This window comes from Filicampus tigris, chromosome 20, assembly GCF_054856515.1.
Source record: "Filicampus tigris isolate MCC_2025a chromosome 20, RoL_Ftig_1.0, whole genome shotgun sequence".
In the NCBI taxonomy this organism is placed as follows: domain Eukaryota; kingdom Metazoa; phylum Chordata; class Actinopteri; order Syngnathiformes; family Syngnathidae; genus Filicampus; species Filicampus tigris.
In genome coordinates, this window is record NC_141236.1 from 1,537,423 (window position 1) to 1,609,511 (window position 72,089).

General features: G+C 41.4%; 1 protein-coding gene across 1 annotated transcript; it reads left to right on the top strand.

The window, feature by feature from the left end:
- Positions 1-9,031: 9,031 nt before the first annotated feature.
- Positions 9,032-37,355, top strand: meis2b (Meis homeobox 2b). Its single transcript, XM_086019593.1, has 13 exons — positions 9,032-9,442; positions 9,621-9,853; positions 10,190-10,331; positions 10,479-10,529; positions 10,727-10,777; positions 12,119-12,265; positions 15,419-15,533; positions 23,617-23,756; positions 28,129-28,205; positions 30,232-30,290; positions 30,790-30,879; positions 31,113-31,209; positions 36,079-37,355. Exons 1-12 carry the CDS (start codon positions 9,431-9,433, stop codon positions 31,169-31,171), a joined length of 1,176 nt encoding a protein of 391 aa, XP_085875719.1. The 5' UTR covers positions 9,032-9,430; the 3' UTR covers positions 31,172-31,209; positions 36,079-37,355.
- The last annotated feature ends 34,734 nt before the right edge of the window (positions 37,356-72,089 follow it).

Sequence of the window (72,089 nt, forward strand, 5' to 3'; positions counted from 1 at the left end):
CACTACTTTCCATTAGTGGGTTCAACATGCATTCCAAAGTGATTAGTCATGCATTTAATTATTCGTGCGAACATGCGGTCAGCAAAAAGTAGGGCTTCCCCGTTCACCCTCTGACAGTTAAAAAAAAAACACTTCCGCCAAGTGAACAGATGATTTTACCAGCTGTGTTGACGTACCACCCCAATACCACGTGACAAACATCTCATATACCAATTAATCAGAAAACACCTTCAATACAATTATATCCACCTATTTACAATATGTGACACAATGCTGGCACCTACATTTCGACCCCAATTATTACAGATACTGCAGAGTATTATGTAATAATTACAAACATACAAGTATGAAAGTTCTATAAACACGTAAAGAAACTGTACAATCTTTTTTTTTTTTTTAAAAAACATCCATCAAGTTCACTTGAAGTCCAATCAAACAAATCCAGTTTAGTCAAAACTGATTTGAAGTTTGTTCTAGCTCCTGGAAAAGACAGACCTTAGTTACAGGCCTGCAGAGTGTGTTACTCCGGGTCTTAACATAAACCTGCCAGACAAGACCCTTTCTGTCAGGAATAGTCTCCGTACTCTCCCAATAGTCCAAGAATTCCGAGGGGCAGAATGATCCATTATAAGAACCATGTCCCCTGGGACTAAATTACATTTGACTTTCGTCCACTTCTGTCTCTCCTGTAATTGCGGCAAATACTCCTTGATCCATCGTTTCCAAAATAAGTCTGATATGTATTGGATCAGTTTGCATCTCCGGTGGGAATAACTGTCCTCTTTGCAAAACAGACCGGGCTTGGAAGAATGGGCTTGGATTTGAGAAGGAGAAGGTGATTGGGAGTCAAAGCTTCCAAATCATTGGGGTCTGTGGATTCTTTAGTGAGTGGTTTGCTATTTAGAATTGACTCTACTACACAGAGTACTCTGTGGAGACCCTATTCATCTTAAAGTTAGAGTCCTCAGTATTGAATTGAGAATTTTTCTGATGGAGCAAATTAACCTCTCCCATACTCCACCATGATGTGATCCAGTAGGAAGGTTAAACGTCCATTTTTTTTCTTTCAAGGAGAGGACATCATTTATTTTCTCCAGGTTCCATTGCTCATTGGCTCGTTTTAGTTCACGCTCTGCACCAATAAAGTTAGTGCAATTGTCGGAACTTAGCTCTTTGATCTGTCCCCTTCTCGCAATGAGGCATCGTAAGGCATTAATAAATGAATCCGTGTCCAGAGATGAAGCCGCTTCAATGTGAACTGCTCTTACCACCAGACATGTGAAAATTACGCCATATCTTTTAACGAGACTCCTCCTACGCTTGATGTCGAAAGGCCCAAAATAGTCCACTCCAACATAACTGAAGGGAGGGTCATCCGCTGAAACTCTGTTAACAGGTAAGTCTGCCATTTGCTGTTGGCCTGCAGCTCCATGAAGCCGACGACAAACAACCTTTGACAACACCTTTCTTATAGCAACACTGGCACCAGGGATCCAATAACGCTGCCATAGTCAAGACATGGTTTCTACCCCCATGACCAACCTCCTGGTGGACATGCCTTATGATTATGTCTAAGATGCTAAGGTCTTCAGCTATTATAGCTGGATGTTTAGACTCTTCTGGCATGGCAGCATTACTAAAACGTCCTCCAACTCTCAACACCCCTTCCACAAGCATGGGACTGAGCTTGTATATGTGACTGTTTCTTTTCACACACCACCATTTTGGAGGCAGGAAAGTTCTTTTGGAAAACTTTTCTTTTGACATAACTTTATTATTTGTAATTCGGCATTCCTGATCTCTTCCACTGAGAGAAAACAATGTAAAGACTACATTGTGTCTTCTCGTATAGAGTATCATTTTGAATCAAAGTGGATGAAGACTTGGGAAGTTGTGTAGCAACTCTCCTCTTTCTGATTTCCTGAAGTAAAATCTTCATCCTCAGAATCCATGCCATTACCCTTTTGAGACATGACCATGATGAGCTTTTACTTATCAAATGGAACAGAGTATTATGTTCCCCTTCTGTGGAAATTATGGCAGCTGACACATTGACCTCTGAGTCAACAGATGGAAGCTCACCCAGGTTTTCTGGGTTGACAGTCCAGGTTTCCTCTGGTTATATTAGAAATGAGGGACCAGATAGCCATATTTCATTTTTCAAAAAAAGCTCTGCCGTCAAACCTCTGGAGGCAATGTCAGGTGGATTTGATGTGGTAGACACATACCTCCATTGAGATGGATTAGACACCTTCACAATTTCAGACTATTTGCAACAAAAACCTTGAATCTTGCAGTTTCGTTCTTGATGTATTTCAGAACAATGGCGCTGTCAGACCAAAAAATGGAGTCTCGTAATTGCAGTTTCAGTTCTCTCCACCACAATTTGTCCATACGAGCTGGCATCACTGCTGCTGTCAGTTCCATTCTTGGGATTGTCATGGGTTTAAGCGGTGCTACCCTGGACTTTCCCATAACAAAGGCACTGCACGTTTTGCCTTGTTGAGTCTGTATCAGCAAGTATGTGACAGTACCATAGCCCTGATCACTCGCAACTGAGCAACAATTTCTTCTTCAAAATCGAGTTGCTTTAGGCATCATCTGATGCAGAAGCATTCCAACAATTGCAGCTCTTTTACGCATTCCACCCATTCTTTAACTGCAGATAACGGTAAGGTGTCATCCCAGCCTACCCGTTTCCGGCACGGCTCTTGAAGGATTCTTTTGGCTGTGAAGATAACTGGAGTCAGTACTCCTAGGTAGAGTGACCAGATCCAAACTCACCAGATGTGGGACAGGGAGTATGCTTGTGGGGGACAATGTGGGACGCAGCTGACGTTCACGACGGACACCAAAAATGCATATGACACAGATTGTCAACTGTTCAGTAACATAATATAATAAACTGTAACAAAATAATCATACATCTACAAATAAAAACACAGAACACAGAATTGCAATTGGATTTATCTGCAGTTACAAAAATACAACACAAACTGCTAATAAAATGGTGAATCTCTGAGACAATATCAATAGGACAGGGACGGATCCAGAACGTGGCTAATGGGTGGGCCTGGAAAAATCAGGGTGGGCCTGGAGATTTCTCTCACCATTCTTAATAGTCAATACAATAAAAAAATACAACAAAACACAAATTCAAAAATAATTTCATAAGAATTTACAAGAAATGTAAAAGTATATTTTCTTCATGAATCACTGGGTCTGTCAATCTGTCTGTCAATAAAGGCTGAAATTAGTCAGTCTCATCATATCTTGAGGTAGATGCACTTTAACAATAGTCACACCCACACAATAGAACCTTGTCAAATCTCAAGTCAACATGTAGAGCATTAAGTGCAGTAACAATTTACTACAGTAACAAAGATAATCCAAACAAAGACAGGCTACTGCAACTACTGCAATTCAAATTATTTTCAAATTAAACAGCCACAGCATAAAACGAAAATAAAAAAGTATATCAAAATTAGTTAGGAGATAACAATACTGTAACTACAATCAATTCAGTTGTAAACAAACGTGTCCACCATAGCAGCACTATGCACTTCCAGAACCAAGGAAAGCACTGATGAAACACTTTAGGTTATATCCATCACAACTCAAGTCTTTCAGTTTTCTCCATAACAGCAACAACAGCCACAAAGTTCACAGAATGCTTTATCTGACTCATCTTTCACTGGCTTCACCTACGGACAATGAGTTCCCAGACCTTGTTGTAACTGCATTTAATTTTCTTTGCAGTCTTCTAACTTTCCTTAGAGTCCTCCATTTTCAATGATTCATCACAAATTACTGGAACGCGCCACTAAAATGCTTGTTTTTGGGAGGTGTATCTTTAAAAACAACTATTGCATGCATGTGCGCCCGGCTGTTTGATTGACAGCATACCCCTGCCTCTCACAGTTTTGCACGAAGACAGTCACACCCATCCAACACCCTAAACCGGGTCAAGACCCCAACAAGCATGCTTGTGAGGTCAGGTCCTTGCAGGAGATTTGCATTGAGTGACAAGTCTTTAAATGATGCACCACAATCAAAAACAACACGGATCTTTTTTTTTTGAGGGAGCTGCAGTTGGGGAGGCGGATCTTGTTTTGAGGATGAGGATGTCTTTATTAGCTTTTTGCATGCATACATATATTTTGGGGGGATTACATGAGAGTACATTTAAGTATTTTCATGCACGAGTGTGTATCGTCAAAGGTTACATTTAAATGACAGTTAGCATCGATATAAGAAGCATGCAATTGTCCATCAGGTTGGTCCCGTTGGCAACAGAGTTCAGAGATCCTGCCCTGGTTGTTGTTTTCTGTCATCAGTCTGGACTCTTCTTGATGTCCGGTCTTTGTTGTTGTTGCTGTCTTGTTCTCGATACCGTGCTGAAGACTGCTTGGTCGACGTGGGATACGGCCGGCAGTTCGGGTACGAATTGCCTTTGAATGGCGGTTGCGCCAATACTCCTCGGTTGATGGGTAAGTGCGGTATGGTGTGGTAGATGCACCAAGGTGCGTTGTTTGGAGTGTGATTGGGATATATGATGTTGGAGGTCAAAGGCATGTTGATGGCCAGTCGTACCGGAGTTTCTACGTCTAGTTCCATAGTGATGAGTACTTTTGCGGTGGTTTTGATGAGGTTGTTGCTGGAGTCGAACAGCGGTATCATTTTTATGAACTAGTTCGGTATGGGCGACATCCACTGTTGTTCCATGATGCCCGGTCTGATTAGAGCGTCTTTGTTCCAGTGCCTGCCCGTGGCTGAAGGGTTGGTGTCTGTCTCTGACACCCATCTGTTCAGGTGACTGTGCGGTGTCACGTTGGCTTTGTTCATCATGTGTATTTCTTGCGAGTACAATGTGGCTGTGTTGGCTCTGCCCGGCGTGTGCGTTGGGTCAAACTGTTATATCATGTGCGTGTTCAGCCATATTTCTTCTTTGGCCGTCCATTCGTATGTGACTGCGTTTTTACCCGGACACAGTTCTAGTATTTGGGCGGCGTTTATGAGCGGATCCCACCCAAAGAATATGTTGTGTTGCGTCTGTGTGGTTGTGCGGTATATACCGTGTTTGTAGGTGAGTAACATAAACCTGGCACCGTTTGTGAGTCCCTCGCGGTACCAAAATTACTGGTATGATACCTCTGCGGGTTCTTCCCACTCTGTCTCGTAGTTGTTGTCTGTGTAGCACAGCGCGTGGATGGTGTTGTTGAATGTGGTGATGGTCGTGTTACCCTGAATGGCGGTTTGTTCGGTCAGCGGTATCATGTTGGAGATGGTGCATCTTGCGCCCGTCACGCGAAAGGTTAGGTTGTTGTATATGAGTTGGAACCAGTCTTTAGGCGTTAAGAAATTGATCCAGGTTTGATTCGGTATACGGTGGTAGCCCGTCAGGTATTGTAAAGGGTTTCTGTCTTGGCCTTGTGACGGATAGTCACATTTGGCGTTTTCTATGTATGCGTAGTAGCTGTTGGAGAATTTCATGATATGATGTTTTTTTCTGCGGATTGTTTGATGTGCAGTATGTAATCTACCCAGTCCTGTTCGTCTATCAGCGCGCCTAGCTCGTTGTCGTCGGCAGCAGCAGTCTGCCCGCCCACCCCACCGGTTGTTTCAGTTTGAGTTGAATGCCCCCCGTCAGGCTCACAAAAGAGTTCGGTAAGAGTGTATGTGAGTTCCTCACCAGTCTCATGATCAGTTGGTCATCCTCGCTGTCCCCCAGCAGGTCTCTCATTGACACGTCTGAGCTGGGCGAAAGCAGCGTCTGCGAGGACAAAGAAGCCATCTGTTCCGGCCCTTGCAGCGCTGCCGCCGGATCCGTGTTTTGAAAGCCACCCTCCGTCAGCTGCGGCGCCACTGACAACTGGAGGTCCTGTTGTGTCGGCCCGCCCCTGATCCTGCTGAGTGTCGCCGCCGCCTTGTCCGTCGTTGTCGTTGTCGTTCCGCCCAGGAGGTTGCTGACTGGCGATATCAGGTTGTTGAAAAGGTGCCTCCTGTATCAGTGTGTTGCCCAGCGAGATTGCCGGATCCCCTTGGCCCAGCAGCTGGTTGGTCGTCTCTCAATGTTGAGGTCAAATGTTTTCATGAAAGAATAATACTGCAGAGGATTGCCATCGAATACTTGGATCTCTCTTTTTGGCAGTGAGGCCAGTGTTTGTTGGTTTACCAATACTGATGTAAGGTAATTTTGTCTTTCCAATATGGACATAATGTTGTGTTCACTGATGTTGCTTGAAACACGGGTTTGTGTGCCTTTGATTTGAGACACAGAGGGTGCTTTGACAGTTGTTGTGGTTTGTGTGTTTGGAAGTACTGAGAGCACCTAAGGGGCATAATTGGTACGGCTTCTGTCAGGTGACCTTGGTCTTGCTCCTCCCAAATATGGGTTTGATTTTGTATTTGCTTGCTGTATTGCTTCATCCTTTTCAACTTTATTTGGTAAAAAGGGCTGGGTTTGAATGTTGCCACTTCTTTTAAAATAAGATTCAAGGGTATTTTTCTGGGAAGCAACTGCGCACACTTGAGCCAAAAAAATTCACTTTTGCTAAGGACGCTACAATGTCCGCCTTGAGCTGAAGTTGTTCTTTTCGTTTCCTTAATTGTTCTTCTAGAGTATGTATTTCTTCGAGCACCTTTTGCCTTGCAATTAAAGCTGCCATTTCAGCCTCAGCTTAAAGACGAGCAGATGTTGTAGATGAAGCTTTTGATCTTGAGCACTTGCTGCTTCGGTTTGATATGCTGTCACTTGGTGCTACTGCATCCTGGAAGTCAAACTTATGATGTTCATGCACTTGTTCTGTTTTGTATTGATTTTTATGAACGTGGTTTTCCAACAAAGGATCTTCTTGATTGTTGATTTCCAAACCTGGAATTTTGTGAATTTTCTACTCCATATCAGTCCACAGCTCCTTTTCCACAGGTTTTTCCTGGTCTCTTCCTTGCAAAGCCTGATCCAGCTGAAGCCTTCCTGTGACATTAGTCTCTGATGTAGCATTCTGTGAAAGTTGGTGGGTCACTTTAAACCAGGCCTCAACATCCTGAGTGAATCTATCTTTGTGTTTAGAAATCTTTGAAAACCACTCATTTTGCCTTTGTTGCTCATCCAGTGGAATTAAAGGCAATACTGAGTTATGCAAAGCAACGGCATTTTAAAACGTTTGGAGCATTTCTTCCATTTGTGATTTTACAGTTTCCACATCCTTCATGAGAGCTTTCATTGACAATACCATCCGTTTCATTCCATCCACTTTCCTTTTGCGTTCCTCTTGAATTGACTAAATTTTATTCATTAGAGCTTTCTCAGTGAGGATTGGCTTTCTTTTCTCCCCCTCACTAGCGGCATTTGAACCAGCCTTTTCTGTGCCACTCATTTTGAATGCACAACCAGCTGATGATCACCAAGAATTCAATGCTAAACCAAGCACAGTGCGAGCGTAGCACTAGTGCTGCGCATCCAGTCACACTTCGCGGTCCCAATAAACGGCGAATCCACTTTTACACCGCGACAAGTTCACTTTATTTGTACCGAGCAATAACCATCCAAGTCGTTTCCAATATTCCACAATAACAGGTTAAATATTCAATACAATCTAAAGTGAAGTTGTAGTAGTTAAGTGTTGAGTGTCGATCAAACGGAATGTGGTGTCCCCGATGCGCAACTTCCACACGTGTGCTTTTGCTGCTCCAATTTCAAGTTATGTGTCCGTTTTTTGCTGACAAATTTGTAAGCGACTATCAAAAAAGCCATCATTAGTCACCAGGAGGCCGAGTACGGGGAGTCTTTTCCTTGGCAGACGCGCCGTTTGTTCATGCGTCCACAACGATCCTCGTTCCAGAAGGTTGCTTGACTTATTTTTGATATGTCCACTACGTTCCATTAGTGGGTTCAACATGCGTTCCAAAGTGATCAGTCATGCATTTAATTATTCGTGCGAACGTGCGGTCAGCAAAAAGTAGGGCTTCCCCGTTCACGCTATGACAGCTAAAAAAAACACTTCCGCCAAGTGAACAGATGATTTTACCAGCTTTGCTGACGTACCACCCCCACACCAGGTGACAAGCACCTCATATACCAATTAATCAGAAAACGCCTTCAATACAATTATATCCACCTATTTACAAAACGTGACACAATACTGGCACCTACATTGATAAATTACAATAAATCTGAAATAACTAATTCAAATTACCAAATTCAAATGACTGGCATGGTGCCCCAAACATTTAACAAACGCAAAAAGTTTCCCTAATGAGGCCTACAAAAAAGTCTAGTGACTCAAATATAGGCCTGTATAAAGTCATGACATGGGCCATATTCATATACATTTAAAAAAAATGTTTTTTTTATTAATAAATTCATAATTGAACTGAATATGGCCTTTGACATCTGTAGAAGATTATTATTAACCAAAATGATTACAAATTTTAACAATAAAATACTCAAATAAACCGTGTACACATGACAATGTATTTGAATATCTAAAAAAAAATCAGAATTCAAAAACTGAATCATTACAGAAAAAGTGAATCATATTTCCAGTCCCGAACCTGGCGGCAGCACTGACAAGTGGTGATGACACTGACCGGAAACTATGTGTGATTTTAAAATAAAAGAAGGCTTTAGAGGTTTAGAAGAGGGAGTAGTGAAACGCTCTGGGAGGGAGGGGTAGGGGGGGATATACACAATTAAGCATTTTCATTGACTCTTCCCTTACAACAACAATCCTGTAAAAGATGAATAATCTCAGGGCAAAAAAAAACTATCAACTTTCCAAAAGAAATCCAGACTTGTCCTGTTGCCATGAAGGAAAATGCAACGTGCTTACTCATATTTTAATATTTGCACCATGCAGAACACACACCCTGCCATCATGACCACTGACAATGAGAAACAATCCTAAACTATAATTGGTTGGCGATTATTGTGAAAGCAATAACCGGAAATTGCAATCGCTTCTTACGCCGGCTGGGTGTTAAATGTGGGCTGGCTGAATGCAGCCTTCCCCAAGTTCCGTCATGAGCACCCACTGCAGTTCTGGCTTCATAAGTGGCTCCTCTGCCAATCGGCGAGCAGAGAGCGAGCGTGTCGGCGCGCACGGACACGACAATCCACTCCCAACAAGCGGATGACTGACTAGGCTATAGCACAGAGTCAGCGCTCGTTCTGTCCAAGACTTGCAACTGATGCTCACATGCACATCAAATACACGCACTGATCCTCAATCCACTCGCAGAAGAACCACGGAAATTAAGTTGGCCATTTACGCGTTAGTCGCAGGACAGATGATGATTCCTTCTTCACTCTGATCATTTCATTTGATTGGCATTCCTCTGGCTTGCCAACGGGACTATAATTACATTTAGGAATATACTTTTGTGACTCTTGGATTTTAAAGTCATCCCTTGGAAATTGCGCGCAACGATGGCGCAAAGGGTAAGTAACACACGCCATAACTTTTCATACTTTATGTTAATATTTTCGTCATCATTTGACAACTGTCGTTTTAAATTATGTGTGTCAATATCATGAGCGGGGGTGACTGATGAACAATATATTTTTTTCTTATTCATTAATAAGAATTTCATATTCATCTAATCTTTTATCACATAAGTACGATGAGTTGGCTCATTACGGAGGTGGGATGGATGGAGTTGGAGTTCCGACATCCATGTACGGAGACCCCCACGTCCCGCGGCCCCTACCCCAGGTCCACCACCTGAACCACGGGCCGCCCCCGCATCCCACGCAGCACTACGGGGCCCACGCACCGCACAGCATCATGCCAGGCAGCATGGGCAGTGCAGTCAATGACGCGCTGAAAAGAGACAAGGACCAGATTTATGGGTATGCCTATTTAAAGAATAATAAAAAAATTAAAAAAAGATTCCAGCGATAATAAGAAATGAGCGCATGTGAGACACCTTACAATAAATTTGGTAATTTCAAGTAATTTATATGAAAATAAATAAATAAACCATCGAAACATTAATATATCTAGACATGTTCATTAAAAAAAATAATTCCATTCCATTGATTGGGATTAAAATAATTGTTTAAAAGGACTCTGATTTTATTTTGTTTTATCAGCTTCTTGCAGGTTTTGTTTTGTTTTGTTTTGTTTTTTTGCAAGGCTGCCATGGATGCTTCTCTTGACGGGAGTTTTGCGTTACTGTCTTGCAGTCACCCTTTATTCCCGCTTCTTGCCCTCGTGTTCGAGAAGTGCGAGCTGGCGACGTGTACGCCCCGAGAACCCGGAGTGGCTGGCGGGGACGTGTGCTCCTCGGACTCCTTCAATGAAGACATAGCGGTGTTTGCCAAACAGGTAAGAGCGCGCAAATTGACTCAAAAGACCTGAACTAAAAAGACATCGTCTTTTGCGGGATTATTATTGCTCTATTCCATTGCAATAATTTGAAGAAATATTTGCGCAAACATCCTCGACTGACACTTTCTCCTTTTCCACTTTCAGATCCGCGCAGAGAAACCTTTATTTTCTTCCAACCCAGAGCTGGATAACTTGGTGAGTACAGTAGCATTTCCTTCTCCTTTCTTTGAAGGCTCGGGTTGCTGCATGTGGCTCGCCTGAAGCAATCACATCCCTTCAGGGCGCAGTTATTAAAATCCTTGTTTGACTCATAAAGCGCATAGCGTTTTAGAAAGCGCCCGAAGGCTCTGTGCACCCTGTTGATTGATGCTTCCCTGCATTTTTGCTTTTAGATGATTCAAGCCATACAAGTGCTGCGTTTTCATCTGCTGGAATTGGAAAAGGTCAGTAGTATTTTGGTTACAGAATTTGAGTTATTATTTTAGAATAACATAGAGATTCAAATACAGTGGTACCTCTACTTACGAAATTCATTGGTTCTGGAAGAAATTTCTTAAGTAGAAAATTTTGTAAATAGAGACGCGTTTTCCATGTAAATGCCCTAATCTGTTCCAAGCCCCCCAATATTCAGACATAAATGTTTTATAAAGCATAAAAATGCATCAAAACATGTTACAATTAGATTATTGCACAATAAATGAGAGTTGTGCATAATGTAAAAAAAAAACAAAGAATAGAGTAAAGAAAAAAAATTATGGTCGTTTACCTTTTAATTGCTGTGCTCATCGCTTTTTGCCCTCTTTGGTTCATGTTCTCTCTCAGAAGTGGTTTTTGCCAGTCGCTTTGTAAAGAACTGATTTAATAATGTGGCGACTGTCGATACATTACGGTCATATTCTTTGGCGAGATCAACCAAACGCATCCCCTTTTCATAGTTTTCTATTATCTCTTGCTTTGTTTGTGTGGACGAAAAAAAAAAACGATTTTCTCCTTTTTTTCATTTTCCTCATTTCTAATTCACGTAAAACTATCGGAACACCCCATGGTGCCAGGGGCGAATGACGAGTACGCTGCATAGACATATCTATCTATCTACCTGTCTATCTGCACACATATGGTAGAGGTCCGTCTTAGCCAATGGGATGCCAGGAGGATGCTAGGCTAGCCAATGGCAGAACAGCTATGAGTATGTTGCGTTCAGGAAACTCCGAAGCTGCGAGTGGCGGCCTATACTGTATTTTTACCTTTCGTATCTTGAAATTTCTTTCGTAAGAAGAGGCAATATTTTCCTGTTGAGGCGTTTCGTAACTTGAAAATTTTGTATGAAGAGACGTTCGTAAGTAGAGGTACCACTGTATCTGTATATTGATCCTTTCATGACTCAAAGGTTGGTTATGGTTGATCCATGCAAAAATTCTCCCTGCATCTTATTTTTTAAGCATGGCAAGACTTTCATTCTATTTGTCAGATTTTCCAGTTTTACTGAACATGACCTTAACAAAACACCTTTTGGGAAGAAACAAAGATCGCAAGCAATGTCTTTCTGTTCAACATTAGTGACCTCTGACCCTTCAAATGATTTTCTGGATGAATGGACACTATCCCTCAGACAAGTTCAACATTTTTTAACTCAAGGCTGCAAAGGGATGACCAAATTATTTTTTGGTTCCGTTTTCTGTGTCATTGTCTCAACACATGTATCATTTTTGCTATATGACCTGTCAGGTGAAAACGTAAAAAAAAAAAAAGTAGAGTATTTAAACCAATATTTGGTTTTATTGCAGGTGCACGAGCTTTGCGATAATTTCTGCCATCGGTACATCAGCTGCCTCAAAGGCAAAATGCCCATCGACTTGGTCATTGAGGAGCGGGACGTCTGCAAGTCGGATTTTGACGATCTGTCGGGATCTTCCACCAACCTTGCTGATCATGTGAGTTTATTGCATCGTAAAGATGGAGAGCGGCCCCTCACTGTTGACTTTTAGTTATTATTCATGATGGTGTCATGATTCAAGTACAACCAGTGGTCCGCCTTTGAGTGGGCGGAAGGGTTTGAAAGAATTTATGACACAATATATTTTTTTCCCCGTGGTTTCGTTCAATCCATTTAATGTGATGTTGACGTCATTTGTTGGAGCTGCGCAAGTATGTTTTTGTTTGGTTATGGCCTCCCTTGTCTGCCATTTCAAGAGTACATTATTACTGTTGCTCTATTTCAACCATTCTATTTAACCAACAACATGTTTTTTTGTTGTTTTTATTTACACATATTTTTTTAAATAGTTTTTTTTAAAGCTAACACAAAACTCTTGGTTGTTTAATTTTATCTACATTTCTTTAAATAACAATAGCAGGAGTTTCCTGCAATGATTTTTACAGGAACTATGCATTGATGGTAATTGTAATCCAAAGAGTGAACATTGATTGTGCGTGTCATTGGGGACTTTGCAAACAGCTGACAAAAAACTTTTTTTCCACCAAGAGGAGTCTGACATCATAGTCGCGCTGTTTATCCGTTGTGAAATAACAAAGGAAATTGTACAGTTGGAATCTATGCTTGTCCCTGAAGATACATACTTTAATTCTCGGGAGCACAGGTGTCAAACTCAAGGCCCGCAACTCAAGCAAATCAACCATGTGAACTTACATGATAAAATCTGTACCAAAATGTTAAATTGTCATCGTCGCTGTCCTGTGAAAAACACTTATGTCCATTTTTTTCAATTACATAATTTTTTACATGAATGGAGTTTCCGCGTTACAGACATCGCATTAACATGATTTTTTTTTTTTTTCCAAAATTGGACATAAGCGTTTTTCACTGGACAGCGACGATATGTAATAAATAAAGTAGAGATATTGCAATCATTTTCTTCTTCTTACAGTAACTTGAGCAAACTATTTTTCTTGACTTCTGATTTCAAAGATCGTTAACTACAATGTAGCCGGCGACAAAAATGAGTTTGACACCCCTGCTTTAGAGTAATTGTTTCTACCTCTGGTCGATACTAAAATAAGACTTTAGCTAAAGTTATTTTCCAGGCTGTAAAAATAGTAATCATACAAAAGCAGCTGGCACTTTTTGCTGGTGACAATCCATTGAACCCCAAATGGTAGAAATGTATGTTCTGTCACTAGTCCTTACAGCAAACTTTCTTTTCATTCTTCACCACACCACTGTACAGTAAGAGAACAGAGCGATCTCACGTGGTTCGGTTTTCTTGCAATTTTTAACCATGATAAAAAAAAGAAAAAGAAAAAAGAAATATAAAGGATCACGTTTAAAAATCCATTAACTGGCTGTGAAGCTGTGAAGCACTAGAAAGACATTACAAGTACTAATTGTATCCTAACTAGTTTGGTGTGTGTTTACCCGCAAACACTGATAACACTCAAAGTGAGATCTACTGTATGTTAAGTTTTACTCAACCTCTGCATTGAGGCAAGATGAATCATTGTTACAGAAGCACCTGGTTTGTAGCTAATCTCCAAAAATCTCCCCTTTATTGTTGTTGTTAGTATTATTCTTAAAGAGGAAGTCAATCCCACTTGTGTAAACATGGCATTCTAATGAATATTCTGACCAACTAACTGACGGGTTTAAATGAACAACTGACTGATGGATTAACGGACTAACGATTACAATTCTGTTTGTCACAAAAAATGACGGACTGACAAATGACGGACGGCTGCTGATGGACGATGAATGATGGACCCGCAACATTTAGTAAAATGCCCACCGCTGTTCAATAGTCCAAACACGGCATTCTGATTAATTTAGCGTTTGTGGAAAATCAGTTAAAGGGGAAGTCAACCCAAAATTGTCTTCAGAATAATATGTTCTATGGGCCTCCACCAGTCTAAACATGGCATTCTGATTAATATTGCGTTTGTGGAATACAAGCTAAGCAGTCAAATTAATCCGGTTTTACCAACCTCAAGGGGCAGCCATTTTGTCACTTCTGTCGACTGAAAATGACATCACAGCTGCTCAGGGATCAGGTAACAACCAATCACGGCTCAGCTTCTGATAACAGGTGAGCCGTGATTGGTTGTTACCTGAACCCTAAGATGTCACTTTGATTATGTCATTTTCAGTCGACAGATGTGACAAAATAGCCGCCCTCTGAAATAGCTAGATTTAGTTGCTAAACTCATATTCCACAAACGCAATATTAATCAGAATGCCCTTTTTAGAGTACTTAAGATGCATTTTCTTGTAAAGAACATTTTTGGGTTGTAGAACATAGTTTTATGTGTTAATTCGTTGTGACTGGACCTGTCCCCACAAAGCAGTACTGTCCGGTTTAGTTTTCTATATTTTTTCACAGTTCCACTCCAAACCAAATACACTGCTTCACGGTAACCCGCATGTCATTTGGTACATGCTAAAGAATGATCTGCTCAATAGATACAGCGTCCTGTGTTCCTTTTAACAGCTTTTTAATAGATGAGATGTGAAGAAATAAGACCTTAATTAGCTTGATGAATGTAGAAACACATGGTGTTACTTTGAGTCGCTGCGTTTACAGAGGAGTTGTAATTATTTTCCGGCCGAGAAAGAAAAGAGACGCCTCCTTCACACTGCGCTTTTGTCCTTGTGCTTCTTGTTGTCATCTGCCGAGCTCTTCATCTGATCACCATCAGGCAAACAGCTGACGCAAAGAGGCTGAAGAGGGAGATCGACTGTTTGGCTTGGGCTTATAGCCGTCTGAGTGGCCTGAACAAGTCTCCCAATAAATACAGGGTTCCTCCCTAAAACTGCTCACAGAAATGATCAGGGCATCGCGAGGTTTACATGCTGCAGAATTGCCAGATATCCTCTAGAAATACACTTTGGCTACGGTGTTTCATTTCAAGTCCACCACAGGCAGAATGGTAATTTTTATCCCTCATGTGCCGTTTAACTTGCTGCCCTGCAATGCTAATTGTATTTTGCAGCTGTCTTTGTAAAAATGCATAATGGAGCTCTTACCGGACCTACTGGACCTTCCTCATCTATTTTCCCTCTCCCTCCTCTCTTCTTTATTTGTATTTTCTTATCTCCTGTCCCCTGGTGTGCGGACCTTACCCTGACCTCTCAGAACCCAGCATCCTGGAGAGACTTGGACGACGCCCACTCCACACCCTCGGTAGGAACCCCAGGACCGTCCAGTGGGGGACACGTCTCTCAAAGTGGAGACAACACCAGTGAACTCGGTAAGAGAGCCCACAGGTTTCCTCCATATCAAAGCTTTGCATTTTCTGTGACCCCTCTTAAGCTTGGGTCCTGCTGTAAGGTGACTCGGTGGGATTATATCATGACAGTTATTGTACTCACTTTATCGAACCATCATCTTAATCGCATATATTTAGGATCTGTCCTGACAAAGGTGTTTCCTGGGAATTTTCAGTCTTGAATTTTACATTTGGTCTGATGGGTCAGAGAAGTCGGGCTGGAAAGTGGCAAATGGCTGCAAATTGTATCATCAAAAGAGACTGGATGAAGTTTTTTTTTTTTTTAAGAGGGGGTTTTGTGTGTTTTATAAGATTTGCTTGTCGATGACGTACTACTAAGCGTGACCTTTAACATTTAATATTGCTATCAAAATAGAACAGACAGCCTTTTTTGATCTATCTCGCTGGGCCTGGGCAGCTATTCACAAATTAGAAATCTGGGACAGTTTTTAATGGGGATGTAATGATTAATCGAAAATTGATTTAAAATCAATTTAAGATGCTAAAAATATGCATCAATCTAAAAAAAGAAAACTGATTAATTGAATAATTGAGTGTTGCATTTATGAACTCCCAAGCCCTAAACAGCAACACCTAACAAAAGACATAACATACATAGATCATTAGAATATACAAATTTGCAGTGCTAAAAAATGATGTTCCTCCTAATCTTTTAATATTTTTCCATTACAGATTTTGAATGTGTAGATCAAATTTATGCACTTGTGCCAAACATCGTTGTGTATTGCGTTTTTGGATGGCTGAAGAACCAAACTAGCGCACAGAGACAAGCATGTTAGTGATTTTCTTAAAAAATCAATTTAAATCGAAAATAGGGAACTGAAAATCAAAAATTGGATTGAATAGGGGCTTGAGTGAATCGTTACATCCCCATTATTTAAACTAAACATTGCTTAATTAATGAAGACTCCTGACAATGGTGTCCTGGGTACGACTCATTTAGAAGTGATAAATAGATCTCTTAACTGAGCATTTTCTCTCTGTGTTGCCCTAATATCTCAGCAGTTTGTGTGATTTCCGGTGTGTTAATTGGAGGCTATAAGAGTTTTATGACTTGTTTTTGTTTTTGTCAAACTAGAATGGATTTTAAAGCAACTTTCCACCCTCTGCCCATCAGGCATCAATGGGCAGAGCATTGACAAGAACAATAGAAGGATGCTTTGCAAGACAAGAGAAACTGAGAGGATTAAGTAGACAATCAGAACCAGATCACAATCTTTACTTTGATATTGCACCAGGCAGTTTTAAAAATCACATTATTAACCTGCATCAACTTTTGAGGAGGATGTTTGTTTGGGATAGTTTGAGCTTTTTTTTGCTTATCTAAAAGTCAAGCCAGCCTGTATGTGAGTATTTTTTTTCCCTTTAGCCTTTTTTTTAGACAACAGCGGGGGAAACCTCAAGGTCCATGGCCTTTTGACCTGGAAAAGAATACATTGAGGATGGGGGTGCAGAATACCCCCCGTGGGGATGTAAGGGCAGAGCATTTTATGTATATGAAACAAAGGCAGAGAGGAGAACGGAATGATCAGAGCTGCGGTTGCTGCAGCAGGGCTGGCTGTATGCTACCTGCGGAGGCTCCCTGGGCCTCTGCTTTATTTTCTGGCTATGATACAGATGAATCAAACCCAACACACAGTGCAGTTAAAAAGACATTCAGAGACCGCCGAAGTCCCATCCATTAAACACACGCCTCCATTACATGTAGATTTCACTCAGATTTCACTCAGCCTGGCGGTCAAAGCAGCACCATTTCACAGAACTTAAGGATTTTAGTCACTCATGCTCCCAGAATTAATCTTAATCATTGCTAATGATTATTGAGCAAACCAGCATAGACACGTGGAGTGATAAGGCCTCACAAAAAGGATGCAAAACAGAAATTAAAATCACCATATTTGTGACATTCACTTCATCTCGAGTCATTGAAAGTCAAGTCATTCAATTTGTGACTTCCTTTTTCTTTATTTGCCCAATATTTAACTGAATTGAACCAGGCACCTTGACCTTGCTAAATATGTCACATTTGGCCTAAAGAAAAGTATTTAGTCGCATGTTGCGGGTTTATTATGGTCCTAGTCAATTATTCCCTTTTCTATTTTATACTGTCAAGCAATATGGTTCTTTATTTGCCACACGTGTATATTATCCACCCATGCATTTTCTGTCCTCCTGAGGGTCACGGCCCAGCCTATCCCATCTGATTTTGCGCAAGAGTGGGGTACACACTGGACTTGTCATCTGTCAATCATAGGGCCATGTGTATTTTATTATTATATTCCTTCTATATGAATGAGTATGATAATATGTCCTGTGAAAAACCCTTATTTCCATTTTTTTCCTTTTTCTTATTTTTTTCCATGAATGGTGTTTCCATATTACAGACATTAATGTGAAAAGATGTTAAAAAAGTCAAAAATTGGACATGCGTGTTTTTCACAGGACAGTGACGATGTACAGTACTATAATGTATAACATTAATTCAGTTTTGTGGTCTTTCCACGGGAGTTAATATATACACTTTTCTGGTGGAGAAATACATTTTCTAGAGTTGACCCAAACTTGTAACGCCCCTGGTTCCAATCAATAAACTCCCTAAAATATTGCAAATGCCCAAATTATTCATGCTATCTTTTTCTATAATTATTGAATTGTCTTAACCTTACTGTAGCGAGAGTAGTCAACCAACCCCCCCTCAACCCACCCACCCCCCCATTCTGACAACATCAACTAATGTCATTTGAGAGCACTGTGGTACTGGCAATTGACTTGAAACCACAGGAAAATGATCCCATCGACTCGTGGCCGGCGGTTGGGCTTCGGGCTTGCCTGCTTCTCTCTGGCCTCCCAGCGTTTGGTTGTTTCCTTGTAAGCTGTGTGATATGCAAAGGGCTCCCTTTGATACCTCAACCCCCAGGGTTACTGCTGTTGACCACAGCTAAGGGGGCCGAGCTATCCGAGGAATGTTTGGAAGAGGTCTGGGGGTGGACAGCAGAAGCTTCCAATGTCCATCACAAAGAGGGAGATAAAACAAAAGGCGGGAGAAAGGCAGGTCAAAAAGATTCTGTGCACTTATATTGAAAAATGGATTATAAGGAACAGCATATGTGGAATTCTTCTGTCAGACTCACAGCCTAAAGTGAACAGGATGGAATGTTTCATGGTGTGGTTGCTGACATGCTAGTGAAATCACAGCTTAACTGTCAATACGGAATAATGTCCTTGTTGTATCTGTCATGGTGTGGGTGTTCTAAAAAGGAGGGGAGAGTCCAGGGGACTGAAGGAGGCGGGACTTAGGGAAAGGAAAAAGGTGTTTGGTGGTCACGTTTCTATGGTTTATTTCAACACACACACATTTCTCTGTTGCATTTGCATACATTGAAACACATTATGCATTAAATAGGGATGGAATGATTCACTCAAGCCCCAATTTAATTCCATTTTTGATTCACTTCCCGATTTCAATGAGATTTTTTAAAACAAAATGACCAAAATGAATGATGCTTTTTATTACCAAAAGATGTTTTTATTTCAATTAGGGTTGTCAAAGTTAAAGCATTAACTATTGAGATTAATTTAAATCTTATAACGCATTAAAAGAATTACCTCCGTTAACTCAGTTTCATTTACTTGCTGTGGCAGCTTCCCTCTGCTCACTTTGCAGCCAAACAGAGGAGAGTCACTGTCACAATGATGGACTTTTACGTAGTTTTAATTTAAAAAGTTGCTCGATTGCTCATTGGAGAAATTCTAAATAATTTGCGCACTTCGCAAAACCAAATTCAAATATCATACTAGTTGTATGTCTTTGGGGCATCGTTCAACAGTTGTGTTTTACAGGAAAGGAATAGTATTCAGAATCAAAAAAATCTATTAAAATGGCTTTGAATCAAAATATACCTTTAATTTTTTTCCATATTCCAAGATTTTACTCAAGTAAATATCGGTTGCAAGCTTTGTAAAAAAATGTAGTTGGAAAACTACAATAAATCGTGATTAATTATGGAAAAGTTGCGATTAATTAGTTACACAATGTTAATCGGTTGACAGCACTAATTTTGATATCTGCATTTTGTCCTTGTTACATACAGTAATTTTTTTTATAACTTTACAAAAAAAATTTTGAAAATGAACTAATACATTTGAATGTTTCACTCCATTTTTGTCCTGTTATCAGTGTTTTGTTATTGCCAGAACTAAACATAAAAATAAATAAATGTGCAATAGATTTGACTGTTATTATTACGAATCCGGGCGGCACGGTGGTCGACTGGTTAGCACGTCCACCTCACAGTTCAGAGGTCCTGGGTTCGATCCCGGCTCCGGCCTCCCTGTGTGGAGTTTGCATGTTCTCCCCGTGCCTGCGTGGGTTTTCTCTGGGTACTCGGGTTTCCTTCCACGTTCCAAAAACATGCATAGCAGGTTAATTGATCACTCTAAATTGCCCCTAGGTGTGATTGTGAGTGCAGATGTTTGTCCCTGTGTGCCCTGCGATTGGCCGGCAACCAATTCAGGGTGTCCCCGGCCTACTGCCCGAAGACAGCTGGGATAGGCTCCAGCATGCCCCGCGACCCTTGTGAGGATAAGCAGTATTGATAATGGATGGATGGATATTACGAATCCTTTTGTGATCAAAATTTCGATATCGATTCTTTCATTTTGTACATCGATACATATTTGAAGAACTTTAAATCGATTTTAAATCGAATTTCAATGAATCGTTACACCCCGAGCATTAACTCTTGAAACCGAATCCTGTCATAGCCACAGCATGGCCTAATTGTAGCAGTGTGTTTGTGGAGTGTGTTGCAACATGAAACTGAGCAAAGAGCAGAGCAACTTCATAATAAAAATATCCTATCCTGACCTTTTAGTGCCATTCTGATTACAGTATTCAAAACCGCTTGCCTTAGCTTTAAATGTAATCATCATGTTCAGATCGCAGCGCAGAGGTATTCCCCAAGACTTGGAAACAATCCAGACTGCTCCATTTGGAGCTGTGCATCATGCCTAATAAGGGAAAGAGCTGTGTGGTGTCACCGATGATGGATCAGGGACCTGCTGAGCTCATTAGATAGGCGTGCTGGCTTTGCATCACTGATGCAAATGGGGTACAGCAATCAGTTCTGCTAAGTGCTCCCCACTTTGTCTTTTTCACGCACCGTCCACTGACTGCTCATCACACCATAACAGTGTTTAAAAGAGCAAGCTATAACAGAGGTGTCAAAAAAAAAAAAAACTGCAGAGCTAGAATGCCTGGAATGTTTGACATTGAAAAGAAAACTTTTTATTTTTGCATGAGAATGTCATTATTAATGTTAATGTTAAATGTTAATGTTAAATCCATGACATGCTAATAAATTGTTAAGAAACTCCATCTAGCCTGTTTTGCAAACTCATCTTTTCGTCCAGCAGCCCCACTTCAGAAACAAAATTACCGCCATTTTTAAATACATCAACGGGTAAAACATTTTGATGCAAAATGAGAGATGCATTATTTGAATTGCAGTATTTTTTTCTCTCCTTTGTCTACACATTGCAGTTATAATTGGCTCCATTTGGACAATTTTTAGCACATCCACCTCACAGTTCAGAGGTCGTGGCCTCCCTGTGTGGAGTTTGCATGTTCTCCCCGTGCCTGCGTGGGTTTTCTCCGGGTCCTCCGATTTCCTCCCACATTCCAAAAACATGCTTGGTAGGTTAATTGGACACTCTAAATTGCCCCTAGGTGTGATTGTGAGTGCAGATGTTTGTTTGTCTCTCTGTGCCCTGCGATTGGCTGGCAACCAATTCAGGGTGTCCCCCGCCTACTGCCCGAAGACAGCTGGGATAGGCTCCAGCACGCCCGCGACCCTTGTGAGGATAAGCGGTATAGATAATGGATCGATGGATATATATTTCGGTCATATATCATATATATATCATATATATATATATATATATATATATATATATATATATATATATATATATATATATATATATATATATATATATATATGTGTGTGTGTGTGTGTGTGGGGGTGTGTGTGTGTGTGTGTGTGGGTGTGTGCGGGGGTGAGTGTGCGTGTGTGTGTCTTTTTATACTGCTGAAAAAAGCTGTACAGGCCGAAGAGAGGGTGCAACAAAGCAGGGCTCTTCTTCATATCTTAGGGTGCCGCTTTTTGTATATGTTTTTCTCCTTGGCCCCGGGGCAATACTCCAGCCATCCCTGCAGTCATGCCCAGCCCTCCACCTCCACCCTCCAGTGTCACGCGTGCAGACACTGGCAGGCAGTGTGGAGCGCATCCTGATGGGTGGGTGCGGAGATCGAGAAGTGGGAGGCGGGGTTGCGCGGTGGGGGACGGGGTGGCGGAGGGTTGGGGGGGTATGAGAGCAGGGGCATGGCAGAATTGCACGGGTGTACGACTTTGAGACTGGACCGTCACACACTGCTTAGATTGGCTGAGTTGCCGGGGAGCAGTCAGAAGCGATTAGTGTAGCAGAAGATCTGCCCTGCGGCTTTCCCCTCTCTGCAGCACAAGAAAGAGGGATGGGGCGAGCAGAGAAGAGGAGCTAGACTCGGGTGAAGTGGGGAGGGGTGTGACATGCCATACGTAGAGATAATTAGTCTGAGCTTAGCTCGCTTTCTTTTTTCCTTCTTGACTTCTTTTTGGTCACAGTTTGCCTTATTTACTTAAAAGACGAAAGTACACTACGGGGAGTCTAAGATAGAATGTATAATGGATGCAAAGTGTCATCTCGAAAATAATACAGTGTGTATTTTATTTCAAAACAAGCCGAGCAGAGGACAATCAGTCTTTTGAAAAATTCCAAATTAATTCAGTGTGGGTTATATTTAAAGAGCCAACGTCCAGAGAGAGCAACTTAACAACAAAGTGTTATGTAAAAAAACCAAAAAAAACCCGATAGCCCTAACCCTGTATTGAATGAAGGACAGAGGCCATCTCATCTCTAACTGTGCTGTGACTCAGAGCTGGATGCCATCCGTCAAAACTCCCACCGCCCCGCCCCCACATCCATGGAACACATCCTTTTTAATGTCAATATTCATTAGCTTAAATATTTATTCATGAATACGCCTCATATAGATGCGCTTGATTGATGCATCCCTAAAAACAAAAAGACATGCTCGGGCAAATCTTAAGAAAAGTAGGGTTTGTGTCCCGCCTCGGGGGAGGAGTCTCTCAGATGCATTATTCACATGCCCTCCAGGCAGGCTTTCAAGGCTACTCTGCCCCGAGGGCGAGAAAAAATAACCACCACTGTTAAAAGTAAATCATCTCGGCTGATGCACAATTAATGGCAGAGAGGGAGCGCAGTCCCGCTTTTGCGCTCCTAGATGGGGAGCGTTAGCAAGTCGGGGCGGAAATCTCTGCTTAAAGGAATCCTCCTGCCTTGATCCGTGCCTGCTTTCTTCTGAAATCAAACAAGGATGCCGCTAATGGCGGGATCCGGGGATGCGGGGCATCCTGACGCAGACGTGGGATGTGATGCTCGGGGTGAGGATTGGGGGATGGGATTTGGGTGATGAATTTGCTCTCCCCTTGCCCCGCCAACTCATCCGCCCTCATTTTGCCTCAAAGGTGGACATGAGGTGCGGCTTGATGTTATTGCGTTCGTACTTCATACTCAGATCAGACTTGTTTTTTGTTATTGTGTTTTGGCCTTTTTCTTCTAAGGAAATCATTAGTCTCAATTCAAATAGAGGTCACATATAAATCACATTCACATCTAGCACAGTGCCTGAAAGAGCGTTCATTATTTCACGTTGGGCACACAACTCCTGCAGTCATTACTTCATGTCAAGCCAGTGACTCCGATTGTATTAATAGCTCTTGGTCTTATTGAGCTCCCGCACTACAATCCCCTCTTCATTATCCGATGTCCGCGGGAGTCAAACAGAGGTGAGAGGAAGTATCTTGTGCTGCCGTTCCACACGAGAACACACCCCCACTCTTGTTTGCTATTTTCGGGCAGGCCTGTATTAAGTCGAGGTATAAGGGCCAAATGAAATATTTTGTTCAATTCTCTTACTTTTTAGGAGACGGCCTCGACAACAGCCTCGCATCACCGGGCACAGGAGATGAAGATGAACAGGACAAGAAGAGGCAGAAGAAAAGAGGCATCTTTCCTAAAGTGGCGACAAATATAATGAGAGCGTGGCTATTCCAGCACCTTACAGTAAGACATTTTCCCCTGTCTTTCCTACTTTTTAGTTGAGTACAAGCAATTGCAGATTTAAAGGGAAAGTCAACCCAAACATATTTTTTTCAAGGATATGTTCCCAGCAGGCCCACTAGTTGAAACGTGGCATTGTGGAATATAAGTTAAGCAGCAAAATGCACTCGTTTTGAGCCATCTCCGGGGGTGGCCATTTTGTCTTCTGTCGACTGAAAATGACCTGTTGGCTGACGGCTGACCTGTTTTCTGAATCTGAGCAGTGATTGGTCGTTGTGAGCAGTTCCGATGTCATTTTCAGACGACAGAAGACAAAATGGCCGCCCCCAGAGATGGCTAAAAACGAGTGGATTAACACTTACTCCACAAACGCAATGTTTATCAGAATGCCGTGTTTTAACTAGTGGGCCTGCATAGAACATATTCTTGAAAAAATATGTTTGGGTTGGCTTCCCCTTTAAGCATATCCATAAGAAACGTTTCATGCTTCTCAGCCTCTGAAGGAGCATGCATAATGTGTCCCAAACGAATCTTGAAACGAAAGCTACATTTGCACCAAAACACATTTCACTATGGTTTGCCATTGTGCAGTGCAGGAAACTGGTTTGTATTTCCGCCACACGAACACGCTGCCACAGCAAAGGCTAACTTCAAAATAAAGCTTACCCAATAATACATTGAGTCAGTAATGCCAATGCAATAGCCTTAGGAGACATATACTTTGAAGTTGGCCGGCTAACTTGACTTCCATTTTGGCCTTTCGGCTTGCCTTATCACAGTTTTTAATTGACATTACATAGTTGTACCAACATCAACACAACGCCATCCCAAACTCATATTCAGTGGCTAATTTAGGACGCTAACAAACCGCTAATTAATTACGCTGTCATTGGCACACGACACAAGTCTCTGGCGTTAGTGGCTAGCAGCTGTTATCATTAGCAACCAGTGCCCGGCTGGTAGTTCAACAGCTGTTCCTTCACTTACTTTTTTTTTTTTTTTTTTTTTTGCTAATCGAAAAAATTAACCCGATCCGTGACTCAAAATCCATGTTCCGACTCGAAAAAATTAACCCGATCCGTGACTCAAAATCCATGTTCCGATCCGAACCGTGACTTATGTGATCCATAGCATCACTAATTGTGGGAAGTGGCAAGTTTTTGTTGTTCATCTTTGAGCCTCTGTAGAATGAAGAAGAGACCAACATGTCTCAGTCCATTTTGTAACACTATTACATGGTTTATACAGATATCAACATAAAAAAGAGACTGAAAGAGAACTCGGAGTACTTCACCTTTTGTCCAAGGCCTAAAAGATACAGCCAATGCTTTCTCCTCACAGTTTTTTTTCTATACTTCACACTCTCAGATGTGTCATAAGCTCTAAGTTGTTTAGTTGATAATAGGCCCACACGGATCCTGTACTCATAGTAATCCCTTCCTTTCCAAAGCCCACCTTTAGATTTTCCTGATGAAAAAAAGCAAGGTAATTGAATTATCCCTTTTCTGTTCCCAATCCTCTTTCAGGCCTAATTTGTGCAGCAAAAGTGTTTGCTGTAGCAGGATGTGCCAATGAAAAGTGTGCAAGGAGACTTTGGCTTCTGAAAGGCCCATTGCAACACCCAAGCGATCAAGCATTCATCAGTTGTTGAGGTTGTGAATGCCGCTGGATTATGTTTTGTCACACGTTGCCGTGTGAGGTCGACGGCTGGTTACGGGGTAGGGGGCTCCTCCGTCGCAGCCTCATGCTTTTGTCGCTCATTCTGAAGAGACTTGAAAGATCCCCTTCTGAGGAAGCCATAGAGAAAGCAGCTGTAAAGGTTTCGATTCATTATATTATTCATTATCGTCTCATTAGCCTGGTCAAACTCTTGGTTTCCATGCAACCTTACATTTGACCACATTCAAAGATGAATGCCAAACTTTGAATTTAGTCATCCCACCCTGGAATCCACTGTTAGTCTCACACTAAGAGAAGGAAAATGAGTCCTTTCCAAGATTTCTTTAACTATTCAGGTGAGGTTTGTGCAGTGTCGATATCTTGATTATGTCCCATTATTTTGACGAGTTTGCACTATTAGACCAGATGCGGTTTTGGGAAGGTAATACAGTACTGAGTTATGTATTTCAAAAGTACTGTATTGGTCTGTGTAAAGATTTGTTGGATAAAACCGTTAATGTATATTCACTATATATTTAGTAGGGATGTACCAATTACTTGAAAATCGATTTGAAAATCGATTTAAACTGCTTAAAATATGCATCAGTGTAAAAAATTAAAGATCGATATGGACATTTTTATCACAAAAGGATTTAGGACTATAACAGTCAAATCTATTGTACATTTATTTATATTACATGTTTAGTAGTTAAACAGTCAAAATTATTTGTTCATTTTCAAGTTTTTTAAGTTATAAAAAGTTACTGTTTGTAACATGGATAAAATTCAGATTTTAGAATAAAACCAATTTCGGTAATGAAATGAGTCATTAATTTTGTTTGAAAAAAAAATATTTAAAATAAAATGTAATTGAAATTGGGAACTAAAAATTGAATCAAATCAGGGCTTGATTGAATCTTTACATCCCTAATCTTTAGTGATACAAAAAATGAAAAAAATCAAAAAATAATTTTGCACATTTGCTACATTTGTACACTGTATTCTTGCGTGTGTAAGTGTGTACACTAGGGGTTGAATGACTGGAAATATTTCCACTCGGTTGTAGCATTCATATGGCAGTATACATAATTGTCGTAAAGTTAGTCAAGTGTCACTTGTGGTATTGTTAAGCGACACGTTCATTTGGATGTTGTGGATGTTGTGAATAAAGTTCTCGTTTTACACAGTTGTTGCCGAAGCATTATTAGTAGGGCTGTCAAAATTAAAGCATTAACTATGGAGATGAATTTAAATTTCATAACGCACTAAAAAAAATTAACTCAGTTAACTCAGTTTTATTTACTTCCTGTAGCAGCTGACCTCTGGTCACTGTGCAGACAAACTTAGAGGAGAGTCGCAAAGACGGACTTTTACATAGTTTTACTTTAAAAAGTTGCTTGACAGCTTGTTGGAGGAATCCAAAATAATTTGCACACTTTGCTCAGCCAAATTTTACATACCATATTAGTTTGGTGTGTCGTTCAACTGTTGTATTTTACAGGAAAAGAAACATATTCAAGGATCAAAGAAAGCTATTAGGTCTTTGAATCGAAATATACTTTTTTTTTTCCCACAGTAGTTACAAGAATTTACTCAAGTAAATATCGGTTCCAAGCTTTGTAAGAAATTGTAGTTGAAAAATGCGATGAATTATGGAAAATTTGGCGATTTATTAGTTAAAAAAATGTAATCGCATGACAGCACTAATTATTAGACATACAGTATCGCTCTGGCGACAAAGAAGGGATAAATGAATATTTGAAGAAGACTGGAATAGCTAAAGGTAGCAAGGCTAAACGGAATTTTCATCCACCAAAAACCTATATTGGTACTCTCAGACACTTACTGACATATTAGTGCCGCCTTTTTGAGTTAGACAACTCGTTACTCCACAGATCTCACAACAGCTGAAAACGAGCAAGTTGAAAGTCCTCTATAAATTGGCTGATTGGAATACAAATGTCAAAAACACTTAATCAGCGATTAGTCGATTTCAAACGTTAAACGCGGAGTAGAAAAGTTGAGTTGTTGAGTAATCAGTTTGGTTTAACCCCTCGTGTGCGCGACTTTGTGCACCGAACCTGAAAAGAAGTTGAAAATGAAGTGCTTGGAAGCATATCCTTCACTGGTGACCACAGGAGGCAGCTGATGGTCTGACAGCAGCAGAATGGCGACTGGCCCACGACCCTGTTCCCAGTACATGGGTCACCTCTGTTTGCCATCTGCCGCCCTCCTCCTTCCATCACACACACACACGCACACACACACGCGCATGCACACACCCACACGCACACACACGCACGCACACACACCCACACACACACCCGCACACGCCCACACACACACACACACACACAAAAAGAAGTCTGCAAAAGGACTAGGCTAGTGGATAGGGGGATGGAGAGAGGTGGGGAGGGGTTGCAGGGTGACGGGGGGCCTGGCCTAACCAAGGCCCCAGACAAAAGACAGCATTGTGCCTCTTTATATCCCACCCGATCGTTTGTCAAGCAATGTCAAATAATGTCAAATAATGTCACACAAAGCCACGCGCTTTTAGCCTCAAGAGTTAACAGGGCCAAACATTGGTCAGGCACTCTTTTTTTTTTTTTTTAAATACACTTGCACTGTCACATCTATGAATGAAGGCACGTGACACTGTATGATTTTCTCCTGATTGGGAATATGAACGTTCAATCACTGTTGTTTTGCCCCACAGCACCCGTATCCTTCAGAGGAACAGAAGAAACAACTAGCACAAGACACGGGCCTCACCATTCTCCAAGTCAACAACTGGTAAGTGCGGCGAAAAACTCTTTTGCGCAATTGTCACATTGTATCTGAGGTTTTACTTGAACTAAAAGGAATATATTATCACATCTAAATATGATCAAACCTTCGGCGCACGTAAACCCAAACAAATAATTAGTCCAATCAAATTCAGTCCATGACTTGTTTTTCCATTTCCGATGGGTTGTTGTTGTGCTATTTTGTTCATGTAAAAGGGCTTTGGCTGGGAAGTTGTGTTTGTCTAATTAAATAAAAGGTTTTGTGTGACGTTGTTGAATGTACCCTTTGCTGTGTTGCAATCATTGGGAAGTTAGTGCCAATCTGCAAAGTGATGTGAATTGGTTTCAAAATAAGAGGATAACAAGAAGTGTTACATTAGCCCCCTAAAGGTTGCTGACTTAAAGGGGAAGTGAACCTCCAAAATTCTTTGTAATATGTTCTATGTGGCTATGCGTTTAAACATGGCATTCTGATTAATAATGCGTTTGTGGAATATAAGTTAAGAAGCAAAATCCACACGTTTTTAGCCATGTCAGGGGATGTCATTTTCAGTTGAGAGGAAGTGACAAGATGGCCGCCCGCTGCGATGGACAAAAACGGGTGGATTTTTGTACTTAAATTATATTCCACAAACACAATATCAATCAAAATGCCTTGTTTAGACTAGTGGGGCTGAATAAAACATATTATTGTAAAGAACATTTTTGGGTAGACTTCTTCTTTAAGATGCAAAATCCAATCATTTTTAGCCATCTCAGGGGGCAGCCATTTTGTCTATTTCTGTTGACTGAAAATGACATCACAGTTCACCTGTTTTTCTGAAGCCATGATTGGTCTTTAGCTGAACCTTGAGCAACTATGATGTCATTTTCAGTCGACAGCAAGTGACAAAATGGCCGCCCCCTGAGATGTACAAAAACGGGTGTTTAATTTATATTCCAAAAATGCATTAATCAGAATGCCGCGTTTCAACTAGTGGAGCTGCATAGAACATATTCTTGTACAGATATTTTGGGGGTTGACCCCCGCTTTAAGAGCGTTTGATGAATGTGCCATCTTCTGTTACTTATCCCATGCCATGTACACTTGCCTATTGGTCCCTTTTTGTCCTTTAGTCCATTTTAACTATTTATGTTCTCATACTTACTACTCATAATAAACACCGATTGTGATCTTGTAAGCACATTCAGTTGTCACTTTGACTTTTGACCAAATACAATATGAATATCGATATTGGTGGGAATGGTAAAGCTCTTTTAGATTAGTACACCAATAAAGGTAAAATAATACCACTTAATTAAAACACTGTAAACTAAAGTAGGCCAGTCTGAGTAATGAAATTCCAGGGCTAAAAATTAGTCCCTGAATTCAACATATTCGTACGATTTCAAACCAATGCAGATGCTATTCGTCAACATCGTACAGTATCTATAATATATTTCCTCCAAAATGTAGCATACATTTTAAATGCAATACATCAGATTGAATTAAATAGCAACGCACATTCAGATCCTCAAGCTCTGGAAGCTCTGATGCTGATGTCAATGCATTCAGACTGTGCTGCCTTGGGAATGTGTTCATGAAAAAGCATTGGCAGGCCAGTTAGTCACATTATAGCCTGTGGCTACAAGGCTAAACCTGAATCAATAGATTTTTTTTTCTTTTTATAGATATGTTACAAGGTTCTAATAGAACAGATTGTATCTGTGGAAGTGAAGTGTATTATTAGTGAAATCCCTGGAGACACAGCATGGCTTTCTAGTGTGTCTTAAACTGCCGTGTTGATCCTGAATGTTGAATGAATGAATGCCAATCAAGGTAAACTTGTGAATGAAAGCATGCAAAGCAATATCACCTTGAGTAATTTAAAAAATAGCGATTTTCAAATGAAAAGCTGTGGGGTTTTTTTTAACAAAAGTAAATGAGTTTGTTTAAACAATTAGTTTTTTTTTATCCTCTCATGAATGGGGAAATTGTGCTTATATATACACAAAACCCTTCATTAGTTACATGACATATGTTTGATTTCCAGGTTCATCAATGCACGGAGGAGAATAGTTCAGCCTATGATTGACCAGTCCAACAGAGCAGGTAAAAACAGCTCATACAAACTGACCATGAAGTAAATGATGGAATTTAGTGAACTCTTAAATGATAATCAGAGGTGTAGCAAAAAATTAGTTTAGTAGGATTAAAAGGCGAGGCAAGTCGATTTGTGGAGCACAATGTAATTCAAAGTGCTTTATACCACTACCTAAACTTACAAGAAGACAAACAAAATTATTCCATTAAAAAAAACAAAAAACATTCATAAAATAATTTAAAAGCAAGGAGTGAAGATAAAATATGTACATCCTAATCGAATGGTTTTCAGCCTGGATATGAACATTGTCAGGGTTGCATTCTGTTTCACATCTTCTGAAAAACTGTTCCAGATTTTAGCAGCATAAAATTGAAACACCCTGTTTAAAAATGGGCACCAGCAGGAGATAACGCCCTGAGCCAGAGAAGTTTGCTACGGCTCTACAAATAGATGTAATGCATGTTTTGTCCCATTGACACGTTTTTTTTTTCTCTGTTCTTCTCTCAGTGAGTCAGGGTACAGCTTACAGTCCAGACGGCCAACCAATGGGAGGCTTTGTCCTTGATGGACAGCAGCACATGGGTCTCCGACCTGGAGGTAAGCATTCTTCTGCTGTAAAAAATTTTTACCTCTTGAAATGTAATTTGTTTCAATTCACTGTAGGGATAAATAAATTTAGCTAGTCTACTTCCTCAGCGCCACCTCCTAAAATAACTTCATAATTCAGAAAATGCATTGGAGACAATGCATCCTTGTGATCATTTGTGGAGTTAATATGGAGCTCAATTGAAAGTGATAAAAGTTAGACACTTTACACGCTTTTGTTGCAGGTCCAATGGGGGGTATGGGGATGAACATGGGCATGGATGGGCAGTGGCACTACATGTAAGGCCAAAACTCCAAGGCCAGCCTCAACAACAGGGTGAAGTAAGTCGATCACTGCAAATTTCATTTTATTCATCTACTCAAAATATCCTGACAAGTGGTTAGAGGCAATTCACTAAAAGGTGAAGAAGTACTTGTTCATGATACAACATCGGTATACAGGTGTGTCCGTAAGTGCAAACCACTTTAGGAAAACAACTCAAACATTTATGGGCGTGGTGCAAAAAAAGTGATAGGTAATTCGTAAATGAATGTAACATGTCATTGCATATTGTCGCTGTCCTGTGAAAAACACTTTCCATTTTTTTTCCATTTTTCAAAATTTTTACCTTAATGGGGTTTCCGCGTTACAGACATCCCGTTTAAGTGAACATTTTAAAAATTACAAAATTGGACATACGTGTTATTCACTGGGAAACCATTTTTGAAAAAATCTGATTTTATGATGATTAAAACTAAAATTCCTGATTCCAGTCTAACAAGTCTAGTTTTTGTCACAGCTTACCCTCCAGAGAAGGAAAATTGCACTGATTAGCTATAGTAAGACTGTAATAAGACGAGCTGATTACAATTGGACTCATCTGCAGCTACGTGGCAATGTGTTTGTGCAGTCACAATTGAGACAGTGTGGTGAGAGGTGTGTGCAGCTCCCAATTGGCCAGTACCATCAATATCTGCAAACAGAAATCGAATACAGTAGGAATTAAGAGGATTAGTGCTGGCTTTTCTCTTAACCTTGTAACCATGGGCATACCGTTGTAAATTCTATTTTGTTTCATGCTCTCTCTCTCTCTCTTTTTTTTTTAGTTTTCAGAGTTTGTAACTATTCCATCTTAGTGTTTTATTTACATATATACACATGTATTTAATATTTTAGGACACACATTTTAAGATATTTTCTTTAATACTTAATATTTCTTAATATTTTAAGAAAATGAGGATCCTGTAGCTCAAAAACTTGAAGTGACCAAAAAATGAGATAACAGCTGTCAAACTTAACTCAACAAAAATTGTGTTCAGCAGTGTTATTTGTCTAATACAGGCATGAGCAACTTAAAGAGTGAAGGAGGCCACAATTTTTCATCAGCAGTTCTTGGGGGCCACATCGGACCACACACTTTCTAACCAGAAGTATGACAAACATTTTAAACATGGACAAGATTTTTTATTGGGCCAATGTACATTACATCACAATATCTTACTGTAATTATTGCTCAATGCATTTATAAAATATCCAACCTTCAACAAAAAGGGTTCCACCAATCCCCCCAAAAAACAAAATAAAGGATATTTTTTTCTAGTGCAAAGGGCTCTCGTGCTTGAAAATTACCATTCAAGGATGGCACAAAAGTGATGAACAGCAAACCAGAAATTAAGTGCAAGAACTCATCTTGTGCAAGTTTTCACAGAGATCACCTCACTCAAAATTGTAATATCATTCAGGTACTATGTTTGCATATTATTCCAAATATCCAAATTATTAGGCCTATTCATGTTGTAGTATAGGGAAGTATAAGACCCAGTGCAAGCACAGCTAAGATACGTTTGCTATATGAATGGTGACATTAGAAGAAATATGTTTATAATCCTCGCGATTTTTTGGGGGGTGCTAATTATTCGAGGGGCCAAAAGTATGGCCAATCCCTGGCCAACATCTGCCACAAAGATTTTTTGTGTTAGTAAGTTGCATTTCTATTTAGAACATTTATGTATTTAGTAAAGTACTCAAAATGCACCTCAAACTGGATCTCCATCTTTACTTTGTTCCATTTATTGAACATTATTCTAGATTTACATAACAGAGATGAGAGAGAGAGAAAGTTAAGTTGCTGAGTTTAGTTAAGATCTTAAGTCTTCTTTATGTACGTCAGGGGGAGCGATGGAAAACATGCTGACAAATAACCCCTGATGTACGTATTATGAATGTTATACTGCCCCCTATTGATCTAGGCCCACACACCAGAAGGAGCAACACAATGTCTATTAAAGCATGAAATCAAATCATGCTGCAGAATTCTTAATTCTTTACACACTTTCTCTCTCTCTCTCTCTCTCTCTCTATTACAAAGAACACTTTTACGAAGGCGGCATTGTTTGCTTGTGTGTTTTCATAAAGTACCTTCACATTTTTCAGCTCCTTTTAAACACCAGGTTAAAAAAATGGATCCTTTTGATTCTTATAAATAAAAGCGGTGGTTGCATCACATTCCTCCACTACCTTCTTTCCCTTCCCACATTTTCTTCTTCCGCTCCCTCCATCTTTTCTCATCCCGCAATCTGATTAAGAATCAGGCTAATCCCACCCCTACCCCCTCTTCCTCCTCCTTCGCCCCCTATCAGCTTCATACTGCTGCTGACAGTTCTCAAATCAAGACATATTGCCTGCCGAAGGCATCCAAGCACAGAGAATTTTATTTAACACCCACACTCCACTGCTCAATGAGCCACGCTGTAATGACACTTACCTTGATTAATAGAGCTCTTTATATGTAAATAGGAGCTGCATTTGCTTCATTTTTTATCCAGTGGGCCAATTTTCGCTAACACAGCTGCCTCGTCCCTTGTCTGATAATCCCCCGAATGTTGCTAATGAAGTTCAAATGGTATCATGATGCTTTATGTGAGAAAATGTAAAGGAAGATTGACATGGCTTTTCAACTACAATAAAAACGGTACTGTATATGTATTTGGTGGTGATTTAATCTAATTACGTCGCATTTAATGATGAGTGGGTAGTTACTGTGTAGTTCAATGAAGCCTGGTGCATTTTCCTCCCCCAATTTCATCTGCAGTGAGAGCATATGCTGACTGCAGCAGTAAATTTCCTCAGGACTGCAGAAATATTACGCGTTTCTATGCACAATAAAGCCAGAGCCATAACATTTAACCAGCATGGAATACATGAGCGAGTCTGCATTACGTCTTCTGCATATGACTGACTCTCCTATAAACATATCATACCTCATGTTTGCAATGCTTGCTATATTTGGAAAGTTCTCTCCAAAATTAAGATGATAACAAATAATGAAATATTGAATTATTCACTCATTCACTGTCAATGACATATTTATTTGTCTTTTCACATTCCAGCCATTCAATCCCAGGAACTTATTTTATTTTTTCAAAATTTTCAAACTTTAGGGTAAAAGAATGTCTGAAAATGTCTGGCAGTGAATGAGTTAATTGCCAAAATGAAGGCCGGGTAGAATGTGCTATGTAAGCTTGATTTTTACTTAAGTTTATTAAACAGAATCAACTAGTTTTATTGGTTGACCGAAAAAGGGCACAACATTTGTTCAATACCAAATGTAGAATCTTAAAAGTGTAAAAAGGTGTCAGCATTAATATACCACATGCTTATGCTGTCTTAATAGAGATCAAAATGACTCTTGTGGGGAAAAATCTACACAAGATGTGCTAACTTGTAACTCAGGTTTTTGTATAATCATGTATATTGTCTTAGAATATTTCCTAAATATATGACTGGACAATTATATGTGTTTTTACTCAACCCAAAAAAATAAATAAGAACAAGTGCATGAGCAAACATGCAGTCAACGACATTGACAAACATACAATATATATACACATACTGTGTACATATCATGTATATAAAGTAAATATCATATCATACTTTTTACTCCCTAAGGGCTTTATTTGGTCACAGTAAATCAGAGTAAAATTTGAGAATAAAATATTCTACATAATATGTAATATTTTATAACAATAATATAGTACTCTCAAATTTTATTCTGTTTACTGGGACCAACTTTAGTCTTTTAGAGGAAAATGACACTCTACCAAATTTACTTTTTGTGTGTGTGTGCGTATATATATATATATATATATATATATATATATATATATATATATATATATATATATATATATATATATATATATAATTGAATGTATTGAAATAAATATATTATCCTGATGTATTTATCTTGTGTTTTTTTCATGAAATTTAGACGTTACACGTATTTAATAATGAGTGCTCTCGGAAGCGTTAAAATGATCTGGTCCATTTACAATTGTTTCCTGAGACAGCATATTCACGTCAGTTCCATTTATTTAAAGGCCATAAAAAATTCCTATACATTTCTATTGTTATTTTATTTTTAAAGATGACTATTTTCCTTTGAAGCAGATACAGTATCAATTTACGATGAATAATTTGAATCGATCAAAAGGGCTACAGCAGACATCTAAAAATCTTTTTTTTTTCTTGAAAAAATAGACGCGGGCATTGTCACGATTTCCAGTGGGTACTGGAAGGGGGTGGATCCCACAAACGCAGACAAGGAGAAGAAATGTCTTACACAAAATTTATTTACAGAAAAAATAAATTTCACATCCGCAAAAGTCACAACAAAAGACGCTGGCGAATCTTGCCAGGAAAAACGATTAACAAAAAGCGCTTGCAAAACAAGAGCAAGGAGACTATAACGCAAATTCACTTGCCAACAGCGGGACAAGAAAAACTCCAAGCTCAAATAAACAAAAACCCGTCAGCATGAGCAAACTAATATACTATACACGGAAAACTCACGACTGCAACAAATGACGAAACAGGAACTAGAGTAACTCGGAACAATACAGTCTCTTGGGATACGAAGTCAAGCAAAGCAATAACCCGACAGCAGGCAGTTGAGGAAGCAGTCCTTTTAAAGGCCTTGATCAGTCATTGACTACAGGTGCGGCACCAGAAGGCACGCCCACCAGTCCCGCCGCTGCCTGCAACAGACCAGAATAATGACAGGCATTAGGTTATTTGCCATTGTATATGGCACATAATGCGAACAATATTTTCTCCACATATTTGATTGTGTGTGTATCTTTCTTTTCTACATCCACCTCCAAAATACGATTGCATTGCGTGTCCTTATCAAGCTATCTTTGTGTTTCCAGGCCTCCATGGTTGGCTCAGGGATCTTCATTCAGCTTGTGGAGCTTGAAGCCGCCGGTGCATATCCACGTGAACACCCCTCGCGCCTCACCTCAACTTTGACGCTCTCGCTCTTGCACGCACACGTGTGTAGAGGATCACGTGTGAAAAAAATGTACCAGTTGTAGGCTCCTTTTTTTTTAATGCAGTTTAAAAAGAGACTTTAGAGAGCGGGGGATGTGGGTGGATGCCAAGAAGAAGAAGAAAAAAAAAACTAAAGACATTTAAAGAGAAGCGGTTACGCATTTCCCCTCCCAGTTTCATGTTAAATTATTTATTTATTTTTATACCACGGCGGACCACAGGGATGACACCTTTTTTTCTTTCTTTATGAATCCAATCTGTGAAGCTTTACTCCCATATCTGCATCTCCTGTCTAAACGATGAACCAATGTACAGACACAACGCACGCGCGCACACACGCAAACACTGTGGACTGTATTTGGAAAAAAATATGTAGAATAATTTCAATTGTCGTGCTGTACAATTTTGTGCTTCTTTGTTGCGTTTTGTTCTAGTGACGTCACCACACCTCGCTTATTCATTTCTGTGTGTACAACGGAAGGGGATTTATAAAGAGTTCTGTCTTTTTTGGATAATGTTTTCATGATTTTTCTATCACCAAAACACTGAAGTGAAGAAGCCTGCACTAGTACCGAATCGAGAGAAAATAAAGAAAGGACAAAGCACAGTGTGTTGATGTGAAGAAGGCCTTTGGGAAGAGAGAAAGAGAGCGAGAGAGAGAAAGATGGAGAGGTCGTGTGTGGGCGTTAGAAGGAAAAAAAGCAACAAAATGAGTTGTTGGAGCAGGTCACGTATCCAGCTTCGGTTCGATAGGAGACGGAATTGCACTTGTCTGCTGTTATTGGATTGATAGTGACAGCCATGATGGATGGGCCGGCTACCAAATTCAGGAAAATACGAAAGAAGCTGCAGCTGGTTTTCACGACACGTCTTTGTTTGCACGATGCACGTGCACGTCCGTGCGTGCGTGTTTGTTTGAGTTAAATGTGTGTGATTGGATGGCATGGACGAAGAAAAAAAAAGGCCGACATTTGTGGTAGTTCTTTTATACTTTCTTTTTAACATCGGAATAAATTATTTCATTTTCAAAGAGTTAACGTTTTTCTTTTCTTTTTTCTTTTCTTTTTTTACTCTTGTGTTTGTGCGTGTTTTGGTTGCTCGTTGTACGGCTCCGGATTACAGGAGGAAATATAAATAAATAAATGCATAAAGTGCACAGAGGAGCTCATTTATCACTGTCAGACGCCAACGATCCTCCGAGACTCGTATCGACGAGAAGAGCACAAGCCAGAACCGTCCATTGAGGAACTGTAACGATACAGTATGTTCCCTTATGAGTATTGATGCATAATTAGTTTAATCAACAAAAATCGAAAGAAATCACCACGGACTACATAAATAAATTGTTTTTACCAGATGATTTCCACAACAAAAAACAAAAACAACTGACTGAATTCAGTGTTATTATTATTATTATTATTATTATTATTATTATTATTATTTTCGAATAATATTAGTAGACTGTCGGTCTTTATTTTCCACCGTTCACTTCAAGCAAAAATAAATTAAGGCTGCGGGACATTATTATCGCGGCGAGAATTTAGATTTCTCATTATATTTATTTATATGGTTGTTTCGAAAATACATTTCACTGCATTTCACCTCATACAAGGCCCAAACTGCATCACTGACCAGGCCACACGCCCGCCCTCGAAAAAAACCACATGTATGTGGCAGAAACGCTCCAATTCGACGTGGTGCGCAAATATAAATCGTGTTTCCTTTATTTAATTATTTGATTTACACGTTAAATTGAAGTACTGAATCGCTCCGACCGTTGAATAAAAAGGTAACATAATGTCGGTTATTTAGGAATATTAATCCCTGCGTAATCTTTTTAATGATAACGGGTCGCGAGAGAGGCATTATTTAAAAGACAAATCCAGCGTGCAAAAATTTCCCGGTATATTCTCCATCTCTCACTGTGAGCGCCAACAGGCCTAATTGGTTCGCTTCTGCAGACTGTGCGCAAGATAAATGCGTTGTGAAAGCTGCCGGAAATGCGCGCCTGTCTGAATGAAATATAGGTCAGAGCTGCAGCAAGCTGAATGCAGAACTCGACTTTTCACTGAAATGGAACCGTGGTGCTCCTGCCTCAGTTATTAGACTGCGTGAATATTTATTGCTTCCTTATAACTGTGCATGTGTAAAATATTATAGTAAGAAAAATAATCTCGATAAAAGGCAGATTTTAAAAAATAAATAATTTAAAAATTACCTCACTTGACCCTTTCCGTTCCAATGAAGGCTATTTGCAATTAAATAACGTAGCCATATGGAAACAATAATAATTCTAAACCAAAAACATTTAAGGCGACAGCAGCCCTTATAAGATACAAACATATTGCAATATTATGTCCCTCATCATCACTTACTTAATTAATATCATAGTATTTAATTAAGGTATATTGAGCGATGATGGGATGAACTGGTGATTCTTATCATCTAAGGTTACAATTACAATCGGTGAAGATGCGCTGCAATTCATTGTGCATATTTCAAATAAGAGCTACAGGATATAATGTGCAAAATGGGTGTGTAATATTGTGTGCTCAACATCGAAAATTTACCAAGTCAATGAATTCTTGTTTAAGACAATTTGTTTCTTCTGATTGTTGTTTTCAACCTCCATCCTTCAGTCATGGTGGTCAGCACAAAACCCTCGCTGGGATGTCGGACTGTTATCTCAACATAACAAAGGCTGACTGCAAAACCACAATCACAGGGGATGGAAACAACTATGCATTCTCACATTTCAATCGTATGCTTTTGATAATTAGAAACAAATCCATCATTGTCAAACTGTGTGCACTGAAAATTAACTCGTTGAAAGGCCAACTCGAAGAGGCAGCAGCCTTGCTAGTTGAGTTGCAGTCATCTGAATACGAGCTCACGTGTAACATCTTTGAAGAGGAAAAATATTCCTACTTTGTATTTTTAATTTCACAGTGGATTTTTTTTGTCTCGATTCATATAAATGTAAAAAAAAACACATTATTTAGCGATTACCTGTATTTAGTTAATTTTAAGTGCTTTCATTAAAAAAAGGGAAATAAGCGTGTTTGTAAAATAAGCATGAGGTTGTTTCAAAGGGAATTTTTGATCAAGAAAATTACATTTGTATTAGGCTACCAAGTGAAATATATCCTATACATTTATTTAGCCTGACAATAATTAATATGAACACTTTCTATACAGTAAACAACAGAAATACACTAATGCAAAATTTATAAAAGACATGCTTTTGCCGGGGAATCCACTTCAGCAGCATGTTTATCTGTATTTGATTCTCTGCGGATATAAGATATACGATTGCTGCCATTTTCCCCTTCTCAATATTCACAATGAAGTGTGCTGGCACCGGCAGCATTTAAGTCTATAGAACATTGAAATCCAATTTCCCTCTCTGTACAGATTGTACAGGTGTATTTTAAGAGCAATAGGGCTGCAAAACAATATGGGCTAAAAGCAAGGTAAAGAAAACAAAAACACAGCAGTGGCTTTAGAAAAATCAATAACAACATGACAACATATGCAATGTCAAGCGCATGCCAGAGCATCAAGTGGTTCTGTAAAGCTGTTAGATATCATGACTACCAAACAGCCTGAAGATAGTCAATCATGATTAAATACATTTAAAAAAATAAATGCTCGGACACATACAAAAGATACAGGCAAGGTACATAAGTTTGGGAACTTGTATCCCAGGGCCATAGTTAATTTGTGTGGATAGTGGGTATTTATTTATTACAGTATGTTGGCTTTAGGTATTTGATAGCATCCATAGCCCAGCCAAATAAGTCAATCTCAACATTAATGGCAGTAATCAAGTCATGTGGAAAGTGTCAAGTTACACATGCTCCTTGATCACTTCACCATGCATTTGGTGGCAGGCAAAAGGAGCAGGGCTAATGGTAGGAGACGTGGCGTGACCCAACCCCTGGATTGACTTTGTCAAACATAATTTGATGTATGTATGTCCGCGCCTTCTAAGTGACTCATTCGATTCTTTCAGCCCTCATCAGCATAGTAGATGTTTACCTCCTACGTGGATGGCCAAGCTTTCGCATGCTGACTGTTTAAATTTGGAATAAGGGAAATCATATGTGGGAAGAGGCATATATGTCAGAAGCAAGAAGCTCAGGAGGTAAAAGGACAAAGGTGAAAAAGTGGTCAGGAGGGTGATATGTTGGCTTTTTGTTATGTTTCAATTGGAAGTCCTTTAAAACTACTTCCAACTTTATTTTATTTGATGGAACTCAATGTCTTTCTTTAGCAAGGTCTTCACTGGCCATGATTAAACCCTGAACTTTGAGAGTTGGCTTGCTATAACCAGGACATGCCCAAGATTGTTGATTAGTGTTAAAATAATGACCTTCCCTGTTTCAGTGTCATGTGGCCATCTCAATGTACTGTGGAGATATGCAGTCTCCCATTTTTTTAAGACCTTACTTGGAATCAAAATCAGCGGACACATCTTGTGCAGCTCGCCTCACACATACTGCTTTTTTTTTGCGATTTTCAACCATTGTTCATTGGGTTTTGTCCAATATGAATATTGATTTTGTCAAGACATTCTGATTTTGATGTTTTCAATGATATGTCACTGGTTCAGGATTCATGGCACTAATGACACCACAAAATTGAGCACTGGTAGGAAGGCACCTGTGCTTGAACCTAGTTCTTTTCTAGTTTGAGACTGATTCAAGTCGCCAAAAGACCTCCCGTGTCAAAACGCCTTGACAAGAGGCACAGTGCATGAAGTCATTTCAATGCGCTTCTTCAGTTCGCTGCTTAAACTGAACCAATTCATCCTTTCCAGATTTCATAACAGCAATATAGTGTGAAAATTGTACACTGTTGTGAACATGATTTAGCTGTTTTTGTCACTCCTGCGACCTCTTTTGAAGGCTTAATTGGAGCCTTGGCGACTTCACATGAGCCCTGATGCGCACCTTCTAGGTTTTGAGCCATTTTGCATATGCCTTAGAACAAAACAAGCAATATTGCTCTACATTGTTTTAATTCTAATATTTGGTAGTGCATGTTCATTTGTTGTATTACTTGAACACATACTGCGACGGGGTTAAATTATGTAATTGGGGAGGATCCTTAACCCATGGTGTCTTACACTACAGTACATACAGTACCTGATAGAAATGTAATATTTCATCAACAAAAATAAAATAGCACCCTCCTTTTGCCGCCAAAAAGGTTTGATACTCTCGATCCTTCGCTTTTCTTCTTGACTGGGCTGCGAGCCCAAAGCGAGTGCATCATCTTCCAGTCACATGGAGTAGTAGAGTAGCCTTACCCTCCTTAAAGCGGAAGTCAACCCAAACATATTTTTTTCAAGAATATGTTCCCAGCAGGCCCACTAGTTGAAACACGGCATTTGGATTAATTTTGGAATATAAATTAAGCAGCAAAATGTACTCGTTTTTAGCCATCTCTGGACGCGGCCATTTTGTCTTCTGTCGACTGAAAATGACCTCACAACTGCTCACAACGACCAATCAGACTCAGAAAACAGGTCAGCACATTACAATTGTACATGACCTCTGGCAACCAGAAATCAAGCAGCCAAGGACAATGGGCGCAGCATGTAGAGTGCTTAGGATGTCCTCTTTTCCCTGTCCACTTTTTGAGACCAACAAAACATGTGCAGCTGAGATTTCACTACATCAGTTGATATACAGAGTATTCTGCAAAATGTCTACCTTCTGAAAATAACCCTCTTGTTTATATTGTTAATTTTGTGTGTAGGCTCTGTTGCTACACTAATGGAGCAACAGAGAACAGCAACCTTGTGCCTCACTCTCTAGGCATGACCAATCAGCAGAGATACCATCTTGCAAAAGAACGTTAGAAATCTCCCTCCTCTTGAGCCTTAAGAGTAGCAACAGCTGCGGACAACAATAGATTGTATGAAAAATGAATGATGGTTGATTAATGTCACAGCAGCAACGCTATAAAACCACTCACAAATACTAATTTGTACTCCTAGAGGAGCATGGATGTAAACAAAATTGTACATTACACTACGTTACAGTGTACACCAGGGGTGCCCAAGTCTGGTCCTCGAGATCCCCTATCCAGCCTGTTTTGGATTGTACTGAAGGTAACACACCTGATTCAAATCATCAGAATCGTTATAAGGCTTTTGCAAACCTTGGTGAAGAGCTGATCGTTTGAATTAGGTGTGTTGGAGTAGGGACATATCTAAAACAGGCTGGATAAGGGCTTGTGAGGACCGGACTTGGGCACCCCTGGTGTACAAAAAAACAGTGTACACTCTAAAAAGAGTTGGGTTACAATTTACATAATTTGGGGTCAAAAATGGACTGATCCACAACTTGGGTCAATTTGACCCAACTTTCTTGGTTGTTTTTGCAGAAAACAACACAAAATGGGTAGTTTTGTAGAAAACAACCCCCGATTTGTGTATCGGTCCATATTTTACCTAAAATTGTGTTATCTTTAATCCAACTGTTTTTAGAGTGTACATTCTTTGAAAGCTAGTTATGCTAGATATTTTGAATGGTACTTTTCCACTTGACAGTTCTGTTTTATTATGTTTTTATTTATCTTTTAACCATTGAAGTTTTGTACACAGTAGATGAAAGAAGTATCTTATAAATAAAAATGTGCCATTAATTTCATGCAGTTTTAAGGAAAAATTCTATATCAGGACATAAAATGACCTATATTGGGATTTAAAATGTCTGTGTATCACACAGCAATACTTTGCACTTTGTCACTCGGGCATCTTTCTTGCATGCCTCTATGTGTGTGATCTGGAGCTCTGTGCGGTGTGCAAGAAAAATATATCCAGCGGAGTGCAAATTCAATTTCCCCTTGACAGATTATAATGAGTACAATAAATAAAATAATTGACGTAAAAATAAAACTCAAACCACAAAAGTGGTTAAAGCTACACCACTTCAACAAGCAATTTGGATTTTGAGAGCTGGTTTGAGAATGCATTTTGCTGATGCAAATGTAGAATATTTTATCGGTTTAATGTTATTTGGATTATTTGGAAAAAAGGCATCTTCACAAAGTAGTCTATGGCAAAGCACAGGACTATTGTCAAAATGTTATTTAACAGCTGACTTTTTAAATTCCAGTCAGTAGGTATAATAACAAAGTGTTATTGTCTGAGATAGTGAAAAAAGTTCAGTTGAATATAAAACTATTTAGATTCTTTTCAATTTGAATATGTTGTTTTGTCATTGTCATTTAGTAAATCAGTGGTGTCTCAGAGGGTGAGTATCTCACTAGCCCAGACCTAAAGTGTCCTATTCCCTTGGTTTTACTCAGGAAATCAGTGTTTTCTGTCAGGCTGCCCCTTCTCCCCCTGAAGCTGCATCTGGCTCTGGACATAAATGGTTTCCTTCAGATTAGGGGGAACGTGAGTAGGATTCGGACAGGCACTCTGGACACAGAACTTGCCGCACTGGCCTCTGGTTCAGAATTAAAGTGACACATGTCGTCCCAGGTTTTTCACCTGACATTTTTGTCGGCACTATTGTCCAGCCTGTGTGACAGCACTTACACTATAGTTAGCACATCACCGCGACCCCAAGACCACTGGTCCTTCAATCTGAGGTCTCCTCTTTATTCCACATTGTAGAGAAATACCTCACTTTGTGTATATTTCCAGTGGCAGTTCATAAAGTCTAAGCGATATTCAAATATTTTCATTCGTAGGCTATTATACTTTGTTCATTTGACATTAGTAACTCGGATAAGAATTTTTTTGTACAGGGGCGTGCTGCCATTTGGAATTTCAGGAATATTCTGAATGGCCGGTGCATTTACATTACATTTTTTCCCCATTTCACCCATAAAAATGGCCAGTTTTATAAATTTTATGAAACTAGCAAATCCAATTGCGGGTGCTTTGGCTTGCTCTGCCATTGCAAAACCCTGTATCATGAGATAAATGCACCAAATAATATATACATATATAGTATTATATTTAAATTATTCTGTCTTTATTATCATATTATGTACATGCTGTATGGTTGTAGAAATGCTGCTGACAGCTATCTGTGTGGAATGCTGAAAGCCATTTAGATATTTTCACACTCATTCTGGTGTTTTGTAGTTTATTGCTTCATTTGTTGATACTTTTTACTGAGGGTTAAAATGCTTAACAATCAGTATAAACATTACTGATATTATGCAGGCATATTCCAGATTTTGTGTTTAAAATGTATCCGTTATCCTTGCCTGAGTATAGCCTTTTTCCTCTTGTGTACCACTTGCTGTGGTTCTGTTTTATTGAGCAAAGAGGTCAAATTCTGTAGATCAAAATATTCAAAGGAGGCATTGAAAAGCAAATTGATATTGGACTTATTTTCTTTCATTTTCCCCCCTACAACACAGGCTATAACTAGTACTATTTGGTATCTGCTGCAACAACAAACTTTATTACTAATCATGACAATAATACTTCCTCTGCTAATAGCAGCAACAATAACATCTGCACAATTATTATTTACAGGTCCAATGAAAAAAAAATCCCAGACAATTTGCCAACCTTGACATAATTTAGCCCTCAGTGAGAACTCATTGGGAAACCCTGGTTTAAAACCACGCCTGGTTTGAGAGCGGATGCCTGATAACTCCCACTTCACTGAACGGTATAATAAATATAACCTAGTATAATTCCTTCGAACTGTTTCGTGATTAAATTCCTGAGTTTCACATTATATACTGTCTTCTTACCAGCGCTTCCCATCTACGGGCACATTTCAAGCTACACTTACTCCACGAGCCTCTCATTCCTGCTTCCAAGCCTCCCCTGTTCGCCTGTCCATTTTTATTAAACACTTCTTTTACTCTTTAACATCCGTCTCTTCTTTGCTTTTTGGTTCTCCTCTAGAGTTTCCATCATAATCCACTGGCCAAAGTCATAGGCCCAGCTCACTCAATTGACTCGCCCCAGCACAAACCCAGATGCTACATGAGTAACACCCTTGTTCCTGTCCTGCTCTCTCTCTTCCTCTCCGTGAAACCTTTGTTCCTACACCCGAGTCTTACTCTGGAGGATTAGGGTCAGATCGTTGCTTCTTGCTAAATTGTGATTTGGTGTTTTATCTACAGCCCAAAACTATTTTCAACTAACTCAGCCAAATTCGTCTGACCCCCAGTGAATGTCAGAGGTGGCCCAAAAATAAATTGTGCCTGTATTGTGGACACGCTGGACACTTCTCTGCCACCTGCCCAGTGCAACAAAAGGCTCATCAGAAAAGGAGCATGGTGAGTCAAACTTGTGCTTCTGCTCTCTCTCTCTCTGCCTCTCCCTCTCCCTGCTAGTTTGACTTGCAACTCTGTGACAGTGCCCCTTTAGGTTCTCATTGATTCCAGTGCAGATGTCATGTTTGTAGACTAAAACTATGTTACTCAAGCAAACACCCCGTTGAGTCCCTTGAGGTACCTAAAGTTGTCTGTGCTGTAGATGGCAGATTTATTTTCCTAGTTATTCACCACAATACCCTCCCCTCGCTCACCATCTCAGGTAATTATCATGAAACCATTCAGTTGCTCATCATCCCTTCACTCTTATCTCCTGCTACCTTAGGTCTCGCCTGGCTGAAGCTCCATATTCCAAATATTGTCCTGTCTTTGAGCAAGATTTTGGATTGGAGCACCAACTGTCACTCAGTGTGATTCACCTCTGCTCTACTGCAACTGATTCTGCGACCAGGTACGCTGTCACCTCCTGAATTCCCAGACCTCTCAACAGTGCTTCCAGATTATCCCAACCTAGCTACTTTGTTCAGTAAAAAGCAGGCACTGACCTTGCCCCACCACTGCCCTTACGACTGTGCCATTTACCCCCTCCTTGGGGCTCCCTTTCCCACCAGTTAACTATAAAACCTGTCTCTCCCTGTAAGAGAGTCAATGGAAATATACATTTCTGACTCTTTGGAATCTGGTCTAATCTACCCCTCCACCTTGGCCTTTGGGGCAGGATTTTAGCTTGTTTGTTTGTTTTGTTTGTACACTTCGCCCCTGTGTTGATTTTCAGGGCCTCAAAAAGATTACTGATAAAAAGAAGTAGCCTTTGCTTCTCATTAATCCCTCATACAAACCCATCTGTCAAACCGAGATTTGCACCAAGTTGGACCTATCACCTCATCCGGGAAGGTGATGAATGGAAAACAGCTTTCAACACTCCCCGAGACCATTTTGAATGACTAATTATGCCCTTTGGGCTCACCAACACCCCTGCAATTTTCCAGCACCTCATGAACGAACCCTTCTGAGACAACCGCAATTGCTTGATTTTCATTTACTTAGATGAAATCCTTATTGTCTCCCATTCTCTGGAAGAGCACCGCCAGTACATGGGGATTGTTTTATAGAGGCTCCTAGAGAACAAGCTGTATGAAAAACTGAAAAATTGTGTGTTCCATGTTCCCTCTGTTGGTTTCTTGGCCGTATCATCGCCTAACACCAGCTCAAGCCTGACCAGGCCTAAGATACAGGTGGTCACATATTGCCCAACTCCTATTAACTGCAAGGAGCTCAAACAATTCCTGGGCTTTGCCTATTTTTACTGCTGCTTCATCTGCGGCACCAGTGCATCCCCTACACTCATCTTGCCTCCACCAAGTCCCTTTTCTGTTGGACATCGGAACTGGACAGAGTTTTTGCCAAACTAAAGTCTCTCTTCATGAGTGCGCCCATTCTCAAGCACCCTGACCCCACACCAGCCCAGGACCTCCACATCCACCATGTTCACCTCCAAGATCATCTGAGACCAGCCACTTGGGCAGCTGCTGAAACAATCGGTTTACATAAACAAAGAATTTCTGCACAAACTGTCAGAAACCGTCTCAGGGAAGCTCATCTGCATGCTTGTCCTCCTCATCGGAGTCTCAACCTGATTCCAGTTTGTCATCGTAACTGACTTGAGTGGGCAAATCTCATTCGATGGCATCCGGCACGTTGGAGAGATGTTTGCTTCACGGATAAATCCCGTTTACAATGTTCAGGGCCGATGCAAGACGCCATGTGTGGCGTGTGGTTTTTTGAGGAACAGGAAACAGGAAAAGATCCCGTGGGACTTCCAGACCCAGACTGACTGATGATAACCAACCAGCCTAAAACAGCAATGGCGGTGTAGTATTAGGTCACATGTGTAAGTAGGAATCTTTAATAGGGACCTGTTGTACATGGTGCAAATAAAGAGGTGCACACTAATACTCCAGCGTATGTGTCGTTCCTCCTGCCGCCTCCTGCAAACGTAGTTCGGCCTGATTTCTGAACTAACAAGACATGATGTCATTAGAAAGTTTTTCCTGTTAAAGGCTGACATTAACCGGAGGTGTGTCCGGGGAGTGCACTGTGCACGGGCGAGACAGTGAGTTTGGGCTGCAGAGTGGTGCGCCCGCGTAGTGGCAGCATGTCTCAATTTCAGGTCTCTACACCTGAAAGATTTACCTTCAGGGCATAAGGCTGGACGAGTTGGATAAAGCATTTTGAGAGGTTTCGCATTGCGTCCGGATTGGATACCCAAGCGGATAACAATCAGGTGAATACGCTTATCTACACTATGGGGGAGGAAGCGAAGGACATACTCGTTTCCCTCCACCTGAGCCCAGTGGAAGTGAGTGACTACAACAGTCAAAACAAAGTTGGACGCCCACTTTGTGGCACGCAGAAATGTCATCTTCAAGAGGGCAAAGTTTAATATGCGGCAACAAGAAGAGAGAGAGTTCGCTGATGGCTTTCACACGGCACTACATTGTCTCACGGAGTATTGTGGATACGGAGCTCTTCATTGACTAAATGGTGAGAGACAGATTTGTTGTTGGCTTGAGAGATAAACGTTTATCAGAACAACTGCAGATGGACCCAGAATTGACACTGGAGAAAGCCATTAACAGAGCTCATCAAAGTGAGCTCGTTAAGAAGCAACAGGAAATGTTGAAGTCTAACTTTAGAATTAACATCGCCAGCACTTAGCTTGACCGCGGCCTAAACAAACGCAGCGGCAACATGGAGGGACGGTAAAAATTGCACCAAATAACAAGCAGAACGAAAAAAGTGAATGAAGTGAGCGCTGTCACGGAGACTGATGATTATGCAGATGAAGTTGCATTTTTGGGCTCCTTGTCAGCCGATACAATAACCAGTCCATGGATGACAGACATAAGTATGGACAATTATAGTGCAGTGTTTAAGATAGACACGGGCGCGGATGTTACAGCTGTTCCAGAAACACTTTACAGCCGTGGCAAAGTTGGACAGCTGGTGAGACCTCTTAGAGTTCTGAAGGGACCAGGGGGCACACGTCTAAAGGTCAAGGACATGTTCACAGCCACGCTCAGTAAGAACAAAATAGTGTCAATGAGGACATTTATGTTGTGAAAGGTCTGAGCACACCACTGCTGGGTGGGATGGCTGCAACCAGTTGAAGTTGCAGCTGGTCGCAAGAGTGGAGAACATCAGCATGGACTCCAAGGAGTCTGTGAAAAGGGAGTTTCTAAAGCTTTTCAGTGAATTAAGTAAAATGGAGGGTGAGTACAAAATTGTACTGAAGCTTGGAGCACAGCCATTCTCTCTCTCGACGCCCAGACGTATCTCCCTCCCACTCCTGCCAAGAGTTAAGGAGGAGCTGAAGCGTATGGAGGCACAAGGAGTCATCTCTAAAGTGGAGGTGCCGACAGAGTGGTTTGCGCCTATGGTGGTGGTACCCAAGCGGACTTGCAAGAGGGTGAGAATATGCACAGACCTCACTGAACTAAATACATCTGTCATGAGAGAAAAACACCCACTTTCCTCAGTTGAACACACTTTAGGTCAGTTGGCAGGCACCAAGGTGTTTTCAAAGTTGGATGCCAACGCTGGATTTTGGCAGATTCCGCTGTCCAAGGAGTCTTCTTTGTTGACTACGTTCACCACTCCATTTGGGCGCTTTTGCTACAACCGTCTGTGCTTTGGAATCTTGTCTCCACCAGAACACTTCCAGAAGCGCATGTCACACATTTTGGATGGTGTTTTGTGTCAAATGGACGATGTGCTTATCTGGGGAGCCACACAGTGTCTGCATGATGAGAGGCTGAGGAGGACTCTGTTACGTCTGCAGGAGGCAGGCGTCACACTTAATGAAAAGTGTGAGTTCTCAAAGAGCAGGATAAAGTTCCTGGGACGGATTATTGACTCATCAGGGGTCGGTGCAGACCCTGACAAAGTGAGCGCTGTAAAAGCTATGAAGAAGCCGGGCAACATCAGTGAGGTGAGACGTTTCCTAGGGATGGAAAACCACCTTGGTAAATTTCTGCCTCACCTGGCGGAGAAGACACGTCCTCTCAGACACCTGCTGAGGGAGTCCAACATGTGGGTCTGGGGACCACAACAGCAGCAGGCATTTGATAGCATAAAAGTGGACTTGATGACGGCCCCAGGGCTGGCATTATATGACCCAAATGCTGAAACATTTGTCTCTGCTGATGCATCCTCATTCGGGTTGGGCGGTGTACTACTCCAGAAGCAAGCAGACGCTAGTTGGAAACCAGTGGTGTATGCTTCAAGAGCCCTCAGCAGCACCGAATAGCGGTACGCCCAGATTGAGAAAGAGGCGCTTGCCTCAACATGGGCCTGTGAGAGGTTTGCAGAGTTCCTCATAGGAATTGAAATGGACCACAAGCTCCTAGTTCCCCTGCTGGGAGCCAAGAGTCTAGATGTGCTCCCGCCATTCAGCGTCTTCGAATGAGACTGATTAGGTTTTCCTATACTATCTCTAATGTGGCTGGCAAGAACATTGCAACTGCAGATGTGCTGTCCCGGACCCCTGTCAGCACCATGTCGAACAAGTTGCAAGAGGAGGAGGTCAACTTGTATGTTGCTTCTGTCATTGCGAGCCTTCCTGCTACTGAGACGAGGCTGTAGCATATGGCCATATGCCGTACTGCTACACGTTACAGCATTGTCCACATTACAGCATTGTCGTAAAGTACCAGCAGTAAAGCGAATGGGTATACCTGCTACGGCAGTTGGAATAAAGACAGTCGGCAGAACAAGTCGTGTCCTCATATTTTCAGACACAACATTTTGGTGACGAGGATGGCGTTTAGCTTTGCTCCGCTCCCCTCCTTCCTTGCACTTTCCGGTGAGCCGCCAGTCCCGTAGTCCCGCTGGTATGACTCTTTTACAACATATCTGGTGGCGATTGGACTGAACGAGGCGAGCGACGCATGGCTAAGGGCTATGCTAGTGCACAACTTGGGCAGCGAGGGATAACGCATTTTTCGTACTCTCGTACCAGCGCAGACATATGAAGACTGTGTCGCCTTATTGGCCGGACATTTCGCTGCTCCACAGAGTGTGATAGTCTGACGGATTACCTTTCGCCAGCGACGGCAACACACGGGCGAGCCGGTACATCACTAAGTTGCCGACTTGGGGTGCTTGGCGAGCCAATGCAAATTTGAGCCGCTTGGAGGACGAGATGATCCGGGATCAGTTAGCAGAGCACACAACTGATTCCAAGCTACGAGAGAAGCTGTTACTTTCGTCGGATGACCTGCCGCTCTCGAAGGCTGTAGAAATGGCGTTCCAACTCGAGAATGCAGCACAGTTGGCAGCGCGGCTCGCAAAGCCTAACCCGCCCAACGCCTCGCGCTCTCTCGCTCTGGCACAGTCTGTTGCTCCAACTTTGCAACTCTGAGTGCACCCCTGTGCACTCCAACTGGGCCGAGGTGAATGTGGCCGGGACTGTCAAGGGGCTGTCACACTTAGACCTTGCGCCAACTGTGGCTCTACCTCACACCCCACCTGTGCACCCGCTTGCAAGGCCACCGGACAGAGATGCCAGCACTGTGGGAAGATGAACCACTTCTCTAGGGAGTGCCGCTCTGCGCCCTCGTCCAACTCTTCATCACATTCACCTGGCCAGTCGAGCCCAACCTCTATTCACTCTGTGGGCCCCTGCGCCAAGCCATTCAAGTGGTGCACGGTGGAACTGGATAGCGTGTGCTTCCCGCTCCTGCTTGACACTGCAGCCTCGAGGTCTCTACTGAATGTATCCACAGTTAGACGTCTTTTTCCCCTGCTCTCGATCAAGGCCAACACCGAAGACCTGTTCGGGCATGGTCACGCTAAGACTGGCATGGTGGGCACCGCCACCTTTGCCGTACGCTACGGCTCCAGGACTCTCCCTGCTTTCACCTTCCAAGTGTCTCGTCATGGCGCCAACCTCTTGGGCTTTGACTTGTTTTGTGTACTTGGTTTCTCCATCACAGACAACATGGGCTCCACCATCCTGATGGTGACTTCATCCTGGCAGCACCGCTGGCCATTGCTCTTTGCAGGTTTGGGCTGTCTTACTGCCTTCAACCACCAGCCACTTATTGACCCTGCTGTGCCCCCTGTGATCCAGCCTCTTCGCCGACTGCCCCTTGCCCTGCGTAATGACATCACAGCCGAGCTACAGAAACCCCTTGATGCTGGCATCATTGAGAGGATTGACGCATCCCCTTGGATTTCGAACCTGGTGGCAGCGAAGAAAAAGACGGGTGGCCTGCGGCCCTGCGTTGACCTCAGGATGGTTAACAAGGGAGTGATCCCTGACAAATACCCATTGCCCACAGCGGAGGAGTTGGCTGCCAAGTTCTATGGGTCGACCGTATTCACAAAACTTGACCTGCGCCAAGTTTACTTACGGGTTCCCCTGCACCCTGCCAGTCGTAACCTTACAGGCTTCGTGACCCACATGGGGGTTGTTCGCTACACCCGCATGACCTTCGGCCTCAGTTCTGCCCCCAGCTGTTTTCAAAACATCATGGCCACCATCTTTGCAGGCATCCCAGGTGTGGTTGTGTACCTGGAAGACATCGTGGTGCATGGGGTGACATGTGACCTACACGACGACCGCCTCTCCAAGGTGCTCGATGTGCTGGCTAGCCATATCCTCACTCTCAATGGGAAAAAGTGCATCTTTGCAGCATCAGCCATTGAGTTTGTGGGATTTCGCCTGACCGCTGATGGCCTGAGCCCGCTGCACTCCAATGTTGATGCCGTGTTGCGCCTGCCGGAGCCCTTATGCCGCGCGCAACTGTGCTCCTTCCTGGGGATGACAACTTTCTACTTGCGCTTCCTAGCCAACTACTCTGATACCAGAGCGCCACTGCGCGCCCTCCTGAAGCAGGATACCGCTTGGTCTTGGACACCTGCGTGCTCAGCTGTCATCCGCCGACTCAAAACGCAGCTCACCTCCCCGCTAGTACTCACTCATTTTGACTTGCTAAGCCCCACGTTCGTGACCTGCGACATGTCCCACGCTTCAGTTGGGGCTGTGCTGTCCCAGCTCCATCATGGGACGGAGCTCCTAGTGGCCTTCGCATCAAGATCGTTCACTCCAGCTGAGCAAAAGTACTCGGTCGGGGAGAGGGAGGCCCTAGCTTGTGTTTGGGCATGTGAGAGGTGGCACATGTACCTGTATGGACGTCACTTCACACTCCGGACGGACCACAAGGCTCTCACGGCCTGATTGGCTACAACTGGGTCGGGTCACACACCGCTGCGGCTGTATAGGTGGACTGAGAGACTGCAAGCCTACAATTTCACCACTCAGTTCACACCAGGCAGGGACAACGTGGTGGCGGATTTGCTCTCCCGTGCCACTCCCAGTTCTGCACCGGACACCAACTATGACACTTTGGAACAGGGTCTGGTCCTCATGCTGCATACACCTCTGCGAGCTGTAGTCTACCTGCAAGATCTTCAGGCAGCGTCCGCAGATGACCCTACGCTGACCAAACTCCGCACCTTCATCCGGGAGGGCTGGCCCGCGAAGGTGTCACAGGAATTTGCACCCTTCCATCGGGTTAAGTGTGAGCTTTCCTGCTGGAGCGTTGTCTGCGTGGCTAGGGGGCTTTGTACTGTGGTCCCGTACACCTTGAGGCCCCGCATCCTAGCCATGGTTCACAAGGAACACCTGGGCATTGTGAGGGTGAAGCAACGCTGCAGGGGCCTAGTCTGGTGGCTGGGCATTGACGGTGATGTGGAAGCCATGGTCAAGGACTGTTCAGCATGCCTCACAAGTGGCAAAACTGTCCAAACCCCACCTCCTCCTCTGCAGCCCCTGGCATGGCCGGCCAGCCCCTGGGCTCATATCCAAGTGGACATTTGTGGTGAACTCGATGCCATGCCTCAACACCAACGATTTCTTCTGGTGGCGTATGACCTCCACTCTAAGCGGCCCGAGGTGCTGCCTGCCGGGTCAGTCACAACTAAAGTCATCACGGACTTCCTGTCCTCTCTTTTCGCACGTTGGGGTGTGCCTGATGTTATCACGACGGATAACGGGCCTCAGTTCATCTCAGCCGACTTTGCGGCTTTCACAGAGGGGAGGGGGATAAAGCATATCAGGATCGCCTTGTATCACCCCCAGGCCAACGCCGGTGTAGAGGGGTTTAATCAAACATTAAAAAATGGACTAAGAGCACACCTGGCAGATGGCCTACCCTTCTCTTCAGCACTACAGAGCACTTTGTTGCACTACAGAACAACACCACACGCCACAACCGGAGCCTCCCCAGCTCTCCTCATGCTTGGACGTGAATTGCAGCTTCCTCTCGACTGCCTTCGTCCTCCGACTAGGGCCACTCCAGCATCGGTGCCCTCTGCAGCCAGCAGGGTGGCAGATAAGCAGCAGCAAATGAAGCAGCGGTTTGATGAGAAACGCCGGGTGAAGCGACCCACACTTAACGTGTCAGACTGGGTCCGTATTCGCCGGCCCAGCCGCTCACACAAATTGAGCTCGTTTTGGACGGCGCAATTCCAAATTACTGCCCAACTCGGACCGGCCACCTTCCATCTGGCCGAGGGCAGAAGGGTGGCATCACTGGCACCCTTGAATGGAGGGACTGTGGCAGATCTGGACCACTTGGACAGGAACAATGGTTTTCCTGATGCATGCCCTGGAATACTAGTGAGGTGTCCACAAGAACAAGGCGAACCAGTCGTGCCCGAGGGACCAGAGCCCCGTACAGCTCGTGTCCGCCTTAAACCTCGTTACCTGGACGATTACATTACTAACTTTTAACATTAAAGTCTGAGCCAGAGCTTAACCTGCTACGTGGCAGAATAACCCACAAGGCTAAGCGAGTAAACCGGCAGTCTACCTGGTTTGCTCAGCTCGTGATGGGCTTTGTTCCAGTGTTTTATGTTGTCTGGGAAATTCTTAGATTTCATGAAGAGGGGGGGTGAATGTAGCATATGGCCATATGCCGTAATGTTACACGTTACAGCATTGTCCACATTACAGCATTGTCGTAAAGTACCAGCAGTAAAGCGAATCGGTAGACCTGCTACAGCAGTTGGAATAAATACCATCAGCAGAACAAGTCGTGTCCTCATATTTTCAGACACAACAGATGCTAATGGAGATTCAAGACCATCAAGACAATGATGCTATTCTTCGACAGTTAAAAACGTTCAGACAGAACATTGCAGCCCTATCTACCGTTTTCCGGTGAGCTCATGGTTCAGAATGGACTGCTGCTGTATAGTTGCAGGATTGTGATTCCAGCGTCACATGCTGTCCAAGCTTCACGAGGGCCACCTGGGAATTGCTAAATGCAGGGAAAGGGCAAAACAGTCGGTGTAGTGACCGGGTCTCAGCAAAGATCTGGCTAGGACAATCGGGGACTGTGATGTGTGTGCCAGGGAGAGGACGACCCTCAGAGAAACAATGATGTCTACTGAGTTCCCATTGAGGACCTGGGATATGGTTGGGGCTGATCTATTCCAGATAAATAACAAATGTTATCTGGTCATTGTGGACTATTTCTGGGTGGGTGAGAAAATGTTTTTTTTAATTATTGTTTTATTTCTGAATTGTTTTTTTTCTTCTTATCTTTACATTCATGAGATAGCTATAGGTGGAAAGACATTTTTAGTGTTCCTATTTCAGTTTGCATTTTATTTGTACTATCTTGTCCATGTGATTTGTTTTTGTACTTTTACATGTATTGCCTCCTGCGCACCCAATTTATCATATTTTTGGATGCCACACTTTAAGAATCTCTGTTCTAGGCTGATAATCAATAACATCTGGTTAGGCGAGTATTAGAAATAACATTGCTAAGAAACAAACAATGATAAATACCGGTAACCTTCTTGGCAAGAATTCAACAACATTAAGATATTATTTATAGAGACAAACAAAAACAAAACACACACTGGTGATTTGAAATATTTTACAATCAATTCTCTCATGTTTGAAAATCACTTCTCAACTGGAAACAGCGTGTCAGATGAAGATTTAGATAAGGTGGAACAGCATATATTTATGACAAATTAAAGTTGAGACTGGAGGCCAAACTCAGGCTGCACATATGACTTTGCTTAGCAAGCTGCTGTGTTTGACTCTATCTGTCAAAGGCAGGCAGACATTTAAGTCAGTCAGTCAGTCAGTCAGTCAGTCACTGAGGGGCCTAAATGTGGGTCTTGTTTAGGCACATTGTCACCAGTTCCATGACGAAAAGACAAATCTTTCAAAGAAGAGATCCTCCACCATAGCCAAACAGTAATGCCAGATAGGGGTATAGTGTAGCTGTATAGGTTGTGTAAAACAATACATTTACTCTACTGTTGAAAACTGACAACAAACTCTGACTCAAAAGTCCATAAAAATCAAATCAAATCAATTTTTATTTATATAGCACTTTTCACACATAAAAATGCAACTCAAAGTGCTGTAAAATACTGAAGGATTTGTACAATATTAGCGTCAGGCTGATAATTACTGACTCTAGATGGATGGCTGAATATTAGCCAATATATTAGTCATATGTTGATAAGTCGGTAATTGCATTACACATTTTTGGTCATTACACACAAACCACTAAATGTCCTTACACATAAGCAGTCATCTATCGATCAATAGAAAGAAGAAAGAAAACTATTTGTGTCTTGTGTAACACACACACCAACAGGCCTTCACATAACTGCACGCGTACAGCTTTGTCTAATGTAATGTAATGTGGCTTTGAGGGATATCTGACAGAGCTATAAGTCCTTGTGACCAAGGATGTCTCCGGGCCAGAAGACCTGGTCCTTGAAGTAATTAACCATAGATGGGGAAGATCAGAACCAGCGTTTTTGATTAGACTTATCTGACAGCACAACACTATATATGTGGGTTGCATCTTAGACAGTGCCCTTTTCTCACTTCGCCCCATGGGTGTGAGTGTTTTGCAAGGTAAGAAAAGAAGTCCAGATCTGACCTTGTCTGATTCCTGTATTTCAGAGATTGAAAAAAATGGATGGGCAAATTCAATCAACTTGTGTGAGTCTTGATTTACATTGGATGCTTTCTTGAAAGATTAAACGAACACGCATTGGAAAATGGTTGTTGTTTGTGAACTAATAATTGAGCTTGCATCCCAAGTGAGTGACCTGCAGAAATTTTCCAACAATACAAACATCAAACATAAAAAGAAGACTCATTCGAAGACCCACTCCCTCCTTCCCTCCATCTCCCCTCGCAATATACACAAAGACAGATATCCACAAGTACACCAGGACTCACACACACACACAAAACACACATATAACCTGATGAACTATGATTAAAATAAATAAATAAATAAATAAATAAAAGACAGTCAGACTGACGGAATGTAAGGACGGAAGCGCTTTAAAAGGATGAGTATGGATGGGGTCGGAGGATGATTATTTTTATGAATAAGGATGGAAGGACGAGGACGGAAGGGTACCCAGGTCGCGGACGGAGGACGGAGCGGCAAAAAAGGGTCAAGTGGCCAGCTCTATGTACCAGATCCACTTAGAATAGAATTAAGTAAGACTTAGAGACTCATATTCTTCTTGTTTTCCCCCTATAATTTGTCATGAAAGTATGTCGAGGCATCCAACAAAACTCAGTGCATCTCTAGTTACCTTGCTTGAATAACTGCATAAAGCCTGTGACCCATTGACAAGAAACATTTCTTCTTTTGTGATGCGTTCACTACATCCTTCTAAACATCCTTCTTTTTGTTTTCGTTGCTCACTTCAGTATCGTCCATTGAAATGGAACTGCATGCGCCATAGGGTTTAAATCTAGAGATGAACTTGAACTTCTATTTCTTTCTCTTGATGATCTCCTTTGTTGTTTTGGAAGTAAATTTGGGGTCATTATCTAACTATATGATGAAAAAAGACTGCTATGCTTTTTAAAAAAAAATTTTTATGCTACTATGGTGTAGTTCTTTTTATGGCTGTTGTTTTACCATTACACGCAAAAAACAACAACAGCAACAGCAAAGGAGGCTTTGCGATAGCAGAGAGTCTTGTTACGCACAGATCCCAGAAGAACGAAGCACGAAAAAAAGGCGTTTACGCAACGAGGTTCCTTTTATTCAAAGAGGATTTGTATGACACAACCCCATATCGATGCTTGAAGAATTTTATTGGCTATCCAATGCGTCAGTCACCAGTCAGTTCCGCTGTGATTAGCCAAAGCTACGTAAGGATATATAACTGGAGTGACTTTTTCACACACGGCGTTCATTGGCTTCTGTAGGTATTTTTGAAGGGAAAACCCTTGCAGATTGGCTAAAGTGAGGTGTCAATCAAAGGCCAAGGATTAGGCATTTTGTTAGATATGTGTACGTGGCTAATCCGCTCATGCTAAGAGAAACTACGATCGCAAATGCATCAAAAATTGTGATATTTGATGGAAATTGGTAACGTTTGCGGCTGTCTTGGGTTGTTACACATGCCTCCCAATTTTCACAGATCTAGATGAAATGTACTGCTGAAAATCCTTTGTTAAAAAATTGTAGTGGGCACCATTGAGCCATTTTTTGAAAATCGCTTAAGAAATTTCTGAAATGTTAACATTTATGTCAGGCCTGATGTGTGCAGAACATATCATGAGTTTTCACCTAGGTTTAGACCCTCAAAAACTGAATAATTGTTCTTAGCAAACAGCTCAACGCCATGGCAACGGCATGGGATGAAATATATTTTTTAGAATAAAGATTTCAATGACTTTTCTAAACCATCTTTAGATGAAACACGCAAAACTTTAGGACAATTGGATGAATTCCCTACAAGTTGTTAGTTAAAATATGACCGATTTAAAAAGGCTCAAAATGGCGACAAATTCCAAAGTAAATTCAAAATGGTGGACTTCATTTTGGGTTTAGGGTATAACTCTAAAAAAAGATTTCAATAAATTAGCATTTTAAACATCTTTAGATGAAACACAAAGTTTGAAGATAATCGGATAAATTCTGTGTGAGGAATTCGTTAAAATCCATCCATCCATCCATTATCTATACCGCTTATCCTCACAAGGGTCGTGGGCGTGCTGGAGCCTATCCCAACTGTCTATGGGCAGCAGACGGGGGACACCCTGATTTGGTTGCCCACGACCTTTGAACTGTGAGGCAGACGTGCTAACCAGTCAACCACCGTGCCGCCCATTCGTTAAAATATGACCTTTATAACAGGCCAAGAATGGCGCCAAATTCCAAAGTAAATTCAAAATGGCAGACTTATGTATAGGGTATAACTCTTAAAGGTTTTTTGTAGGTCTTGAGGAGTTAAACGTACAACCAGGATTGCTTTGCTAACCAGAGTTACTTTGTGAAAAAATTATATAGGGTACTACTGAGCCATTTTTAAGAAACTGCACAATAACCTAAAATATGTCGGGTTTTGTCAAGCCTGTTATGTGTACAAAGTTTCATGTGTCTATACCCAGTTTTAGAAAAACTGAATTATTTTCCTTTGCAAACAGCGCATCGCCACGGCAACAGCATGCGATGAAATAAATCTTTCAATAATTTTTCATCTTTAACATGTTTAGATGAAACATTTAAAGTTTGAAGACAATCCGATAAATTCTGTAGGAGTTTGTTGAAATAGGACCTCTATAAAAGGCCCAAAATGGCACAAAATTCTCAAATAAAGCCAAAATGGCGATTTTTCTGTTAAGGCTTCAAAAGTCTTTTTTATAGGTCTTGGGCCGTTACATATGCCATTGTGCCTGCCAATTTTCACAGATCTAGGTGAAATATACAACTGTGAATGCTTCATTAAAAAATTGTTGGGGATGCTATTGGGTCATTTTTTTTAAAGAGGACAAGAAATTACTTAAACATTTAATTTAATGCCAGTTCTGATGTTTGTGTAAAGTTTCATCGGTTTTCATTGTTGGATTATTTCAAGTATTACCCCTCCGTTGAACTCAATAAAACTGAGTTCATATCGCAGGTTTAAACCCTCAAAAACAGCATATTTTTTCTTTGTAAACAGCACAACACCACAACAACAGCATGAGATAAAATACAAATATTTCAATGACGTTCCATCCAAACGATATCTAGATGAAACACGCAAAATTTTCAGACAATCAGATAAATTCCCTAGGAGGAGGTCGTTAATGAAAATATGACCTCAATGAAAAGGCCAAAAATGTGACAAATTCCAGTCAATTCAAAATGGCGGACTTCCTGTTAAGTTTAGCATATGGCGTTTGATGGTGCAATTCCAGTGGCAGATATCTGATTCATAACTGATATCTAATCAAAATTTTAAGAAGACCTGATTTAATAAGACTACCCCATTCAGTGTGTTATTTTTGTCTTTTGGGTCACAAGAGCCAAAATTATTGATTGTGTCTAACCCTAACCCTAACTTCAGTCAAGTCGCTGATTTATCCTTTGTTCAGCTCCAATCAATGATTGTTATTCATCGTTATGATCACTATCCTCCACAATACTTTCCAATGAGATAAATGGCCTGTTTTACAAAAATGTATTAATTTTTATGGGTGCTTGCATTTTTTTCCCTTACACTGGGCTAGTAGTAGTTCTCACCTAGTTACAAACATTACGATCACGACATGTGAGCCATACTTTTTAGTACAGCATGTGACCGAACTCACAAAAAAAAAGACATTTCAACCTTAGTGCTCTGAGACAATGACTATTAAGTCTGCGTTATCCTTTATTTACTTATGAACCTGGGAAGTGTTTTTGATTGTGGGAAAAAAGCGAAACATCTTGTTTAGTATGGCCTACTTGTCTATTTTGTGAGTTTTAACTTTCAATACTGTTTGGTACATCTCTCAAAGAAAGTAGATGCAAAGCCTTGAAGAAGAAGAGTAGTAATCTTATTGTCACTAGAATGAATTGTGAAAAAATACAGCAATACAGGAATAATACAGAAATCATATACCGGTACTTAAATATTTTTTTCATGCTGGGGTGGTAGGGTGGGGGTGATGTGAAATACTGTATTTTGTATTCAGGTGGAGTTGTTTGATGTGATGACTACAGGTAAGTGATGATTTTTATGTCCTAGTATTTATGGGTACTGGAAACAGAGGACAAGTGCACTTAAGAGCTTCCAGGTTTGAACTTAAGTTCCAGGTTTGAACTTAAGAATGAAGTATCAGCAAAAGTTTTTCCTGTGCTTGCATGGATTTTCTGTGGGTACTGAGTAAAGGGGACTAAGCCCAAAGTCAAACAACTCCTCCTTCCTCCTATGTTCCAAAAACATGCATGGTAGGGTCAATTAAAGAAAAAAATTACACATAGGTGTGAGTGTGAAATGTTTCTCTCCATGTGCCCTGTGATTGACTGGCAAGCAGTCCCATCCCCACCTCTCGACCAAAGTCTAATGGATGGGCTGTAGCTCACTACCTTAATGAGGACAATTGGTATGGCCCCTGTCCACACAAAAATGTGTTTCAGTGTATCCGCCCAAGTTATTTATCATTTGGGCATTCCGTCTACACGGAGGCGACATTTTGGAGCCTGAAAATGATAACTTTTATAACCAGTCCCCAGAGTAGATGGATCTCTAAACGCTGCCCCTTGCATTTCCGTGTGTATGGCACATTCAGATACTTCCCTGGAATGATGCCAAAAAAAAAAAAAAATGTAGTGGACGCAGCTTGATGTTGCATTGTTGCAGTTTGTTGCCGTCATATAAAAAAATAAATAAAAATAACCACCATCACTGACAACAACAATCAACCCTAACCAAAAGTTCTAACCTTGTGTCCACCTTCATGAATCACGTTGCTTCCAAATAGAGCCTCAGGGCTTATATTGTTCTGCTAATATCACATGACTGATTACTTTCCAAGCGTCATACGTGACAGCACGACATGTGTCTAACTATTCATCATGAATGTGCGTGTTTTGTGCGTTAGTTATGGTGACCAGTGAAAAGCAACGTTCAAAAGTTTATATCATTTTGATCTTATACTGTAAAATAATGTTTGTGGGTAGTGGCTGGCAAATAAGTACATTTTCCAGCTTCCTCAGTGTCATGTGAAGGACGTATATTGAAATAAATAAATAAATAAATAAATAAATAAATAAATAAAAAGTGTGCATGAAGGATCCACCTAAAACTTTCTATTATGGAGAAATTATTCTTTTTAAATAAAAAGTGAAAATACATCCGTGCCCTCCCTTTGTCCTTTTGCTTTTTCTGTTAATAGAGATGCACACTGCTCCAGTTCTCTTCAGCCTAATTCAAATCAATTAAATGCTTGTGAAGGACAACAATTTGATCTGCTCAGAGTTGGGGTAATGTTGTTGGTAAATTGGATGAATAGTCAGGTACGGATCTCTCAAAAAGAGGGGACTATCATGGTCAAACTTTATTCATCCAATCATCCATTTCCCTTTGGCCTCAGATTACAGCTGCGCCTTTCCACATGATGTCAGCCAGCCATGACAAAGGGAGAGCAACCTCAGTGTGATAGTATTAAAAGTGAAGTATTAACAAATCCATGGCTCTTATTAGATTACATTTAAGAGGGTCCTGTAGCAGCAAATGGTTTGATTTTGATATGCAGAAACATCCATTTCAACTTTGAACTACTCAGGCATTGACTAAGCAGAGGACTTTTCCTCAAGAAACTAGGCTCGATGACAGAGTTTTGGGGAAGGAATTAACTCCTTTGGTAAGAATGTGACGGGTTGAAAAGGCCTTTGCACTTTTCCTGAAATGAGGCCTGACAGGGTCATTTCATATAGTGGAAGCTTGCCCAAAGCACTCTCATCACATAAAGCACGCATACAACATGCTACAGAAATATGGGACATCCACTGCCCGAAAAAAGTAAAGATTTTATATGGTAATTATTTCTGACTAGAACTGTATTTGCAATGTGAAAAAGTTTGATGTATAGTTATATTTGGTTAGCTCCATTATTGTGCAGTCCTTAAACAAACTTTAATTAATTAATTGTCATCTTACAATGCTTACAGACAATCAAACACCTCCTGGAAAGTGCCACTGGCATATTCCTGTACATAAAGTAGAAGTTAAATACACAAGGTAGCATCTGGGTGTGATTGTCAAATTTGCCATAACGTGCGTTTTTGTGTTGTTCCAAACCAAATTTGTGTGATTGCTGCTGTTTTAGCATTACAGACGACGGATGACATCATATGCAATACTTAACAAGGATCTGAATAGTTCGGCGGGGGGAAAATAGTGGTACCTCTACTTATGAAATTAGTTGGTTCTGGAAGACATTTCTTAAGTAGAAAATTTTGTAAGTAGAGATGCGTTTTCCAAGTAAATGCCCTAATCCGTTCCAATATTCAGACATAAATGTTTTATAAAGCATAAGAATGCATCAAAACATATAACAAATACATGTTACAATTAGATTATTGCACGATTGAGTTGTGCATAATGTAAAAAACAAAGAATAAAGAGTAAAAATGATGGTCGTTTACCTTTTAATTGCTGTCCTCATCACTTTTTGCCATCTCTGGTTCATGTTCTCTCTCAGAAGTGGTTTTTGCCTGGCGTTTTGTAAAGAACTGATTTAATAAAATGGCGACTGTCAATACATTACGGTCATATTCTTTGGTGAGATCAACCAAACGCATCCCTTTTTCATACTTTTCTATTATCTCTTGCTTTGTTTGTATGGACAAAAAAAACCTGATTTTCTCCTTTTTTTCTTTTCCTCGTTTTTTATTCACGCAAAACTATCGGAACATCTCATGGCCCGATGGGCGAATGACGAGGACGCTGCATAGACATACCTATCACATATATGTCTATCTACCTGTCTATCTACACACACAGTAGAGGTCCGTCTTAGCCAATGGGATGCCAGGAAGATGCTAGGTAATAGCCAATGGCAGTATGTTGCATTCAGGAAACTCCGAAGCTGCGACTAGCAGCCCATACTGTATTTTTACCTTTCATATCATGAAATTTCTTTCATAACAAGAGGCAATATTTTCCTGTTGAGGCGTTTTGTAACTTCGTATGAAGAGACGTTCGTAAGTAGAGGTACCACTGTGCCCACCTATAGGCTGGGATGCCTCTGATTTTCAACGGGCTTCCGACGGCAAACTTCAATAGCCACTCGATCGACAACATTGACATCAGAAAACCGCTCACCCACACGATTCCACACATGCTGTCTGCCAACTGCCCTGAACAGTGTAAACCGGGATTCATCCATGAAGATAGCACCTCTCCAACGTGCCACATGCTATCGAATGTGAGCATTTGCCCACTCAAGTCGGTTACAACGACGAACTGGAGTCAGGTCGAGACCCTGATGAGGACGACGAGCATGCAGATGAGCTTCCCTGAGACAATTTCTGACAGTTTGTGCAGAAATTCTTTGGTTATGCAAACCGATTGTTTTTTTTTGCTGGATGTGGAGGTCCTGGGCTGGTGTGGTTACACGTGGTCTGCGGTTGTGAGGCTGGTTGGATTTACTGCCAAAATCTCTGAAACGCCCTTACTTTTAGCCATCTTGGCTTATGGTAGAAACATCCGTCAGTTAGTCATTCAGAAGTCCATTGGTCCGTCAGTCGGTCCCCCAAAAACTTCAGAAAAACGGGTGTCCACCAGAGACGTCCACCAGTCCGTCTCTGACAGACACCCGTTTTTCGCGGTTAGTGACGATTACATTGACAGATAAAAATCCACTTTCGTCATTCGTTAGTCCGCCTATTTTAAAAGGTGTCCCATCATTCGTCAGCAAAAGTGGCGTCCATCAGTGACGGACTGGTCCGTCAGTCTGACGGAACGCTCACCTCTGAATAATACATGTTTTTAACCTGTATTCCACAAGAATGCTTGAATGTTATTAACATTATTAACATTGCCTCTGCGTTTAATAAGTGTTGGACCCTGAAGCAGATTATTTCAATTTTCAGTATTTCCTGTTAGACAAATAGTATCCTGAATTTCAACAAATTGGTGATTTTCACTGAACAAATGATGTTCGCGTTTAATATGGCGAGTAGACTCCTTTAACACGCTGTACCGCCACAGCTGTTAACCAGAAAGTAAAATAAACCATCAAGGTTAATGGGTGTGCTCCAGAGTGTATATTTGGCCAGGTTGATGACATCAATCATTTGGAGTCAGTGTAATTACATAAAAATAAACACTCCTACAGTCCATCTATGCTTGTCCGAATATTTGTCAACCACTAATATTTTGTCAGAATAAATATTTATTAGTCATACAAAGGTGAAATGCATGACAATAAGCAATAAATGAACGCATATATTAATTCATGCAAAATGACACCAAATAAATGACTCAAAAAGAATACCCCAACTGAAACACCAGAAAGTTGAGTTGCATTTTAATTGCAAGTACTCAAAAATTACCATCAAAACAGCTGAAATATAGAAGACGCCCACTCACAAGTGGCCCAAGGTGATGAATGAATAAGCCCGGGTAGGACTCATCCATCACCTCACTTCTGTGCCTCGCAAAGAGCAATGTGACAGGAACGGTCAAATAACGTTTAGCACACGGGGAACCCTGTGTTTGGGGAGAGATTATTACTGTCACAGCTTTAATGGATTAGCTTGGACCAGCAAAGGTTCAGCCAATGAGACTCAGGGGCTGTGCATTAGCATAGCTATCAGAAGTACCGGCAGGCAGCAGCAGGTTGGTGATTGACAGATGGAGGTGGCTGCCCAGCAGACATGCAGCTAGTCTCAGGCCAAGCAGCAAGGAGCCAATTATATGAGTAGAAACAGGGTCATTCATCATTCAGTTAGACACATGTCCAGCCACACAATGGGGAGCTGGGAGCCTCAGTTAGCATCCCTCGATGGAGATGATGCTCATTAGATTGGACTGTCTGGTCTGGGGGTAATACAACAATCCCAGGGTTCACATTTAGAGCACATTACAGTGAAATAATACTAATGACAGAGACGCAAGGATCTGTGGGTGATAGACAATGGGGCAATCACAATGACAACTTTTGTCTTGTTTAGGATTTCTGGTCAGTGGCAAAAAAACAAACGTACTTCTTTTTGGTGGTCTTTCATAATTAGTAATTCAAAAGGAAAATATTACCTTGACAAAAAACATGTACTCTGTCACCAACAGTGTTTTACAACATTTATTGAGTCAAGGCACTCATTTTACATTAGATAAATCTCACGGAACACTACCAAACAAAACTGTCACAAAAAGTGGGCATTTCTTGTCAAATCTGGCCTTCCCGTTGCCCTTAATCAGTTTTCTTCTTACGTAATTAAAACCAGAAGTGGGTGTTCCATCAGACCGACAGACCAGTCCGTCAGTCCGTCACTGACGGACACCGGTTTTGCTGATGAATGACGGGGCGAATTTGAAAAATGATGGACTGACAAATGACGGGAGTGAGTTTTCATCCGTCGGTGTTATCGGATAGAGTTCGCTGACGGACCGTTAGTCAGTCACTGGTGGGTGCCTGTTTTTCTGACATTTTTGGGGGAGACCAACTGACGGACCATTGGACAGAAAAACTGAAGGACTTAACTGACGGAATGACGGTTACAATTTGTTTTTTCATGAAACGAAACAAGGGACTGACAAATGACAGATGGGTACCTTGGCCGCTGAAGGATGACGAATGACGTACCAGCAAAATTTCATAATATGCCCAACTCTGCTTAAAACACTGGGCCTTATTTGTTAGACAATATTATAAACCTACAATAGAATGTTTTTCTTTCCACCGCACTATGCAAACACTTTAATGATAATTATCAAGCCACCAGCCATCTATCAATTTAATTGGACACACCTGGAAACCTTGATTGATATGAATATAAATGGACCGCCATTTTACTGTGAATGAGCAACCAGACACCAAAATGCCCATTCTCTACCTGAATGTGGCTCTGCATGAATGGGAGAGAAGGAGAGGAGATCAAGAGCGCAACGGAAGGCGACTGCACATATATCAACAACGTTTTATACATCCTGGGGCTCATGGATGTTCCATGTATGCACTGATTTCCACGGGGCAATGAGGAGATCAGTTAACTGTTGTGGTTTTCGGAGTTCCATCTCTGCGGCCAGACCAATCATCCGCATGCCTTTCCAGTGCATATTAATCTAACAAGTGCCCTGAGAGTACTAGCAACTAGGTCATTTCAGAGGGAGGCTGTTTTGGGATGCATGCAGGGTTCTAAATTAACACCCATCAAATGCGGATTAACATTCGTTTTGGTGTTCATAAAAAATGTATGATGCGTGATGCAATTGTGTCCAATATACGGGGTGCCTTCATAATGCCTTCAATAAGCTTGGCACGCATGCATGACAACGGTGCACTCGGTGCCGATTACAAGTGTGGCTTAACTTTGTTTAACTAAATGATTAGTCACTTTAGTGCAACACTTGCAATAAGATTATTTTGTGCAAAAGAGGTTTCATGACACATATAAATCAGTGCCATATTTCATAATCCATATATCATATTCGGGTGAGTCAAACAGCGACACGGTGGGCGACTGGTTAGCACGTCCGCCTCACAGTTCAGAGGTCGTGGGTTCGATCCCGGCTCCGGCCTCCCTGTGTGGAATTTGCATGTTCTCCCCGTCCAAGTGTTTTCTCCGGGTACTCCGGTTTCCTCCCACATTCCAAAAACATGCATGGTAAGTTGATTGGACTCTCTAAATTATCGATAGGTGTGATTGTGAGTGCTTGTGAGTGTTTGTCTCTGTGTGCCCTGCGATTGGCTGGTAACCAATTGAGGGTGTCCCCCGCCTACTGCCCGAAGACAGCTGGGATAGGCTCCAGCACGCCCCGACCCTTGTGAGGATAAGCGGTATCGATAATGGATAGATGGATGGTTAGTTAAACAATAAAAAAAGCCTTTTGCCAACACTGAGACATCTAACAACTAAACGGTGGGTCAATTCAAATACAAATAACCTAGCATTTGTGCAGTGTTTTCTATATCAAGCACTCGTTGTGTCTACATCATGCACATTGTAAACACACACGGTTCCCAATGTTCTCTCTCAATGCAAGGAAGCAGACAAGGGAGGCAGGAATTTCGGGGAAATCAAAAAGTACTTATTAACAAATAGAGCATCGTATCAAAAAATATTAACAAAATCTCCAAAAACCAAATACTGTAGAGATATACTCACCACCATGGGTGATAGAACGCATAGGATACTTGACATTGATCAATGGTCAACGACCTACTGAATGAAAAACTGGAAAATAAATACAAAAAGACTGATGAGACAACAAGGCACACCTAGACAAGACATGAGGCCTGAGATTGGTTGACACAAGTGGAGCATGGATGATGAGAACAGGTGGAGAAGAGGACATAACAAGCAGACGGGGAAGGCATGAACGAGAGACACGGGGAAACATCCACCCATCCCTTTTTTGTGCTGGAGCCTATCCCAACTGACTTTGGGACAGCCTGAACTGGTTGCCAGCAAACCGCACTGCACATATACACAAACAACCATTCACATACAGATGATCCAGAAACCTGATAAACACAAAATCCAGAACGAAAGGAAACAGTCCCATTGTCAAAACAAAGACAAACAAAAACATGTATCATGACAGAAAAACACAGATCATGACGATGTGTGTTAATCAAGGCCCAGGTCACGCATCATGAATCCTCAGATCACCGCCCTCCACTGATCACACACTATAAACCACTGCATAACACTGAAATTAACAAACACTTGACATTTGCTCTTCGTCCAATTACTCAATATCCAAGGCTGAGCACATGTTTAATCAACATTCATATGCCCAAGGGACAAAGAGGGAACTCTCTGCTCCACCACCATAGCCACATTAGGACTCATCCCTTGGGCCCTCTTGGCAGGCGTTATTGTTTACCTTCTATTGAAGCCCAATAGAGAGACAATGTCATCCTCCTCCTCCTGGTCTCTGCAGTGCACATGGCACCACGAGAGAGAGAGAGAGAGAGAGAGAGAGAGAGAGTTTCCTCACAGCAGGGTGTGTGCTGGGCAGATGACTCCAACAGCATCTGGGATGTGCTGGCTGGGCAAATGCATGACTAGTTTACAAATATGCATGAAAGATAATGACTCCTCCATCGATGCAGCAGCAGCTGTAGTGTGTGCCCCATTATCATCTCACATGTATTGAACAAGAAAACAAAAGGGATCGGTTCACAATTTTGTAAAAATAACAGTAACACATTTGTTTACCCAGTATTGCGATTGCTCTGAATTAGGATAAAAGGAAGTTATCCAAAGCCATTATTATAAAGTATTTATTATTTGTATCTACTTGTTAGTTAGCAGGCTGACTTACTGGTTTGAGTTATGTGGCTCAAACAGTGAAAAATTCATCAGTCCATGCATCACCATTGCAAAGTTACTGACATCGGTTTGTATTTTTATTTGTGTGTACTCCAGCAAATAATATCTTTGTGCTAATCACTTTTGTACAGTGTCAAAATTGTGTGCTTAAGCATCATTAAAACAACACCTATTTGTGGGCTAAAGCTTTTCAGTGTAGGTTTATTTTTAATTTTTTTAATTGCCTCTATATTTTCCTTATACTGTAAATGTGACTTTTACACAGGGGTGTACATAAGTGGTGCACAGGTGTACATGCGCAGCTAATTTTTTACCAGATTTACAGATTGTCCACCCAGTGAGATTCATAAAAAATATATACTTTTAAATTTTTAGTAAATTATTATGAAATTATTTTTGAATTTGTCTTTCGTTGTGTTTTTCAAATTTTATAGAATATTGAGAATTACATAATTGTGGTTGTCTAAGGAAGATCTGAACTTCATATTATTCAGTTTGTCATTTCATTTTAATATACGATGTAACGGGACAGGAGGATTGTGCTCAGTGAGAGAAATATTCAGGCCCACCCTGATTTTTCCAGGCCCACCATCTGGCTCCTCCCCTGATCACCGTGCATTTTTATACCATCCTTTCAGTATTTCATTTTTATTGATATTATTTCCAGCTCAGGAGCGTGCTATGACATGAAATTGAATTCTTTACACTTCACTGTACAGGCGGTCCTCGGGCTACGAACGAGTTCGGCTCCTACGCTAGAACCCGTAACCCGGATTTCCACGTAAATCAGAATTAACGCTTTAATAACGCCATAATCTCTAAATAAATATCCGATGTCCGTCGGCGTCTCGCCTTTCTCCGACCTTTTGATGATATCCGGCTTCGTTTCCATCGTAATGACTTTCCTCTTGGCTGGACCAGCATCGCTAGAAGATCCTGCTATTTTATTTACACACACACCATGGGGCTGGAGACGAGACACAGGCATCATAAAGTCAAAACAGCATAGGTCTAGTACCCCGTAACCCGAGAACCGTATTCCTTGAAAAGAATTTGTACAACCACATATCGTATGTTCTGGACTATAAGTCGCTCTGGAGTACAAGTCGCACCAGCCATAAAATGCATAATAAAGGGGAAAAAAAACATATATACGTCGCACTGGAGTATAAGTCGCATTTTGGAAGGAAATTGTGCGCTTAGTACACATCATTTCGATGCTACATGTAGCATACAAGAAAGTATGTACGGTAAGACGGCTTTTTAAGGATCATTAGCTGGCTAATTTACTATTCCACTACTATACCCCGCTGTGGACACGCTTCAAATGCGGCAGTAGTATTTACCCAACTGCGTGCTTCCTTGCATTGCGAGCCCCGGGGTCGGATTTGTCGTATTGTGTAATTATTTGGGTCCAATAATCATAGAGAAGAGTCGTAGAAGAAGTCGCAGAAGTCGTAGTCAAGTTACTTATTTATTTTGCACACTTCCCCTCCTTCCCGGCCTTCAAAATAAAAGCATACCAGCAAACCACTATACACTGCAGGTTTGCTATGGCGTATTTCCGGAAGTACGCCAGAAAAAGCGCATGAACTCCACCTTGATGTGCTAGCGTCTGAAGATACTTGTGGACACAAATTGTTTTGAAACAGGTCGGGGGGCGTCGCTTCAAAAAGACAGCGACAACAATGCATATCGTGCCTGCTACAACCATAAAGGGATGACTAGACGATGCATTTGATTTTATTGCGAAAACGATCTGGAAGGTGGCGGCTAAGGGGGAACGCGGGAGAGTACCTTGTTTACTTTGAGTGATGGGACTTTGCAGCAGCAGCAACGAGCTGCGTGGCTCATCCGTCTCCGTGTGGGAAACTGTATGTCATCGCAACATGTGAGACAGCAACGTGCGCTCAAGTGTGTTTGTATTTCCTCATTGTCACATCACGTAACCCGCGCCTCCCACCTGCAACTGGGGCATACCATTACAAGATCGGGCGGGGAGAGGGCCGCATGAGGGCCGATTAGTGGGCTGGACTAAAATCAACTTCCGGCCATGCTTAGTCCAGCTATTTTTTTGTCACCCCCCACCCCTCCGCCCCAAAAATGGGCATCCGGCCCACGGACGGACTGCCCGGCTCTGGTGGCTGCATGGTGCAATACCCCAGCCAAAGGCAGGCAACTGCCTGTTTGTGGTTTGTTCTTATTCAGCCATCGTCTGTAAGTAACTTAGACAATTGTGTGTACAGGTAATGACCATGCAACATTTGTATAGGAGCTGAATTGTGGCTGATTGTACTGTGTTGGTGACTGAACATACTAATCACTATCGCTAATGCTAAGTGCGGTTGCTAATCGTTAGCATGTCTGCCTGTTTGTGGTTTATTCTTGTTCAACCATCGTCTGAAAGTAACTTAGACAAATTGTGTAATGACATTTATATACGAGCTGAATTGTGGATGACTGTAGGTTGTTGACTCAACATACTAATCGCTATCGCTAATGCTGATCGCGATCGCTAATCGTTAGCATAGGCTCATCTTGTTCATGTCTATGAAAATACATGTGTATGTAATGTATAGATTGATAGTATTTTCTGTTTGTTGTGCAGTTTCACAATATAAACAGGCAACTTCGCTGCACACCTGTAGTCAGTGGAGTTTGTTTGTGAATGCTTAGCTGTTTGGATAAACTGGCTTCCTCGACTAGCAAGGCTTGTTAGTTTAACAAAACATAAGACTTTAACTGTTTAAATTATTCATGCATTTTAATAGCGTTAAGGATGTAACTTATGTTTCTTTATTTTGGTTACAATAACATGTTAAATGATATAGAAGTAATTGTTGTGGCTTGTTAGTGCTGACTTGTATTTATGATGTTTCGTCTCCCTCTGCAGGCGCTTTAGCGCTAAAGCGCCTGCAGAGGGAGGCAAAACATAAGTCACAAGTCAACACTAACAATCCATGACATTCATTCATTCATTATCCATACCGCTTATCCTCACAAGGGTCGCGGGCGTGCTGGAGCCTATCCCAGCTGTCTTTGGGCAGTAGGCGGGGGACACCCTGAATTGGTTGCCAGCCAATCGCAGGGCACACAGAGACAGACATTCGCACTCACAATCACACCTAGGGGCAATTTAGACAGTCCAATCAACTTACCATGCATGTTTTTAGAATGTGGGAGGAAACCGGAGTACCCGGAGGAAACACACGCAGGCACGGGGAGAACATGCAAACTCCACACAGGGAGGCCGGAGCCGGGATCGAACCCACGACCTCTGAACTGTG

Excerpts from the sequence above, each read along its gene's own strand:
- meis2b (XM_086019593.1), top strand. Across the intron at positions 10,530-10,726 it reads ACCCAGAGCTGGATAACTTG|ATGATTCAAGCCATACAAGT; the intron begins GTGAGTACAGTA and ends TTTTGCTTTTAG. Across the intron at positions 30,291-30,789 it reads TGACCAGTCCAACAGAGCAG|TGAGTCAGGGTACAGCTTAC; the intron begins GTAAAAACAGCT and ends TTCTTCTCTCAG.